Genomic DNA, 72,089 nt, shown 5'->3' with positions numbered 1-72,089 from the left:
GGAACCATTGTTCCATGGAAGGAACATCCGAGGATAGCCATGATAATGAGATCAATAATTTGGCAGCGTTTACTAGATGTTTGAACAGTGCCAAATTAGGAGGAGGATGGTCACGAGGGAAAAGGTTCAGGAGGGCAACTTCTGGTGTTGGAATGATACTATATCCACATATCTTATTACATATTTGAAAAATATTCTCCCACCATTGTTGTAAAATCGGGCACGTCCACCATATGTAGAGGTAATTACCTCTCTGCTTTGAGCATCTCCAGCATATGTCGGATGCCGAGGCCGAGTAAAAACAAGTCTTATCAGGGGTTTTATACCACCGTGAGATAATTTTATAGTTATTCTCCTGAATCTTAACACATCTCGAAGCCTTATGTGAAGAGTTAAAAATTTGAGGGTATCCTCCGGGGAGAGACATCTATCTAGGTCTTTTTCCCATAATCTAATGAAAGCTGGCGTTAGAGCGATAGGCGGAGTCCTAACCTGTTATACCACTGTGAGATCAATTTATGTGGGGTAGAACTCTGAGAAATAATAAACTCAAGCCAAGTTATGGGGCGTAACAGTGTATGCAGTGGGGCGTTTTGATACATGTATGCCCTTAGAAAGTGAAGCCCATTAAAGCTGGATTGAGGAACTTTCAAAAGGTCACACATTTCATTTACAGAAATTAGCTGACCATTGTTATAAAGATCTACCAAACTTGTCTTAGAATGGCTTATTTCGCTAGGAAGGCTGCTTTTTAGGGCCTGAGGTGCTAATTGGAATATGTCTTCTACTCTAAGAATAGGAGATGGGAGGGGGGAGTTTAGGGGCGAATTTTGCAAAGCATTCCATGCATGTATGGTAGCTTTCATAACTGGGGTGATATTTGGATGGAGAGGCAATGGGGACATGCGTCCTAATAAAGCCGCTCTGAAAGGTAGTCCCAGTAGGGATTCCTCCATCGGTACCCAAGATTTCTGTTTGGGGGCAGACAACCAATCCACTACTCTGGTGAGTAAAACCGCTTTAACCATATATTTCGGGATCCAGTAATGCTATACCCCCCCCTCTCTCTCGGGTAAGACAGAGATTTATAGGACATTCTCGCCTTTTTCTTATTCCAAATGAAGGAACGCAACATGGACCTAAGTTTAGAGTAGTACGTGGAGGGAACAGGAATTAAGTTTAGGAATAATGAGAGAGAGCAGGATATTTTTCCTCCCAAACCATGAGAGTGTAGGGACATCCAGGGAAGATAAGTCCTCAGCCAATTTATTCTGGAGAGGGATGTAGTTCAAGTTAAAGAGTTGGTTTGGATCTGTGCTCATTTTCACACCTAGATAGGTTAGAAAGGGGGAAGACCAATTAAAAAGGTGAACACGATTCTAGTTGATTCCTCAAGGACTTTTTAAGGCCAGTGGAAATTATTAATGATTTGTTGGGATTCTCCTTGAAATTGGAAAGTAATCCATACATTTCCAGATGGCCATAAATCTTAGGCTACTTTCACACTTGCGTTCAGAGCGGATCCGTCTGCTGTCTGCACAGACGGATCCGCTCCTATAATGCAGACGTTTGGATCCGTTCAGAACGGATCCGTCTGCATTATAGCTTAGAAAAAATTCTAAGTGTGAAAGTAGTTCAGACGGCTCCGTCCAGACTTTACATTGAAAGTCAATGGGGACGGATCCGTTTGAAAATTGAGCCATATTGTGTCATCTTCAAACGGATCCGTCCCCATTGACTTACATTGTAAGTCTGGACGGATCCGTTTGCCTCCGCACGGCCAGGCGGACACCCGAACGCTGCAAGCTGCGTTCGGTGTCCGCTTGCTGAGCGGAGCGGAGGCTGAACGCTGCCAGACTGATGCATTCTGAGCGGATCCGTGTCCACTCAGAATGCATTAGGGCAGTACGGATGCGTTCGGGGCCGCTTGTGAGCCCCTTCAAACGGAGCTCACAAGCGGAGCCCCGAACGCTAGTGTGAAAGTAGCCTTAGGGAGAGCTGTTTCAGGGTTGCTCACCATTAAAAGCAGGTCATCCGCGAAGGCGGCGATTTTGTGCTGTTGATCACCCAAAGTTATTCCCTGAATGTCTCTATTCATTCGGATGGTCTGCAGAAGAGGTTCCAGAGCAAGGACGAAAAGGAGGGGGGATAAGGGGCAACCTTGTCGGGTTCCATTACATATCTTAAAGGGATCAGACAGGGTATCGCTTACCCTGACTGAAGCTGAGGCATGAAAGTACATAGCTTCTATTGCTTGTATAAAGGGAGAAGGGAAGTTGCGAGAGCGCAACGCTGAGTACATAAAGGACCAGTTAACTCTGTCGAAGGCCTTCTCCGCATCTGTGCTGAGAAGGACTAAGGGGAGGCCTTTTCTTTTGACGTAGTGAATGATATTGAGTATTCGTGCCGTGTTATCTTTCCCCTCTGTTTGTTTAACAAAACCCACTTGATCTCTATGGATTAGTGAGGGGAGGAGCTTCGCCAATCTGTTTGCAAGCATTTTGGCTAAGAGTTTTAGATCTATATTAAGAAGGGAAATGGGTCTGTAGTTGGGACATAGAGACAGGGCCGGATTAACGTAGGGGCTGATGGAGCTGCAGCTCCAGGCCCCTACCATAAAATAGGCCCATCCGCCAGCCAAAAGGCCGTAGGGAGCGGCCTGCGCTAAAAGTCCTCTGTTGTACACAGCGCAGCGTCACATAGCGCACAGATAATGCAGAGACGCTCACCTCACGCTGGCAGCAGGGAGCCTGAGGGAGGGACTCGGGAGGAGCGTAATATGATCCTAGAGTGGAAGCTGCTTCTGCAAGCCCCTCCCCGCCCACCAACCAATCAGAGCTGAGGCAAGGCAAGCACTAGCAGCTCTGAGTCGTCTGAGTAGTACAGGGAGTCTAAGAATAGAAATGAATCGAATGAGTCACAAGTTAAAAGAATCTAAAGATCCGATTAGTTAGAGACTCATTCGATTCTTTGAGTTAAAAGAGCCGTGAGTCAGACTCTAGAACAGGTTACACTGAGGCTGTCAGACTCTAGAACAGGTTACACTGAGGCTGTCAGACTCTAGAACAGGTTACACTGAGGCTGTGAGTCAGACTCTAGAACAGGTTACACTGAGTCAGACTCTAGAACAGGTTACACTGAGGCTCTTGGCTGCTTTTGTTGCAGCAGTGATAAGATTAAGGGACAGGAGCAGAGAGATAAGAGAAGTGACAGATGACACAGAGTTTAGATTACAGGTTGAATTAACCCTTTAGGATCAAATTGGCTTCTTAGGAGATATATATGTTAAAGGCATCTCATTCAGTAGCTATATAACTAAGGGTGGGTTCACATCTCCTTTATGGATTCCGTTAAGTGGGGACTATTTTATTATCAGCCAGTGACTGTGTTACTGTAATACTGTTATCAATTCAGCACATAGTTTTCCCTGTGCGTGCATTCACATTTCACTTCACTTGGTTCGTTGTACTACTGTCAGTGTCAGACTGTTGTCACTGTGGGTAACAATGCACAACAGACAACAATGCACACCACAGTGACAGCTCCTGAGTCCTCCTGTCCGGCGTCAGCCTCAGCTTCCCTTCACTATCACTATAATCAATCACTCTTCCTGATCCTGACTCACTCATTAGAGAGCTGAAGAGCCGACTGAGTCAGCAGCAGCAAGTGAATCGAATGGATAGCATCTGCGCATGCGCACCGGCACCTAGAGTCTTCGGTTCACTTGCGAGTCAGCTAAGCAGTCAGTGAATGAGATGATTCAAATGAACCGATTCATCTGAAAGATCCGAACTTCCCATCACTATTGTACACAGTGCAGCGTGCAGGAGGGATAACAGCGGATGAGGTCATATCCGGCGGGCCGCGGCATTACAGGAACAGCACCAGCTGCTCTGACGTCCTGCCGCCGGATATACGTCACAGGATATCCGGCGGCAGGACCTCAGAGCAGCTGGTGCTGTTCCTGTAATGCCGGCCCGCCGGATATGACCTCAGTGCGCCCGCGGTTATCCCTCCTGCACGCTGCGCTGTGTACAACCTGCTCAGCAGTTTCGACCAGCACACGGCCCACAGCGCTCAGCCACACCAGCCCGCGAGACAGCAGGAGCTTCTGGAGCAGGGCAGGTATCAGATAAACTCATCCAGTTGGAAGGGAGGGCAAACATAGTGCTGTTATGATTTATGGACACAGCTCTCAGCATGCTTAGCCAGCCTTCTATCTGGCTTTGCATCTTGAGAGTCACAGTCCACAGGCTGTTTCTGAGCCTGTGGACTGTGACTCTCAAGAAGCACAGCCAGATAGAAGGCTGGCTAAGCATGCTGAGAGCTGTGTCCATAAATCATAACAGCACTATGAAAATTACTGACTGGCTAAGCATGCTGAGAGCTCAGTCTAAATAACATAACACATAAAGAAATTACTGTTTCTAGCTGCTAGTCCACAGCAGCTAGAAACAGTAATTTCTTTAAAGGGATTCTAAAAATATGCTGATGTTCAGGGCGTCTTCACGATTCCTAATGTGGGCTTATAAATGTCATCTGTGGGCTTATTTAGCTAAAAAACAGCTATTACTAACCTGTCAGTCAAACAAATAAGGTGCCCAAGGGGATGTTAATGGATGCAAGGTGCCGACCGCACCCGCCGCCGTTCGTGCCCACCGCCGCCTTTCCGGACTTCTGTGCCGCCTCCTAATCCTCTGTGCCGCCTCTCGCTCTCCCTCCCTCCCCCCTCCTCCTGCTGTAAGATCTCGCGCTTGCGCACAGGCCTCTGCCTGATGTGCCCGTGCGGACTTCTCCATTTGGCTTCTTACAGCGAAGTGCGCATGCGCCGGCACTTCGCTCAACCCCTGTATGCGAGAGATCTTACAGCAGGAGGAGGGGGGAGTGAGGGAGAGCGAGAGGCGGCACAGAGGATTAGGAGGCGGCGCAGAAGTCTGGAAAGGCGGCGCTGGGCACGAACGGCGGCGGGTGCGGCCGGCACCTTGCATCAATTAACATCCCCTTGGGCACCTTATTTGTTTGACTGACAGGTTAGTAAAAGCAGTTTTTTAGCTAAATAAGCCCACAGATGACATTTATAAGCCCACATTAGGAATCGTGAAGACGCCCTGAACATCAGCATATTTTTAGCTGACAGGGGTGAAACCTGGTGACAGAATCCCTTTAATGTGTTATGTTATTTAGACACAGCTCTCAGCATGTTTAGCCAGCCTTCTATCTGACTGGCTAAGCATGCTGAGTGCTGTGTCCATAAATCATAACACAGCTCTATGAAAATTACTGTTTCTAGCTGCTGTTGTCCACAGTCCACAGCAGCTAGAAAACAGTAATCTTCATAGTAATGTTAAATGATCACTATAGTGTCAGGAAAACAAAGCGGTTTTCCTGACACTATAGTGCCCTGAGGGTGCCCCCACCCTCAGGGTCCCCCTCCCGTGGTCCCCCTCCATGTTGCCAAGATAGACGCCAAATGAAGGGGTAGTTGCAGGAACAAAATACTTTAATGGTATCGATAAAATATATATGTAATTAAGACACTGAGTGCAGTTCCATAAAAAGGCCCAGCAAAATCCTCAGCACCAGGCCCATGATGCTCTTAATCCGGCCCTGGCTGCGGCTTTTGTGCCTGAAAGCCAAGAGCCACACCAATCCTGCACTGCTTTCAGCTCCGCGGTCACAGGCCGATCAGTGGCTATGGCTAACCCCGCTCAATTTGACAGTTGGTAAAGTTGTGTGCATCAACGGTGCCAATCTGCTGAGCGCGCTGAAACAGGGCAAAATGGCACACGTGCCGTGCACGGCACACATCCTGAACTTAGTCGTGCAGCGATTCATTGCCAAATACCCCAGGGTCCAGGAAGTCTTGCGGAAGCCAGGAAAATCTCTGGCCATTTTAGAAGATCTTACACGGCCATGGCTCGCCTTGCTGACGTTCAGAGGCGACACCATTTGCCCGTCAGACGTCTGATTTGTGACTGCCCGAAGCACTGGAAATCCATCTTGTATATGCTTGATAGGCTGCTCCAACAAAAATGTACCGTTAATGACTACCTGTACAAACTCTGCGGCAGGACGGGTTCTGGGGAGGTTTTTTTTTCTTTCACCGAGCCAGTGGCTGCTCATGCGCGACGGATGTGCTGTTCTTGTCAAATTGAATTTCTGCACTGTATTATTATTTCTTCTTTACCTATGTTGTTTCTATCTATTGTTCTCTGCTGCCATCTGCTGGCCGGAATTTGTATGCTGCACGCCTCGTTCGTTGTCTATAAAGTTTTTTCTCTGGGCGTGGTTTTAGCAGCCTTGGGCCTGGTCACTTCCTGTAGCCTTTTTCAGTGCTGCATTCCTTTGTGACTGGAGACACTCACCTTGGCTTGTGAAGGCATCAGCAGTAGCCTCAGGAAAGACATCCACATCACAGCATCTACTGCATTCCTGTATTGTATCACCGTATGACACTGCTCTGGATCAAATAAACCCACGTTTGATTGCATCCTCATGTCTACGTCTGGATCCATCTAACCTGAGCATCTGCCGGTCCGGTCTGCTCCACTGCTTGGATACGAAGGTAGGACAGTCACAAAGTCATTACCTTCATTCGCCTTCATCTGGGGACAGAACAGTCAAAAACTGCCTTAAAGCCTTATACCACAGTCAATATCCGTCTGAATGTCCAATGCCCGGCTACAGGTTCCCACAGAGCCCAGTGCCACACTCAGGAACCTCCCCTGCAACAGGCCCACTCGCAGCAAATCTGCCCAGCAACAGTGCACGTCCCATAAGCCCAAGGGGAAGCACGGCGTGTCCGCAGTAGATATACTCTCGCCTGGAAGTCCTCCACTACTCGCCAAGCCACTTTCTACATCCTATATTAACCCTTGCTCGCATGATATAAGAACTGTTCACGCACGCAGGGCCTCCCTCAAACCAAAACCCCGCAATTCACTCGAAACACTTTGGGAACCTCATCGGGGTGCCTCATCTGAGCCGCACTGCAATTTTCAGCCCCCAATTCAAAAGTTCATTTTCTTAAAGAGATAGCGCACCTTAAATCAAAATGGCCGAAAAGAACCTCGTACAGTTCCCCAGTGATGAAACAAAGCAAATGCTACCTGATACTGATCATTATGAAGAGCTGGAGGTAGAACCCACACTTACAGCAGACCAAGTCACGCGACCAAGGCGCTCTCTCAAACCAACTATAAAGATCACATAAAACTATCACACCATGAAAGATGAGCTATGTGACAACCTGGAAGAGCTATGGGGACGAGTTTCCTCCCTCATATCAGGACTTAAGTCCTCCTCAGGCGACACCACCAGTTTACAAGTTGACGTCGGGTGGCTGAACGCAGCCCATGAAAGATACAAGAGACTGTCCATAAGGTATATAACCTTTCTAAGGGCTCTTTCACACTTGCGTTGTTCTGTTCCGGCATAGAGTTCCGTCGTCGGGGCTCTATGCCGGAAGAATCCTGATCAGGATTATCCTAATGCATTCTGAATGGAGAGAAATCCGTTCAGGATGCATCAGGATGTCTTCAGTTCCGGAACGGAACGTTTTTTGGCCGGAGAAAATACCGCAGCATGCTGTGCTTTTTGCTCCGGCCAAAAATCCGGAACACTTGCCGCAAGGCCGGATCCGGAATTAATGCCCATTGGAAGGCATTGATCCGGATCCGGCCTTAAGCTAAACGTTGTTTCGGCGCATTGCCGGAGCCGACATTTAGCTTTTTCTGAATGGTTACCATGGCTGCCGGGACGCTAAAGTCCTGGCAGCCATGGTAAAGTGTAGCGGGGAGCGGGGGAGCAGCATACTTACCGTCCGTGCGGCTCCCGGGGCACTCCAGAGTGACGTCAGGGCGCCCCAAGCGCATGGATCACGTGATCGCATGGATTACGTCATCCATGCGCATGGGGCGCTCTGACGTCATTCTGGAGCGCCCCGGGAGCCGCACAGACTGTAAGTATACCGCTCCCCGCTCCTACTATGGCAACCAGGACTTTAATAGCGTCCTGGCTGCCATAGTAACACTGAACGCATTTGGAAGACGGTTCCGTCTTCAAATGCTTTCAGTACACTTGCGTTTTTCCGGATGCGGAGTGTAATTCCGGCAAGTGGAGTACACGCCGGATCCGGACAACGCAAGTGTGAAAGAGGCCTTAAAGACTCTAATATTGAAGAAGCCCCGTCAGAATTGTGCAAGGCAGAATCAATAGACAGACAAAGAGACGCCATGGTGCTGGACGCTAAAGATAAAGTGGAACTCCGCATCTCTCATTTGCAAGAAACTAGATCACACAGATCGCATTCATCCAAACATTCCTCTCGGTCTGTTGAGGAACGGTTGAGACGTATGCATATATATCCATGCATGCCTGCAAACACGTGCGGGCATGTATGGTATATATGTGCATACATTGGACATAGCATCATGGGACGATGTGCGCAGATGTGCCCAGCATCTGCGCACGTCTGCCCATGGTGATCCCCAGGGGCTCATGGTGGCCCCTGTGGGAAATATGTGCCCCCTTATGATGTAGGGGCTTGTGCCCCCTTATGATGTAGGGGCTTGTGCCCCCTTATGATGTAAAGACTATTCTAGGGGCTTGTGCTCTCTGATATTCCCCAGGGGCTCATTCATGCCCCTGTGGGAATTCATATATGTATGTGCCCCCTTAATAGATATATCATATAATGCCCCCTGTATCCTACAATGCCCTCTTATCATATATATCCCCCTTAAATATGATTAAATGTATACATGTGTATGGATGTGCCCCAAGCATCAATACACATGTATATTCCATATAAACCCCCCCTCCCTACATGGACACAGATGCATCAATGTAAATGTGCCCCAAGCATTTGCATTGATGTAATCTGGGTGAAGGCGCCAGAATGACTGGACAAGGTCCGGTCATTCTGGTGAACTCAAAAGGATTCAAATTCAATAGAATTTGAATCCTTTTGTTCTAATTATCTGCAGTCCTGCTGGAGATAATTAAGCATAATAGAGAGAGAGGAGATACCTCCGCTCACTCTATTATGTGCATTCTGGCATCGCAATTACCATTGCGATGTCCAGGAATGCTTAGAGTTACAGGCAGGAGATCAAAGGATCTCCCGCCTGTCATCAAGTGCACGCGGCCCTGCGACGCGCGTGCAGGGGCGCGCGGGCAGGCGCGGTGACGTCATCATCACCGCGCCGGCCCACGTGTCCTGCACGGTGGTATGGGTGCGCGCGCGCGCCCCTTGGTGGCGCGGGAGTGCGGGCCGCCGGGGGGATAAATATCCGGCGGCCCCGGCACTCTGGGGGTTTGGAGAGAGCCCCCCTCCACCTAAGAAGAGGAGCGCGTCCTGCGCTCCGGGAGGGTGCAGGATCGGGGCCCCCACCTGGTGAGCGCATCGGCGCTCAGGACAAACGCGCCCCCCTTCCACTGACCGGACCCAGCCGCACCTACCCCCGCTGACCTGGAGAGGAGAGAGGATCGGGACAGGACAGAGAGGAATGCAGGCAGTCCATACTAGCTGCCCTGCATTCTCCACCAGACCAGAGGAGTGGAAGACCGAGCAGTCGATCTGCTCCAGAGGAAGAATCGGGCAGTGTGCTGAGTCCTGCTCCTGCTGGATGGCTAAGTAGCACTGCCCCATTAACCCCTTCCATGCCCTGTTCTCCTGTCCTGCCCAAAACTCCTTCCCTGAGCCCCTGCTAGCATTAACCCCTTCCTGTTCCCTGATCCCCTGCTAGCATTAACCCCTTCCTGTTCCCTGATTTCCCCTGTTTGCTGGTAACCCCTGATGGACCCTGGTCCCTGCCTATCTGACCCTTACCCCTACCCTGATTAACCCCTGGTGGTTACCCTGGTCCTCTGCAGAGCATGCCTCTGTTCTGCAAACAAATCCTTATAACCCTTCGTCATACCCCGTAGGGACAGTATATAGTCAGGTGGGGTGGATTGTTAATATACTTGTATGTGTGAACTGTATAGATAGTTTATGGGTGGAATTGGGAATGTGTAGTGTAGTTTAGGATTGTATATTTAGTGCTGTATTGTAGTACTGCGTGCCTAGTGTATTGCGTGCGTAGTGTAATGTTAGTGTATTGCGTGGTGTAATAAATACCGTTATATTTGTACCCTTTTGTGTAGCGTGTACTTGTTAGCGGTAGCGAGTTAGTAAGGCGCATGCAGCTAGCATAAGTGATCAGTGTAGAGCATAGCGAAAGTATTGTGTTGTTATTATATAAAGGCATAAATATTGGTGATTAATATTCCCCCTTAACACGGTCCTACAGATCATCATGCTCTAGAAGCTCCACCCTGAGCGACACATTACTAGAGGCCCGCATAAATGCAGAGCAATCCAAAGTGAAGCGTTCCTTCACCGAGAGGGCCGAAGCGGAGGCGGCGGCCAAGAGGGCCGAAGCGGAGGCGGCGGCCAAGAGGGCCGAAGCGGAGGCGGCGGCCAAGAGGGCCGAAGCGGAGGCGGCGGCCAAGAGGGCCGAAGCGGAGGCGGCGGCCAAGAGGGCCGAAGCGGAGGCGGCGGCCAAGGGGGCCGAAGCGGAGGCGGCGGCCAAGAGGGCCGAAGCGGAGGCGGCGGCCAAGAGGGCCGAAGCGGAGGCGGCGGCCAAGAGGGCCGAAGCGGAGGCGGCGGCCAAGAGGGCCGAAGCGGAGGCGGCGGCCAAGAGGGCAGAAGCAGAGGCTCGAATAAAGATCCTTGAATCAGAGAGGGAAGAGGAAATCGCATTAGCAAAAGTAAGACTACTTGAGCAAGCATTGAGCCAAGGCTTTGATTCAGTCTGCTTACCACCAGAGGAGATAGACGATCCAGTTGATCGCACCAGCGACTATGTACTGAAACAGTTATCTGCACCACCCCCAGTGTGCAGTACCGTCCAAGCCAACAACACTGATACCTCCAAGTCAGCTCTACCTGCAGTGCCAGCGATACCCACAGCACCCGAGCAATCCAATAACAGTTGCCCAGACGCGCCCTCTCAAGGACAGTTATTACAGCAAGATGGCTACCAGGTGTTTCCTGGCCTACCTCCACAGCTCAAGCAGCAGTCATCAGAATCTACAGAGGCTAGACCACAGCTCAACCCTGCAGCAACATCATTCTACCCGGAAGCATCTCACCCTTTCACGCCACGCAGCCTATACGCCCCAGGGGCATCACAAGTTGTCATGGCAACAAGCAGTGAGAAATCAGATATGTCTGCGTTTGCCAGGTTTATGGTGAGCAGAGAGCTAATTAACACCAGTCTCTCAAAATTTGATGACCGTGCGGAGAGCTACAGAGCCTGGAAGGCAACCTTCAAAGCCGCCATCACCAACCTCAACCTAACCGCAGAGCAGGAGCTCGACCTCTTGATCAACTGGCTGGGCCCAGGCTCCAAAAATCGCATCAAGAGCCTTAGAACCGTCTATGTGGGACAAGCAGAGGCAGGTCTCGCTGCAGCCTGGCAGAGACTCAAACGCACCTTTGGCAGTGCAGAAGCAATAGAGAAGGCACTATTCAGGAGACTGCAGAACGTCCCCAAGATCAGTCTCAAGGATGTCCATAAGCTTCAGGATTTAAGTGATTTGCTCATGGAACTGGAGCTCGCCAAAAGAGACCCTCGTCTGTCCGGGCTGTGCTACCTGGATACAGCCCATGGGGTGAACCCAATTGTCGTGAAGTTACCATACAGCCTGCAAGAAAAGTGGGCGGCATCAGTCTCAAGGTACAAAAGAGTGCATGACGTCACTTTTCCCCCATTTATTCATTTCTGTAGATTCATCGATGAACAGTCCCAGATGAGGAATGACCCCAGCCTCGACTTCCTGGAGTTCAATACTACAGCTTCAGCGACACCATCATCAAGGTATGAAAGTATTGTGCATAAACACAGAGACTTTAAGAGCAGCGTGAATGTTAGAAAGACTAACCTACCATCATCTGCAGTACCCACTGGTAAACAGTACACTACCTCAACAGGAGACAAGGCCTTCAATCGTGAATGTCCCATTCATAAAAAACCACACTCGCTAAACAAATGCAGAGGATTTAGATCCAAAACCATACAGGAGCGCAAGAAAGTCCTCACCGAGCTTGGGGAATGCTTCAGGTGCTGCGCTTCATTGGGGCACATGGCTAAGGACTGTAAATCCATTATCAAATGTGAGGAGTGTCATAGTGATAGACATGCCTCAGCTATGCACCCAACTACACTCATAAGGGATTCACCACCAGTCCTGCTCAAAGTCATGGCGGGGAGCCCCAGAACCACGCTAACACAGCCACTGCTGTTTCCTGCTCATGCTCGGACGTATGTGGGGAGGGCCAGAGTGAGAAATGTTGTGCCCGCATATGCCTAATCAAGGTCTACCCAGAGGGGCTACCAGAAAAGGCAGTAAAAATGTATGCCATCATTGACGACCAAAGCAACCGTTCCCTAGCAGGACCTAAATTCTTTGAAGCCTTTGGAATAAAGGGACCGTCGGAACCCTACATCTTAAACACCTGCTCGGGTCGCATAGAGACTAGCGGCAGGAGGGCACAAGGATTCATCGCTTGTTCTGTCAGTGGGAATACGGAAATACCTCTACCGACGCTGATCAAATGCGATCAAATACCCAACCATAGGGATGAAATTCCTACCCCGGAAGCTGCATTTCACCATCCACACCTAAGGCACCTAGCCAATGTTATCCCACCTATGGACAACAACGCCGAGATTCTACTCCTGCTTGGCAGAGACAATCTAAGGGTACACAAGGTGCGTCAACAGTGTAATGGTCCCGACTATGCACCATACGCCCAGAGACTGGACTTGGGATGGGTGGTCATAGGAAATGTATGCTTGGATCAACCAAGAATCCGCTCTTTCAAAACGTACGTGCGTGGAGATGGACGCACAACTTGCATTAAGCCTTGCCCTCATCACTATGAGGTGAAAGAGAAGCCTCGAGACCTCATACAACCACCTGACGACATTCCTCCCTACTTTGCTGACAACTTGGGAAGATTAGTCTTTCACACAAGCAAGGACGATGATAAAGTAGCTTTGTCAGTAGAGGACAGAGAATTTATCAAGATAATGGACAATGAGTTCCTTAAAGACGAAACCAATCACTGGGTTTCTCCATTACCCTTCCGAGCTACCAGGGTGAGACTCCCGAACAATAGGGAACAAGCTCTGTCTAGATTTAACTCTCTTCAGCGTACCATGAACAGTAAGCCTGAGATGAGAGAACACATCGTTGCCTTTATCGACAAAATATTCCGCAACAACCATGCAGAACCAGCTCCATCCTTAGGGAAGAACGACGAGTGCTGGTACTTGCCTTCATTTGGAGTGTATCACCCACGGAAACCTAATCAAATTAGGGTTGTTTTCGACTCAAGCGCCAAACATCAAGGTGTATCTCTTAATGATGTCCTTCTCACAGGTCCTAATCTGACGAATAACCTAGTCGGAGTGCTGATGAGGTTCAGAAAAGAGCTCGTTGCCATCACCGCTGACATTGAACAGATGTTCCACTGTTTCGTAGTCAGAGAGGACCACCGGAATTTCCTCAGGTTTCTGTGGTACAAGAATAATGACACCAACGCAGAGGTGGCAGAATATCGAATGGAGGGTACACGTATTTGGAAACAGCCCTTCACCTGCCGTGGCAACTTACGGCCTTCGGCGCACTGCATTAGAGGGAGAATCCAAGTACGGTAAAGATGCCAGAGACTTTGTAGAAAAGGACTTCTACGTAGACGATGGACTCAAATCACTACCGACTGAAGAAGCGGCTATCGATCTGCTCAAAAGAACTCAAAGTATGTTGTACCAAGCTAAACTTAGACTACACAAAATTGCTTCAAACAGCCTGGCCGTTATGAGGGCCTTCGAATCAGGCGATCATGCACCAGAATTCAAGGACATTAACTTGGGACTGGACAGTCCACCTGTGCAGAGGAGCTTGGGCCTCAGATGGGATCTCTCGGCTGACTCCTTCGGTTTTCAGATAAGTTGTGCAGACAAGCCATTCACAAAACGAGGCGTCCTATCAGTAGTAAACAGCCTATTTGATCCGCTGGGATTTGTAGCACCCATCACCATACAAGGTAAATCTCTACTGAGACAGTTTTCTGAAACAGTCAAGGATTGGGATACCCCACTTCCCTCCGAGAAAGAGCAAAAATGGGCAGCCTGGAAGCGATCCTTGTGTGCCTTGGATGAGATCCACATCCCGAGATGCTATATTAAAACCTCACTTTCCTCTAGCATAAAGAAAGAACTCCACGTGTTCTCAGACGCCTCCACGGAGGCCATCGCAGCGGTTGCCTATCTGAAGGTGACAGAACCCAACAACCAAAACCACGTTGGATTCGTCTTTGGTAAGGCTAAGTTAGCCCCCAAGCCCGATCATACTATTCCCAGACTGGAACTTTGTGGGACTGTGTTGGCAGTGGAGATTGCGGATTTCATACAACAAGAACTGGGTGTCGACATAGCTGAAGTCCAGTATTACACCGACAGTAAGGTCGTTTTAGGTTACATCCACAATCGGACCAAGCGATTTTATGTGTACGTTAGTAACCGCATAGAGAGAATCAGGAGGTCCTCCAAACCTGAACAATGGCACTATGTACCATCTGAACTTAATCCAGCAGATCACGCCACTAGGCCTATGTCTATAGGTTCCTTTACTAACTCTACTTGGCTTACAGGTCCAGAGTTTCTGCTTGGAGAGGCAGACGAATGTGTACAGGAAGTTTTCAGCATCCAGGATCCGGATAATGATCCAGAAATCCGCGCTGAAGTTAGTGCATTAGTCACTGAAACAAAGCAAAACGCCAGCTTCGGTTGTCAGCGCTTTGAACGTTTCTCCAGTTGGATGAGACCCATCGAGAACGTCCCTGATGGGTGAACAGGACTGTATTTAGCTTCGCAGATCTTCTCCATTCCAAGTTGGAACACAGGACTAATCTATGTTTGCATTCTAACATGTTCTTCTTTTTACAGGTTGTTTATATTTTATGGACATTCGTCATAGTGAAATCCCCGAAGTGAATTTCAGACGGGGAGTGTGCTGTTCTTGTCAAATTGAATTTCTGCACTGTATTATTATTTCTTCTTTACCTATGTTGTTTCTATCTATTGTTCTCTGCTGCCATCTGCTGGCCGGAATTTGTTTTTTGCACACCTCGTTCGTTGTCTATAAAGTTTTTTCTCTGGGCGTGGTTTTAGCAGGCTTGGGCCTTGTCACTTCCTGTAGCCTTTTTCAGTGCTGCATTCCTTTGTGACTGGAGACACTCACCTTGGCTTGTGAAGGCATCAGCAGTTGCCTCAGGAAAGACATCCACATGACAGCATCTACTGCATTCCTGTATTGTATCACCGTATGTCACTGCTCTGGATCAAATAAACCCACGTTTGATTGCATCCTCATGTCTACGTCTGGATCCATCTAACCTGTGCATCTGCCGGTCCGGTCTGCTCCACTGCTTGGATACGAAGGTAGGACAGTCACAAAGTCATTATCAGTTACACCTTCATTCGCCTTCATGTGGGGACAGAACAACGGATGCAGACTTCTGCGGCCATTTGATGAGATCACCAAACTGGTCAGTCACAGCCAGGGCGCCATCAGTGACATCGTACCTTACACCTTCTTTCTGGAGCGTGCATTGCATCGTGTCATTGATCAAGCCGTCGAGGAGCAGGAAGATGAGGAAGTCGCAATGCTGAATGAATTCCCAGGGGGGGAATACTCCATCTGAGACAAGTCAGCAGAAGTCTGAAGAGGAGTCAGAGGAGGATGGTGTCTGGGGGGAGGAGGAGGAGGAGCAAGAAGAGCAGGCTTTAAACTTTTCTTGGATTCTGGTGTTGTCCGTGGATGGGGGGGGGGAGACCGAGGACGACATTATCCTGGGGCGATGAGCAGGAGCCAGGGTGCTCCACCGCTTCCAATTTAGTGCAAATGGGGGCCTTCATGCTCCAGTGTTTGAAGAGGGACTGTAGAGGTGACTATTATGAGTAGAGATGAGCGAATTTTTCAAAAGTTCGATTCTGCTGATTCGCTGAATTTACAAAAAAAATTTGCTTTGTGACGAATTAATTCGTCAAGAAGCGCATTTTTTTGTAAGCAGTGGTTGCAATGACAGGGAGCAGCGATAGCGCCACCCCCCATCATGATCACGGCATCGGAGTTTAAAAACAGTGTAAAATTAACATTAAAAAAAAATGAAATTAAACTTAGCGCCTCTATTTGCTTGTAACGGGCCGGCCGCTGCCATCTTGCTTAAAGATGACGTCATAGGTCACCACGCACGGGATTTCGGCCGAGATCTTCAATCAAGATGGCGGCTCGCGGCCCATCGCAAGCAAATGGAGGAGGTAAGTTTGATTACATTTTTTTTAATGTTAATTTTACACTGTTTTTACACTCCGATGCCGCGATCATTACGGGCGGTGGCGCTATCGCAACTCTGTGAATTTTCTTGAGGAAGAGCCCTGATTTGAACCCAATCAAACATTTCTGGAGAGATTTGAACATGGCTGAATGGGTCTGAAGACTTTCTGAATGTATTGTTTATTAATAGATACCAGTTCATTGTAGCACACAAGCTTGATATGTTCCAGAATATGTCCACACCCCATAACTGGGTATGCAGGCTAAACAACACACACCTCTCTTCAAACCTCATTATTTTTCTTTTGTGCATTTGCCAACATACTGCATTCATTATGAACAATGCTACCCCTGTCCCATGTTCCCCACAACCGACGACCAGGGCTGTGGAGTCGGTAGATAAATGTTCCGACTCCGACTCCTCAGTTTTATGTACTTCCGACTCCCCGACTCCGACTCCTCTGTATTAATATGCGAATGTGTTTTATACATTCCTTGAGGGAAAGAAACGCAACCTACCACAGGACTACTGGCTGGGAAGCCAACAGTCTACTGTATTGCACAGTTTAAGCAAAAGACAAACACAATGAAAACAAAGTTTTATTAATTTTTTTTTTTATTAATCAATCAAGTGGCTGGATAGTAGCAGCAGGCATAAACATCAGGAACAGGATCTTTACCAGTTCAAAAATACAAACCACATTATTTGGTTGTTTTAGAACAAAAACAAATGCTATTAATAATGAACCAAAAACAAAATCTGTAAAACCTAGAAATGGTTTATATTAATCTTGAAATGTAGTTATAGGCTTAGCAAATGCAAATCAATTCAATGTAGAGTTCTAAGGAAGAGAATTGCCTCTGCCAGATCCTCTTTCATAGAGGCTCTTAAGTCAGACTTTATTATTTTTAGGGCTGAAAATAATATTTCGACACTGACTTGGGTGGGTGGCATTGCAGTAACTGGTCTTTATTCTTACAGTAGAGAAGTCATTAATTATAACTTTTTGTGAATTGGGACATTTAAACTTGCTTCTTTTTTTTTTATTCCAATCTAAATTTAGTAGGAGTCGGAGTCGGTGCATTGTTTGCCGACTCCGATTCCGACTCCAGGTACCCAAAATTTCCCCCGACTCCGACTCCCCGACTCTGCCTCCACAGCCCTGCCGACGACAATGCGAAATATTTGATAACATTTAAAAAGACAAATGTCCACCTATAATACTACCATGTTAATCAAGAGGAAGGCACAAACCTCTATGAGGCTGATGCCAATAACCCCATATCAATGGAAAACAATACTTCCCCAACACTAAATATGGCAGTAAGACTAATTTCCTGGATCAACTTCCCATCTCCAGGAATCTAGTACCCATAATCTGCAAAGAAGGTATCCAACAACCCCTTCTTGACCTTCCTTATTGAACCTGCCATCACAACATGCAATGGGCTTTGGGGAAGATCAGGTAAGATAGGAGTAGCGGTAGTGGTAATGATGGTGGCAGTAGTTACTCATAGTGGCAGACCCTGGAGCTGTGATATGGTTATATAGATGGCAGTCTAGTATAATGATGAGACCTGGTTCAAAGCAACAGCTCCACCGTACTTTATGATGGCCGTTAGATAGTTCACACAGGCACTGATCACATTAAAAGGGTTGTGCCATAAGCTACTTTTCACTCTAAAGTGTATTTCATCAATTACTTGGATCTCGCTCCTCCTTCTATTGGTGTTTTTTAATTTACCTCATTTACAGTTTTTTTTATCTTATCCCCCATGCTTGAATCCTACTTCCTGTTTTTTTATGTATCTGGTGTTCCATCATGCCTTAGGGCAGTGAGATGTGTCCTGACATCAGCAGGACATATGACACTAACCACAACCCTTGTTTTAACCACTGACTCTTGTGCGTCCTACATTATGAGGCTCCAATGCAGGATGTAACCTACAGCAACTGAATATCAAAACAGATTTCTCACTAGGTGCAATGGTAGGCTAATAACTTTAGGCTACTTTCACACTTGCGGCAGTGTGATCCGGCGGGCTCCGTCGTCGGAACTGGCCGCCGGATCCGCCGATCTGCCACTGACTGAAAGCATTTGTGAGACAGATCCGGATGCGGATCCGTCTCACAAATGCATTGCAAGGACTGATCCGTCTCTCCACTTGTCGTGCGGACAGACTGATCCGTCTTGTATCTTTTTTCACATTTTTACCTGTCTGCGCAGGCCGAAAGGACGGATCCGGCATTCCGGCATTCAGGCATGCCGGCACTAATACATTCCTATGGGAAAAAATGCCGGATACGGCATTCAGGCATGTCTTCAGTTTTTTTCGCCGGAGATAAAACCGTAGCATGCTACGGTTTTATCTTTTGCCTGATCAGTCAAAACAACTGAACTGAAGACATCCTGATGCATCCTGAACAGATTACTCTCCATTCAGAATGCATGGGGATATGCCTGATCAGTTCTTTTCCGGTATAAAGCCCCTGTGACGGAACTCTGTGCCGGAAAAGAAAACGCTAGTGTGAAAGTACTCTTAGAATAAGGCAGTTTTGATAAATGGTGGCATTTGGGGAAAGAGATATGACAGCAATATCTGTTGGGCGGGATACATTTTTAATTGTGGCATAACCCCTATACAGTAAGTGCAGTCCTTACAATTGGCATATGCAATGTCCGGAGGCTGTGTTTGGGAGGTGGTGGGCACAGTAAAAGTTCCCCATAAGTCACTTTCTTATTATCTGCAATCTTCCCAAATCGACCAAGGGATGAAACTGGTCTCTCTCACTCTCACTATGTTGCTATCTCCACAGTATTCTCAGCAGATCACAGTCTCTCAACAGATGGCCAGTCTATTATTTTTGTGTGATTGAGAACCTGAAGGTAATTGCTCCCATCAACATGCAGGGATGTCTGTAGTCTAAATGTTGGTGTGTTACTTTCTCTGCCAGATGCTCTGCACTATTCCTAATGTGACTGCTGAATGCTCTGCTGAATCTAGTAGTTCTATTCCTAATGGGCTGGCACATATGCTGTCACTTTGCTGCTTTCAATCCACAGTGCAACAGGTTTCCCTGTCTAGCTCTGCCCCTTGCTGCATACACGTGCACGGCTTATATTAGACTGAACTACTTCCTTCCAGAAGGAGTGGATTCAGCCCATGCCTAGCAACAGTACTAGGAACCTCCCACTCTCCATATACAGCTTTTGGGACATAAAGGGCATAAAGTCAAATGTACCCTTTGCAGTGGAGCGCTGCATAATATTTGAGGAGACATATCAATGTCACTTGTGCCTGCACACCTCCTTATTTGTGCCAGAATTTGTGACGCACCGTTGCTGCACCAAATATAGACATGTTAGTGCCACAATTTTTTTAGGCATCTTTTGTGCCAACTTTTTTGTCTAATCCTATTTTTGTGCCTTGTTTTCTTGCAGTCTTTAGACAGTTTGAACTGCCATTAAAAGTGGTGTAATATTTTTATAGTATGAAGCCCCATGGTTTAGTGTGTCGGAGATAGAAATATTTTTGGCACATTGTGCTGCATATTACCTTCACCACTTTCTAAAACAACAAAGATTTAGACACATTTTACAATATAAATTTTGCACAAGCTAAAGATGGCACGGGCACAATACTCTGGCTCAGAATAAACCTGTCTTAATATATTTGCTCCACTGTGTTGCAGAAACTTCCATAGTCTCTCCACTCTTTCAGTAAAGAATAGATGCCCCTTGTTCCAGTAACAATAGGTAGATTTTTTCTCTGCAAGATCTGGAAAAAAATCTGCAGTGTACCCACAGACTATAAGGCTCTTGCAGTCCCATAGAAATGAATGAAGCGGCAGTGTGCATTCTCGACCACCACCTCATATGGGGGAGATACAAGACCTCCATTTATGTGATTGTTGGAGGTCCCAGTGGTTAGACCTGAACCTTATCCTAATCAATAGTTTTAACCTTATTATGACAATCAATTCCTTCCTACATCATAAAACAGGCGAGTTTTCTTAACCAGTCTCCTCCTTCATGCTGTGAGAAAGGTGTGTTGCTGATAGTAAAACTAATGAGGAAGTAGAAGGTAATATTTTCAATGCTAGGAAACAGCAATCAGATCACAGCGTGACTTCGGATATTTACATATTTCATTTGACCTTCTATCTTCAAGTTCTCTCTGTCTACACCCATGTTACAATGATTCCCAAACTGGAAAGTCCAGGCTGATGAAACTCTCTCTTCTCTTCTTGGCTGACTTGGGCAGATTATATTTGAGGCTGTTTAGTACACCATATACCACCATGTGTGCCTATGTAGACATGAACCAGCCAACCTATAGATGTGTTAGTGTATGGGACTTCAAAGGTTCTTCCCATGAACTGCTGAGTTTCAAAGCTGGTGAACATTTCCATGCTCTGGACAGAAGTGGGGACTGGTGGCTTGTGGAGAGACTGAGAGGAGATGGCAGTAGGACTGGCGAGAAAGGATACGTGCCATATAATTACATGGCGGAAGAAGGAACGGTGGAAGAGCAGTCGTAAGTAAGCCAATACTACAGTACATATGGTACTTTATCTAAACTGATGGAATCATTACATTTTGACTTGGCTTGACACATTATGTAGGTTAATTAGACAGTGTATATTTTTTCTGTAATGCTACATATGTAGGAGAGATGAATTTGTTATTTTGAGGCTGTATATATATTTTGAGGCATGTATGTATATTACAGACATGTAACTATATTCTGTGACTTTCTTTCAATGGCACAGATTAATAGGCAGACCTGTTAGGAACAATATAATCTGAACATTTTTCTAACACCCATGAGCTCATAGCACACTGCATATTTTAGATAGTCAACTTCAGCAGGAGCAGCAGAATGGAGAATGTCTAGTGTACAAGATGTTGGAGACCCTAACTAGGTAAGAGACAGATTCAGGTCTGACACATGTATATAAAACTCAGGTCTACTACATGTATAAAAAGCTAACACTGTCCATACATACTAGTATCCGTATCTATAAATGCCTCCTAAGATGACCATATGGTATGGTGTAAGAAAATAATGCGTTGTGTTGGCTTAAAAAAATGTAAATAAATGGACTGCATAACTCTGAATTTCTAAAGCCTTCAGAGATTGGCTGGTCTAATCTATGGACTGGATAGACCCATTTTTCATGGGTAAATGCTTATATTTAGAGATGAGCAAATTTTTTAAAAATTCGATTCGCCGGTTTCCCAAATTTTTTTGAAAAAATTTGGTTCGATCTGAATATATTCGCGATGAATTTCATAAAAAAAATGCTATTTCCTGGCTGCAGAGAGCCTTTATAGTGGTGTAGAACACTGTGCCTTGCAGTAACACGCATAGGGAGTCTGCTGTGGTAGTGAAATAATACTGTGAGTCTGTATGACATGCAGATGACAGGCATCGCTCTTAGAATCACTGCACACTTCACTCACATGGGCAGTCACGGGGCCAAAACTGACCAAATAACTCAAGTATGAACTCAGCCTTACAGGTTGATGTTAGCGCCAAGAAGATGCGCACTCCTTTTACACCGCCATCAGCTTATTCCACATAGATGTCTACAGAACCTGTTCTATTAAACGCTTATACAAGTAGAGCTCCCCCCGACAGAGTGGAGAGGGTGTCAGTAGTAAGTTTGTGTTGACCTCACTGATTATTTTGCCCTTCCTTTGATCCGTCAGAACAACAACCCCCAAAAAACGGATCCTGTCTGTTGAGCATCCGCCTTCACTCGGTCAGCATTTGGTCAGTAATCCATCAGTATTGCTAATGCCCCAAAAAAAGGAGTGGATCCAAAACAGAGATGACCGAGTCAACCATTTAAGAACCACTGGGTTGCTGGTCAAGACATGACCGCTAGATGACACCGGGAGCTCAGGCCTCTCGCTGCAAACCCTGCTGCCACGGCCCCTTACTATGCTACGACCTGTGCCTGCGCCATAAACATTTAGCAGGGCCTGGCACTTCTCTGTCTGACATACTGTTAGATCAAATAAATAAATAGGAAATTACCGTATATGCCGGCGTATAAGACGACTGGGCGTATAAGACGACCCCCAACTTTTCCATTTAAAATATAGGGTTTGTGCTATACTCGCCGTATAAGACTACCCCTGAATGCCCAGCCCTCCCTGTCTTCAAGACGATCTTCTCCAGTCCAGGGAACTGACTGGGATCTGTCGATGGCACTGTTATGGGGAGGGGGATCAGTGGATGACACTGCTATGGGGAGGGGTATCAGTGGATGACACTGCTATGGGGAGGGGAATCAGTGGATGACACTGCTATGGGGAGGGGGATCAGTGGCTGACACTATATAGCATCTTATGCTATATGTGTCATCCACAGATCCACCTCATGACAGTGTCATCCACAGATCCCCCTCCAAATAGTGCCATCCACAGATCCCCACCTAAACAGTGCCATCCACAGATCCCCCCTAAACAGTGCCATCCACAGATCTCCCTACCCATAACAGTGTCATCCACAGATCCCCCTCCCATGACAGTGCTAACCACAGATCCCCCTCCCATAACAGTGTCATCCACAGATCCCCCCCCCATGACAGTGCCATCCACAGATCCCCCTCCCCATAACAGTGTCATCCACAGATCCCCCCATGACAGTGCAATCCACAGATCCCCCTCCCCATAACAGTGCCATCCACAGACCCCCCTCCAAATAGTGCCATCCACAGATCCCCCCCTAAACACTACAATCCACAGATCTCCCTCCCCATAACAGTGTCATCCACAGTTCCCCCCCCCCCCCCATGACAGTGCCATCCACAGATCCCCCTCCCCGACGCTCAGAGGAGTATACATTTATTAACTGTAATCTGTAACTTTAACTTTAAATGAGCGCTCATGTCTTTACTAGGGTACCTTACTCTCAGCTCTGGTAATAGGCAGTGCGGGCGGCGCTCACTCACTGACGTCACGCGCCTGCGCCACCTAGTGGGAGGAGCAGGCACATGACGTCAGTGAGTGAGCGCCGCCCGCACTGCCTGTTAGCGGAGCTGAGAGTAAGGTACCCTAGTAAAGACATGAGCGCTCATTTAAAGTTAAAGTGACAGATTACAGTTAATAAATGTATACTCCTGTGAGCGGAGGGGCCCTGTATATTCTAACCCCCAGGCAAGCGTCCCGGTCACCATGGGAACGCCTGGGGGTTAGAATATACCATCGGATCTGAGTATACCCGGCGTATAAGACGACCCCCGACTTTTGAAAATAATTTTTAGTGTTAGAAAGTCGTCTTATACGCCGGCATATACGGTAAAACACCCCAAAAAAATCTATTTTTTTCACTTCAGCACACAACGGTTAATAAGCCCTTTTTTTTAACCACTAATACACGCTAGCCAGGTAAGGTGCCACCTCAGTCAGCGGCCGCGTTGCTTGAAGTCCGGTCGGCGGCGCCGGCTCCCCAGGTAAGGGGGAGTCACTCTGCACCGGCTCCCACGCGGCAGTGTAGGTAGGCTGCAGGGGTCAGCGTGATCCCGAATTTGTCGCTCAAATATCTGGCATGGGCCGCTGTGCCATTAGTGAGGCAGGTTGTTTTTTCACTTACGTTTTCTTGTCTCCTCTCCTGTTGCTGCTGGCCTGCTTGCTCCCGGTCTCCCAAAAGCTGTGTCTCTGGCATCAATCCTGTCCGGGTCCTTGTGCCCCCGGTGGCCACAGTTGGGAATGCAGGCCAGGGGTTCACAGGACAGCTCGCTGCAGGGTAGGAGATTGACGCCCTCTGGTGTTCACTCCTGCTACTACATGAAAAAAGAAAACATACATATATACTCTTTTCACGTCTTGCAATTGTATTAATTCACACACACTCTTGTATATAAAAAAATAAAAAATAATAGCTCATTATTTGTTCAAAAGATATACATGTGGAAAAAAAAAAAAATATATATATATATATATATAACGATACATAGGCATGTACAACAGTTTAGCTAGGCTCTCCTTTCCATTTGATCGTTTTCAGTCATTTCGCAGGTACGAAATTACCATGCTAGTTCGCTTCATACCTTCACAGTTTACGCATAGCTCATGTGAACGCTTGTATATTCATCAATCTCGTTCACGTTCAAGTCATGTACCGCCGTTTTTCTTATCTATTTAAGTATGTTTTCTCCGTTCTCTCTCCAGGGACGTTCTTTCTTTACAGGGTCAACTGTCAATTCTGGGTGGTCCAGTTTCATTTCCAACAGGTAGTATAGGGAAGTTTTCAGGGGTAGGTTCGCTCCCTCATTTTTTCGCGGTTTTAACGGTTTTAACTCAGGTATTCTCCTCAACCTGCCATTCGCTCCCCCCGCGCTGTGGGTAAGTCAGCTCAGTCTGTCGGTGGCAGAAATTATTGGTCACAAGGTGACACCAATAACGATGGCATGTTTGCGCACACGACATAGTTCGGTGGTAGGTTTGTCACTGGTGTATGGTCTCAGGTTACGTTGCGGAGCCTCATTGTTACATACTGTACCTACAGGGCCATGTCTCATGCCTCTGATATCGTGGAGGCCTCGGTCAATGAGAATGCCGCCAGACTGTCCGAAATGGGTAGCATCCCGTCATTACGGAATTGGACCGTACCCAGGTTGATGGTGGAACTATCCAGGAAGGGTATACCGTTTTCAGCCTCGGCCAGAAAGGCAGAATTATATCGCCTATTTATGTCCAATTCAAGTCCTCAACGTCAGGAGGAAGTCTCCATGGCCACGGTCCAGACGTCGTTCGCTCAGATTCACGTTATGCTTAACAATCTCACATCATCAGTCACGGACATTCAATCCAGACTGAAAACGGTCGAGTCCCGTGGTTCCATCCTCACTCCTCCGAATCCAGAGTTGGTCATCCCGTCCACCTCCACCGCTGGGGGTACCGGTACTACTGTCTCTGTTCCTAATATCACACCGGCTCACTTCATACCAGCTAACACCAAAAAAGATATCCTTGAAGGCAGGGACGTCAACTTGGCTTCCCTGTTGATTGCTACTCTGGATTTCTCAGACAGTCATCGCGTGCGGTGATGTTTCAGTGGTACTCAGGGGCCGTGATCTCAGGTTGAACAGAAAGCTTACCATCCCTGAGTTCCTTCTAGCTTTCATCCTGTATAGGGATGTGATTTGCTCTTTACGGCCTGACCGGAGGGAGGAATTAGATCTCTATTTGTTCAGGGTTACCGAGTTGGGGTACAAATATGGTGGTAGTTCGTTCTACGATTATCACTGTTCCTTTTCCGCCAAGGCTGCGGCGGCCCTCAGTCAATTTCAATTCCTCATGAACTGGGCTAATATCGACACTGAGATATTTTGCAGACATTTTGCTGGCCTTAGGGCTCCTGCTTGTTCCCTGTGTCAGTCCATCTACCACACAGCAGAATGGTGTCACAAGGCAGCCTCAAGTGTCGATAGTAGCCTTTCCGCACAGCCATCTGGGTACTCTGAACCACAGAATACCTCAGGTTTAGTTGACAAGTTAGGGAGGCCCATTAAATACCTCGGCCAATCTCAGATCTGCAATAATTTTAATTTTTCCTTCTGCAATTACAGTCAGTGTAGGCTATTACATGTTTGTGTTAATTGCTTCAGAGCCCATCCCAAATAAGTCTGTACATTAAAGGCGGATAAGTCATATTTGAGTGTCGTTAACATTGATTGCTTGCTGCATTTTCTACGCAACCACCACGACCCTAGCTTCATTCAGTTCCTCATGTCGGGATTTAGATCAGGTTTCCACACTGGTCTAATTGCCCTGCCCGAATCATCTTATGAATGCAGAAATTTATTATCAGCTGAGTGTCATCCTCAAGCGGCAGATGAGCTGATTTCCATCGAGTTGGCCAAGGGGTTCCTGATAGGCACCTTTTCTTTCCCTCCTTTTGATTGGTGGAGAGACAGTCCTATAGGCGTAGTCACAGGGAAGTTTAGCAATAAAGAAAGGTTGATCATCGATTTATCAGCCCCACACGGTCACTCCATTTCCAGTATCAACTCTCTCATACCCTCCGAAGAAGTCAGTATGAAATATTCCTCCATAGATCAGGCTATCGCCATAATACTGCAGTTAGGCCGTCATACTATTCTATCAAAAGCTGATATTTCTGACGCTTTTAAACTACTCCCCATCAGTCCAACTCTGTGGCAGTGGCACGGTATAAAGTGGAGAGATCTTTACTACTTTGCCTCTAAACTCACTTTCGGATCCAAAAGCAGCCCGTGGTTGTTTGAAAAATTGGCTCAGGCTCTCCACTGGATACTAGTCAACGAGTTTCATTGTAGTTTTGTCATCCATTACCTAGATGACTATCTATTGTTAGAATACCCCGGGTCCAATTCAAAAGCACTACAGTCGCTTCTAAGCTGTTTCCACCAACTTGGTATTCCCGTATCCCCAAAAAAGGTCGAAGGTCCATCCTCAGTTATCACCTTCCTAGGCATTATTCTGGACACAAACATGGTCGCAAAATTACCGGAAAACAAATTGGGCATGATTAGGGTCGTCCTTCACAATTTTACGCAGACCAGAACTATTAAGAAAGTTGAATTACAGTCTCTTTTAGGCATGTTAAACTTTGCTATGCGAGTCATGCCCCAAGGTAGGCCATTTGTTTCACGACTACTAGCTCTCCTACCTTCAGCTCCTTCCCAAGACAGCCTTATATGCCTTGACGACCAAGCAGTAGCCGATTTAGCCACGTGGGACTATTTTCTTAGTAACTGGAATGGTATTTCACTCTTCATCCCTGAAGTGTCCAACAGTTCCCCCTGTAGTTTTCTCCGATGCCGCTCCCAGTTCTGGCTGCGCAGCAATTTTTGGCACACAGTGGCTAGCGAACGTATCGCCTGACGAGGTCAAGACACTGCCGGGGTTTCTTCAGTCTTCAGCTTCCTTTGAGATTTACCCCATAGTTGCAGCCGCTCATGTTTGGGGTCACGAACGGACCGGTCACACGGTGTTATTCGTTTCCGACAACGCAGCGGTCATTGATATCTTAAATAACGGGTCATCTAAGTCCCCTCAGGTGTTATTGTTCCTCAGACGTCTAGTGCTTCTTTCCTTGCAGCACCAGTTTAGATACATTTGCTCACATATATCCGGGCAAAACAATGTTGCGGCCGATGCCCTGTCTAGCGCTAATTTTGCCCTTTTCTCACAGGTATTTCCCGATGCAGACGTCAACGGTGCCACAGTACCTCCTTTTCCGTCACTGATCTGGGTTTAAACTCTCATCTAGCTACAGCTCGTTCATTACTAGCCAAGTCCCTGTCATCCAACACGGCCAGGACTTACCATACAGGTTGGAGGGCATTTCTTAAATTCCAAGACAAGTTTCCCCAAGGCAGTCTCTATTTTACCCACTACATCCTGGCTTTGATCGGCTATTGTCATTCTGAATTGAAACTGTCATACTCCACAGTTAAGGCTACTTTCACACCTGCGTTCGGGTGTCCGCTCGTGAGCTCCGTTTGAAGGGGCTCACAAGCGGCCCCGAACGCATCCGTCCAGCTCTAATGCATTCTGAGTGGACGCGGATCCGCTCAGAATGCATCAGTCTGGCGGCGTTCAGCCTCCACTCCGTTCAGCAAGCGGACACCCGAACGCTGCTTGCAGCCGTGCGGAGGCAAGCGGATCCGTCCAGACTTACAATGTAAGTCAATGGGGACGGATCCGTTTGAAGATGACACAATATGGCTCAATCTTCAAACGGATCCGTCCCCCATTGACTTTCAATGTAAAGTCTGGACGGATCCGTTCAGACAACTTTCACACTTAGAATTTTTTCTAAGTTATAATGCAGACGGATCCGTTCTGAATGGATACAAACGTCTGCATTATAGGAGCGGATCCGTCTGAGCAGACATCAGACGGACCCACTCTGAACGGCAGTGTGAAAGTCTTACTTAGCCGGTGTTTAGCATTTCCAAGCCTCAAGTAAACCAGAAGCTGCCTCACTCTTCTCCATTCATGTAATTATGGCTACTCTCAGGGGTCTTGAAAAATGCAAGCAAAAAAAACGTCCTGGTCGACAGGCCATCACCGGGCAGACATTTCGTCAGTTATCCGACATGTTAGACAATAGCCCCTTTGGCGCCCAACAGAGTCTAGTGATCAAAGCAGCCATGTACCTGGCTTTCTATGGGTTCCTGAGACCAGGAGAGTTTACCTCAGCCCTTAGGAGCCGCAGGTATCTGACTGTCGGTCAACTGAAGCTAATAGAGAAAGCTTCATTCTCTCGCTCACGTCCACCAAAACATCACAATCAGGCCCTCCTACCCAGATCACATACTACCCTACCACCCACCGCTGGTGCCCTGTTCAAGTGCTACGCCAGTTGTTAATTAATTTTGACAGTAATCCTCCCCATAGTCCACTGTTGCCATTCAATGCAACGCATCTTACAACCACCCAATTTGTGTCTCACATCCGTACCCTGGTGGCAAACCTAGGTATAGACCCAGCATCTGTCTCTGGCCACTCCTTTCAGATTGGCGCCGCTTCCGCAGCATCCAAGAACCAAGTTCCTGCTCACGTCATCAGAAAGTTAAGGCGGTGGCAGTCCTCCTGTTATTACAGATACATACCTCACCCGAACGTTGAGATGTCTCTTGCCTTTCAGAACTTGGTACTGTAAGTGCAAATCGTAATAAAGTGTTGGCCTCCTTCAGTCATCCCTACAACGTTGCGGTTACGGCACAAATCAAACCGTTTTAGGTAACTACTAGTTAGGATTCCGTTACAGGTGTAGCCCCGACCACAAGTTATAAGGCCGATTTATTGGCCTGTATTTGTGGGAGGGGCTCTGCCCCGCTATTTAGGGTCACTCCCCCCTCCCCTACATTCTACGTCTGTTTCAGCACACCCACCCTTCCCACCCTCCATTTCATTGTCACACCAGGGGATGGCCTCCTTCAGTCATCCCTACAACGTTGCGGTTACGGCACAAATCAAACCGTTTTAGGTAACTACTAGTTAGGATTCCGTTACAGGTGTAGCCCCAACCACAAATAAAAGTCACCTTTTCTCCTGGGTGTTAATTCACACTCTGTTAGCAGTTCAGCCTTATCAAGTCCATATGCCGCCTGTTTGCCTTTAGAGGGGCCTGAGTCTTCCAGCCCGGCTCAAACCTCAAATCCCAGCACACCCCTCAGTTCACAGCACACAGACTCCTGAGCTCCACTGTCAGAGGGAGGTAAATCCACACACCTGGCAGTTCTGGCTCGTTTTTATGCCTGGCAAAACCCGGCCTGGAACATGGGGAGTAGTCACCCACCCAGCACTTTGACTACTCCCAGTAAGAGCCGTCCCGGATCAGCTATGACAGCCTTGCTAAATCTCACGGTGACAATTAGCAATAGACACTGACACATAAAATACCGGCTCTTACTTGACCGAGGCCAGGAACCTCGGTGACACATAACTTCCACCCACAATGATTCCAGGTACCGTCTTACAACATATAACAGCACTGCTGAACGGCAAATATATTTTACTTTTGACACTAATATACGACAAAAAGTGCTGTAATTTTAGCACTTCACCACACAATGGCTAATAAGCCCTTTTTCCCCCACTAATACAAGCCAAAAAATGCTTTAGAACAAATAACTGCATTGCATAAGGGCAAATAAGACGTAGAAATATTTCCTTGTAATATCCCCTGTTAATGGCTGTAACACCCCAATAACAAGAACGGTTTGCTGGAATTACAGAGCTGTATAATGGCAATTTGGGTGCCCAGTCAGTGCAGTAAGGTTTAATAAGATTGTTCCTATTACCCAGGCTGTAACCTCCCCTACTGAACCCTGTTCAACATAAATGCTGTGGAATGATTCCTCCCTATCTTTTTCCTACACCTTGAATAATCTTTCCCTGGACTTGTAAATCATTTTTTTAAGCACAATAAAGTCTTTTCTAGCACTGTCCCTAGCGCCTTCTGACGTCTCTCCCTGCACTAAGTACACTGGAAAATGGCAGAATCCATGATGGCTGAGGCTATTTATAGGGCTGTGACATCACAGGGCTGGCTGGCTGCTGATTGGCTGCATGCATGGCATTATGGGTGATCTCGCGTTCCCAGAGTTCCTTGCTCCATGTTTTCACACGTGCAGCAGCCATTTGCGATTCGTTACCACAAAGCGTGAGTAAATTCGGATTCGGTGCGAATTGAATTTTTCTTGAAATTCGGATCGAATTCCACTTTGTCAGCTTCGATTTGCTCATCTCTAGTTATATTCCAAAATTTGGATGACAACCTTGAGGCTAAAAACACATAGGCTACATATTTCTGTGTCTAACATGTTGCTTAGTCTTCGGATGGAGGGTTAAAATGAGACTATCAGAACCTCCATACACATCTTCAGACATACCTGGGTCAATATCTTTCCAGCAGTGATCTAAGTAAGAAGGAAACCATTTCTAGCAGTGGTTTTATGTTAGCTCCATTGTTGTTGGACATCTTTAGGATAGTCCATCAATATCTGCAGCTAATTTGCAGCAGCTTTGTTGTCAGAAGCTGATGCAAGAACTACACCGTTACATTATGTAGTGAACCAAGCTGGTTACTGCAAGGCTGATCACTTTAGAACAGCTGATGGGTGAATGTCCGCGTTGCCAACCGTCCAGAAATTCATGGACAGTCCGTAAAAATAGGCAACTATTTTCCTGTGTCCGATAAAAATAAAAATAAAATATGTGTCTGTGGGTACTTGACTAGGTTATTTTGGTGGTAATCATCATCATTTTACATCTCACAATAAATGCTGGTAATGAGTTCTTATAGGTATATTGAGCTGTAGACAAGTATTACTTAGAATCTTCATCATTCATTATGGTTTTCCAATTTGTCCATACTTTGCTCCCTTATTTCATTTCAGAGGTCACATTGTAACTGCTAGCTCCTCACAATTGTAGACAGTATTCAAGAGATTTCAGACATAATGATGCCCCTCTCCAGACTGAAAAAATATCAGGAAGTTTCTTTGAATTTATTATTTTATCCTGAAGAAGGGAGGGATGTGAATAAAGTACCCACAGTCTTCTAAGCGCTGCCCATCTTCTTTTGGGTTCTTCAGGTTCTTCAGTGGCCTCTTCCTGTTTCCTTGATTATTTTCTTCTCCAGTGAGTTGCATCTTTTAATGATATGTCTAAAATAAGATGAGGCCTAACAATATTTTCTCATTAGTTATGTGTGAATATAACACTATTGGGCATCCTCAAAAAAAAAATATTCCTTTTAGGGGTTTCAGTTATCACAATCTCCAACCAGGAACAGAACGAAGGTCGAGAAGGACACTTTGGTAAAGTAATGCTAATGATACTAGCTCCATGACAACAGTGTTTTCCACACACTGGCTGGAGGTGGTTGGTGGAGGCCTCTAGATGGTAGAGGCAAATGTCCTCCTTACCCATTCTTTCATCTGCCCGTGACCAGCAGGGTTCAACACATTCCTGAGCACCTTGTAATTCTTCACATCATAAAATTATTTTAGATCTGGTTTTCCTCTATTTAGCTTTGGATAAATATCACTTGACTGGGGATTTTAATTTCACTGCAATTGGAAATAGCGTAGGTATGAGACCTATAGTAATGTCTCATAACCATGGGAAAGTTGGCTGACCATCTATATGCCTGCTATTACTGGGCTGTAACCCAGCTTTCAGAGACTCCAAAATGGCAAATCCGCCTATGTGGTAACAACCCTCCCCATTATATCCCATTCAGGGACATTTCATAACAGCCCTTTTAAGAGCTGTAATAGTTGCATATTTGTTTTCAAGCTTTCCCCGCAAATAAGTACTAGTAATAGTAGTGGTATGCAGATGAGTTTGTACAAATCTACACAATGGATGGCGCCATCTCACAAGATCCTACACAATCACCTATCGAAGACTTAACCAAGGACAGTGTCTCAGCTGATTACAATGCTGCCCTTTTTTTGTATATCCCATGTCCCAAGGCTTGTTAAAAAGTTGGAATTCCAACAGTAGAAAAGGATAATGAGGCGACACTTACCCAGCAGTAATTCATAAAAGGATCCTTTATTGATCCGGGATGCGAGTAACAATAACCAGCAGAATTAACAGGGGCGGACAGGTCAGCGGCCGGATCTTCTCTTGGTCCAGTGGACACGTTTCTGCCTGACGAAGGGCATCCTATGTGCCTGAAACATTCCTTTGTGTACCACCATGTCCGGCCAATAAATTGGAGTGTTGTCTGAATTGTTTGACACGATTTGAGTTCAAGGAGGTGGAGCCTCGAACAAACCCCTGACGAGCGCCCACACCAGCCAGAATAGACACAGTGCTGTGATCAACAAGGATTTTCGTATAGATGTCTGTGTTTGGATCTGGTGCATGAAGTATTGAAAAGGGAGTGTATGGCTGTGCCGCCCGGTCCCTCTACTAGGTGCACATTGTTAAAAAGTTGGATTTTGACTCATAGGGAGCTACCTCCACAAGGTGGCGCTAGCGAGATGGTTCTCTTTCCTTGAGCGATACCTCTTTGCATATGGTTTTCCCATAAACACTTCTAGTAAGTCTCCATACACAGATGGTCTCTTTAAGGAGAGCTATAACCCTAGGAAAGCTTTGGTTCCCCTGCAAAAAAAAATGGAGTTTTTAGCAATATGGAAATAAGCAAGGACATTGCTGTTGGTTTTGTGGCACTCAGCCCCGGCCTCAAACCGCTGATTGACAGTCAGGCATCAGGAACATAATCTCGCCTAGATTTGTAACTCTGGTGTCAAAGGGAAGGGCTGGTAAGAGAGAGGAGCGTGGCTTGAGTGCAACAAAAGTAACATAAACGCCCTTGTTGCACTAAAGCCACATTTGGATATTGCTAAAAAAAATTATTTCTTTGCATTGGAACCGCAGATCTACAAACCAAGGGCAGAATTGTAATCAGATTAGAAAAAGCAATTTGACACTGCCCCTGGTTACACATTGATGTCACTGGTGACAGACTCCTTTTAACTGTTAATGGTCCCTACAGATGGTTTTTCGGAGAACTGTCACGGACAGAGGCTGTAAATCTCCTGTTGAAAAATGGAAATAGGACCGGATCCTTCCTGTTTCGTGTTAGTGACAAGCATGGCTTTATGTACGCTTTATCAGGTAAATCAATCTTGGAGCAGTCAGAAGTTTCTTCCATTATAAGGGCTCATGCATATAATTGTATGTGTTTTGTGGTCTGCAAATCGCAGATCCGCAAAACATGGATCTTGGCTGTGCGCATGCCACAATTTTTTTCAGACTTCTGTAGAAAAGTCCTATCCTTGTCCACAAAATGGACAAGAATAGGACATGTTCTATCCTGTTTGTGGGGCTGAAGAACGGACATACGGATATGGACAGTACACGGTGTGCTGTATGCATTTTTTGCGGCCCCATTGAAAAGAATAGGTCCGCATCTGATCTGCAAAAAAAAATGAGGATTGGATGTGTACCAAAAATACAGTCATGTGAATGCACCCTACTACAGAATATAAATCAGTGATCCAATAGCAAAATAGTAAGTGCAATTGTAGAGTATAATACAGGATATATGTACACCATTACGTCACCAGCATAAGGCTTCATGCACACGACCGTTTTTTTTTGCGGTCCGCAAAACGGATTTCCGTTGTTCCGTGATCTGTGACCGTTTTTTCTTCCGTGGGTCTTCCTTGATTTTTGGAGGATCCACAGACATGAAAAGTGAAAAAAAAAACTAAGTCAAGTTTGCATTGAAAATTATAGGAAAAACGGACACGGATCACGGACACGGATGTGGATGACTATCTTGTGTGCATCCGTGAAAAAAACGTTGTCCGTGAAAAAAATAGGACAGGTCCTATTTTTTTCACGGACTGGAAAAACGGATCACGGACGCGGAAGCCAAACGGTGCATTTTCCGATTTTTCCACGGACCCATTGAAAGTCAATGGGTCCGCGAAAAAAAACGGAAAATGGAACAACGGCCGCGGATGCACACAACGGTCGTGTGCATGAGGCCTAACAGTGAGTGCAGCTCTGGAGTATACAGCAATACACTGAGGATTATTACAGGATCAGTAATGTAATGTATGTACACAAGGACTCCACCAGCACAATAGTGAGTGCAGCTGTTGAGTATAAGGGTCCATTCACACATCCGTATGTGTTTTGCGGATCTGTGGATCTGCAAAACACGGTCATCGGCGATGTGCGTTCTGCATTTTGCGGACCGCACATTGCCGGCACTTACTAGAAAATGCCTATTCTTGTCCGCAATTGCAGACAAGAATAGGACATGTTCTATTTTTTTCGGGAACGGAATTGTGGACCCGGAAGTGCGGATACGCAATTCGGGATCCGGGCAGCACATCGTGCTGCCCTATAGAAATGAATGGGTCCACAATTCCGTTACGCAAAATGCGGAACGAAATTGCGGACTGTAACTCAGGATAAATACCGGACAAGTAATGTATGTACACAATGACTGCTCCAGCAGAATACTGAGTACAGCTCTGGAGTATAATACAGGATTTAAGTCAGGATCAGTACAAGATAAGTAACATAATGTATGTTCACGTTATCTCCACCAGTAGAACAGTGAGTGCAGCTCTCAAGTATGATACAGGATGTAAGTAATAATCAGTGTGCTGTCCGCATCCGTTTCTCTGTTCCGTGGCCACGCCAAAAAAATAGAACATGTCCTATTCTTGTCCGTTTTGCGGACAAGAATAGGCATTTCTACAATGGGCCGCACGTTCCGCAAATTGTGGAAGACACATGGGCGGCTTCCGTTTTTTACAGACCGCAAAAAACGGAACGGTCATGTGCATAAGACCTACATTTCCCACTACTACGTATATGAAGTGACAATTATTATGAATCTTCACATTGCAGTGCGCTCTCAGAACACTGTAAAGCACTTCAAGATCTTCAGGGATGAGCAGGGGGAATATCACTTGAACAGGTTGCACTTCTTTGCGGATTTGAGTAAACTAACTGAATTCTACAAAGTGAAGCCTTTAGCAAATGACCTAGTGCTGACACATCCATGTTTGAAGGTGAGTTGCCAGTAGGTGGCACTTTATTTTGAAAGGGAAATATGGTCTTGTTACTAAATGTCTTATGTCTTCGCTACCTCTTACTGTTAGGGGGCCACACATAGCACAGTATGGCATTTCAAAGTGAGTAGACAACAATTGTCTAGGTATTTGATACAGTATATCTTCATGTGGCTTCTCCTTTAAGAGTCATTAGACGAAATATTTGGTTTCGGCAGCCACCTTAAGGGTTCACTTACTGGTTCAGACCTGCAGGAAATTGAGAATTGGTAACAAGCTTGTTCTCAGACCACCACTAATACAGCTTAGCTAACCCCTCCTGCATAATCACATCATTTAACCACACAGTCATACTTAGCAGCGTCATACTTTGGGGCATGTTAGCCACGCCCCTGGTGATGCCCAAACCAACCCAGGACTGCCCACTTATGCCCCACTTAAAGGCTATGTACACCTTCGGAGGCAATATTTTTTTTTTATGATTGCATGTTACTCATTTTCGGCTACAAATAATTTTTTCAATTGGCCTTTATTAAAAATATTGAGCTGTTCTGTCACAAAAGGTTAACTGTTTTTCTAGCTGTGTGACTGGTACTTTCACTTTTAACTTTGTGCTGTCATCTAATAACCCTTATCTCTAATTTACTAAGAGGTCCTAAACACTTATTTAAACCACATTCTTATCAGCGAGATAAGAACTGAGCTATAATGAGTGTTTATAACGTCAGAGAGCAGAGATAAGGAGCCGTCAGCTCCTGGTCTGACTGAAAAGAGAGAAAATCCAAAGGGTGCTACTAGAGCATGTCATCTCTGTACAGAAAAAAGGAGGCCATATTTTTAATAAAGACCAATTAAAAAATATATTTTTAGCTCAAAATGAGTACAATGCAATAATAAAAAAATTTCCCTTAAAGGTTTACATAGCCTTTAAGCTCTGTCCATTTTCAGCCCAAATTTGCGAGAATTCATTCTGAAAATTAGGGACAGTTCCTGTCATTCGAGACTATTGGCAAAAATGTCCAAGTGCCTAGTATACAGAAGACTCCTCCCAGACTACATTTACTATGTATGCACGCAGTTGCTACACCAGCAAAATAGTGCCTTCAGCATCCAGGATCGCTTGAGATGCTATGTTTAACCCCTTCACTGATCTAGACCACCAGGGAAATCAACTCCTTCACTCCCCTAGACCACCAAAGACTTTACTAAATCAACTCTTAATTTTTACCCCTTCAATTCAGGCACTGCATGGCGGTATTATTTGGACACTCTGTGGGCACTGCATGGCAGTATAAAACTAGAGGCAACCAGCTACAATTTTATAACCTATTGCTTACATTTTATGTACAGGATGAGCCCACAGCTACGGAGCTGTGCCTACTTCCGGATGATGAGTGGGAGAGACCCAGGGAGGAGTTTCAACTGGAACAAGAGCTGGGATCGGGGAACTTTTCCAAGGTCTTTGAAGGATACTGGCTTGGAAAAGTCAAAATTAAAGTAGCAATTAAGACAGTTAATCAAGGTGAGTATTGGGTTCTGATGTGAGGAGTTTAAAGGGGGGTGTCCAATATCAGGAGACCTCTGTCTGAAACATTATTTCTTCAAGGGATCCTCAGTATAACTTAAGCTATAGCTTGCTAGATCTCAGCACCTAAATAAGTTTGGTCCAGTTGTTTGGCAAAAGGTGCTATTTCCCTGACTGGCCATTAGGTGGCAGCATAGACAAAAAAAGAATCTTTGATGTTTGAAGTCTTGTCATGAGTTCCATCCAGTATGTAAAGGCTGAATGTTCAGGTTAAACCTCTTATCTGCTCAAACAACAATCAACTGTGCCATGAACTGAAAGAGGAAGTGTATTTTCTAGTGAATCATCTAATGCGAGTCGATGATCATTTCAACTTCAGATGTCTTACTCTATTATACTGTGCATAGCTGTCCAAACGCTTATTCAGCCAACAGCAATCTCTCCTGATCCTCCCATACAAATGCATCATATGCATGCTCGGCTCGACCAAGGCATGCACATGTAACGAATGGGGAGAGGAGAGAAAGCCGCTGCCAGGGGTGTCTTATCTCAAAAAGGATTGGACAGTTGAAATACAACATGCCCGATCTCTATCTCCACCATACACAATAACATGCAGCATAATGGTGGTGGTGGGGGGGGGGGGGGGGCTATTTATAACTCTGTATTAGAGCCACTAACTAAATGATTTTTTAGACATCAAACCAGTGTAAAATATGTTTTTACTTTCTAATACGCTATCATTTCTCAGATGCAACCAGTCGGGAAACCTTTGTGAGCGAGACGTCATTTCTGAAGACCCTTCGGCATCGTAACTTGTTATCCCTATACGCTGTATGTTCGGTGGGAAACCCTTTTTATATAATCACTGAGCTTATGTCCAAGGGGGACCTGCTTTCATTTCTGCGGAGTGAGTGTCATGAAATACAGTGATTCAATATTATGCTGCCTTGTTTGCCAGGGTGCAGTACTCACCAAAACCTGTAGGTGGTGCAATGGAGTATACATAAATTCTGCCCTACTTAAGGGTATAATTAGACCCGAGAATCGCTAACGAACGTTCGTAATAACACTTGTTAGCGATCATCTGTCAGTCTCCGATTGCCCTATTGCTCGTTCATCGGGCAATTCAGATCTTTCAGCATGCTTAAAGACCTGGATCTGCTGGTGGCAGATGGTGCTGTGTAATCAAGATCTGCCGCTGACACGCCGCTGTCCTGCATGGGGGCGAGCGAAGGGAAAGCGATCCGGAATTTGCATTTCTAGCGGGTATGTGGGCATTCATGTGGGTGTTGACACATCTATTCTGAAGTAATTGTATTTTCCCTCTGCATACTCTACTAATGCACAGTTCAAAGAAAGTTTGAAACACACTGACATGTAACTATAAAGAAGAAACCCCCTTTAAGAAAATCCTATTTTGTATCAGTAGTTCAATGTTTCCTCAGGTGACGAGGGGAAGCAGCTAAATATGGACGGGCTCCTGGATATAGCAGGGCAGATCGTCGATGGAATGGATTACCTTGAGACAAAGAACTGTGTCCATCGTGACTTGGCTGCCAGAAATGTCCTCGTTGGACACAACAACATCTGCAAGATCGCAGACTTTGGCTTGGCAAGGTTTATTAAAGTAAATGAAAAGATCAGCAGAATCTCTGGCCCCATATAGGTCTCATTCACAGCAGTGAATTTCACCATACATTTATGTTTACCTGCATTCGCCACTAGGGGGAACTCACTGCATACAGATGAATACAGCTTGCATTGAGCTCAATGGCACTTGTATTCATCCATATGCAGTGAGTTCCCCCTAGTGGTGGCTGCAGGAAGCCAAAATATTATCTGTTAACTGTGTTGTTATCAAGCATAGATTTGAAGCTCTGTCTTCTGCATTTACTATATAAAGTAATATGATTAAAATTAAATGTATTGTTTGATTTCATTTATTGCTTTTTTTTTCTCAGGATGAAGCTTATTTATCCTTTTCCAAGCAAATACCTTATAGATGGACAGCGCCGGAGGCATTGGCCTATGGCCGTTATACCCTCAAGTCAGACGTTTGGTCTTTTGGAGTTTTGTTATATGAGATAATGTCCCGGGGGGCTAAACCATACACAGGTAATTGTGGTTATTGTAATGCTTCTGATATCCTGCCTTTTTTGTGTATAGTGATATGGACAATGCAGGTATAGCCTGGGTATCTCCTGTATATAATTATATATGTACAGCTGGTATAAGTTATACATCTTTGTGTATATAGTGATATGGACCAAGCTGGTATAACCTGGGCATGTTCTGTATATAATTATATATGCACAGCTGGTATAAGTTATACATCTTGTATATAGTGATATGGACCATGCAGGTACTGTATAACCTGGGCATCTCCTGTATATAGTTATATATGTACAGCTGGTATAAGTTAGACATCTTCTTGTATATACTGTAGTAATATGGACCGTGCTGGTATAACCTGGGCATATTCTCTATATAGCTATATATATATATATATATATATACAGCTGGTATAAGTTATACATCTTCTTGTATATAGTGATATGGAGCATGCTGGTATAATCTGGACATATTCTGTATATAATTAAATATGTACAGCTTGTATAAGTTATACATTTTCCTGTACATAGTGATATGAACCATGCTGGTATAACCTGGATATCTTCTGTATATAATTATATATGTACAGCTGGTATAAGTTATACATTTTCCTGTATATAGTGATATGGACCATGCTGGTATAACCTGGGTATCTTCTGTATATAATTCTATATGTACAGATGGTATAAGTTATATGTCTTGTATATAGTGATATGGACTATGCTGGTATAACCTGGGCATCTTCTGTATATAATTATATATGTACAGCTGGCATGAGTTATACGTCTTGTATATAGTGATATGGAGCATGCAGGTACTGTATAACCTGGGCATCTTCTGTATATAATTATATATTTATAGCTGGTATAAGTTACCATTTTCTTGTATATAGTGATATGGACCATGCTGGTATAACCTGGGCATCTTCTGTATATAATTATATATTTACAGCTGGTATAAGTTATACATTTTCTTGTATATAGTGATATGGACCATGCTGGTATAACCTGGACATCTTCTGTATATAATTATATGTACAGCTGGTATAAGTTATACATTTTCTTGTATATAGTGTTATGGAGCATGTTGGTATAACCTGGGCATCTTCTGTATATAAAGTTCTATATGTACTGCTGGTATAAGTTATACAACTTCTTGTATATAGTGTTATGGAGCATGCTGGTATAACCTGTGTATCTTCTGTATATAATTATATATGTACAGCTGGTCTAAGTTATACATCTTATTGTATATAGGGATATCGAGCATGCTGGTATAACCTGGGGATCTCCTATAAATAATTATATATGTACAACTGTTAGAAGTTATACATCTTTGAGGTGGGTCATGCTGTCATACCACGAGTTACATTACAGCAGAAGATATTGTTACTCATGCACTTATGTTGACAGTGGTCCCTCTGAGCTGATTGGCAGAAAGTTCCATTGCGTAGTCTAAGGGGTTCCCTAGTATTAGCCTTTCAACCCCTATACAGTGATCCCCAGGTTACTGAGTAGTCTTAGAATAGCAGTTGAAGCACATTGTAACAGCAATATACAGTATAGTCAAGGGCAAGTCAGGAGTCATTAATGGTAAAAAAAAGTAACAGTGAATATAGAGGAAGGTCAGAGTCAGGAACAAAGCCAAGAACAATAACCAGATGGGTACAAGAGCCGAGTGAAGATCCAAGGGAACAAACAGGAGATTTCATGACAAGTCGAGGTCAGGAACTGGATCAGGATCACGCATAGAAACAGCAAAACTTCAAAGAAATAAACTAACGAGCAAAAGGGTAACAATGTTTTGAACTTTTGACTTTCAGGCTCCACATCTCACCATCCACTACAGCTTTGAATGTGAGACTACCATCATTTCATAGACAATCACCTTGGCTATCTCATACATAAATTGGACTTGCAACTATTTAGCATATGATTAGTTATTCAGAAAGGTCACTGGTTCGAATCCAGGAGCAGCCATTAGGAAGATTTAAGGATGTATAGGTATAGAGATGGCTCCCTTGTCTACTGCTGTGGAACAGGTGCACCTATCAGTTGTGACCAGTCACCGATATGTTAATTGAAATTTTTAGGTATTGGATGAAGGGCACTCACCATCAGGAATCACCTCAAGCTTGCAATATTTATTTTAAAAACAACATATAATAAAATACCATATAATAGAAATGACATAGACAAAACAAGATAAAAATGATAAAAATAGTAATAATAATAAATAATTTCTATAGAGGAGTTGCCATCGTAGCTTGTACGGTATTGTATCATATATACCACATATATTATGGCGCTAGAGTATCACAGAGTTTTTTATGCAGGTAATTGTGATATTCATACAGTCCTTGTTGTTCAAATGACTGCTTATTGTCCATAATGTTATAGAGGTATTATTGTCATACTATAGGTATTAAAATTGATGCTCATTATAGACCCTGAACAACGATGTAGTTGGTAAGTATATGTCGATGGTATCAGAGCATGTCAAGTTTGTTACCAATATTAGATAAATTACACAGTTGTGCAATGTAGATGTTTGTTACTGAAGAAGGAGCAAGTATATAGCCTCGAAACGTGTATGGTTGCAAATACCAATTGCTCCAACATCTATAAGTCAATGATTTAAAGGATTCGCCATCAAGTGTATATACATGTATACATGCAGCCGGCTGTTTAACTCTGGACCCATTGAACACGTGCGACGCCGGACGATCCTTTAGCTTACCCAGGGAATCAGCTCAATTCTAACTCTCGCTACAGCAGAAGACACACGTGGGACGCCACGGAGGGCATTTGACTCCGCTCCTGCACTGAATAGTGAGTAACAAACATCTACATTGTGCAATTGTGTAATTTATCTAATATTGGTTATGGATATTCAAGTAAAAACGAACTGTATACTCAAGGGCAGTGGGGTCTAAAAAAACAGGGAAATGAAAGAAAACCTAATATAACAGGCATAATAACAAACTTGACATGCTCTGATACCAATCGACATATACTTACCAACTACATCGTTGTTCAGTGTCTATAATAAGCATCAAATTTAATACCTATAGTATGACAATAATACCTCTATAACATTATGGACAATAAGCAGTCATTTGAACAAGGACTGTATGAATATCACAATTAACTGCATAAAATACTGCACCTAATGATTCTGTGATACTCTAGCGCCATAATATATGTGGTATATATGATACAATACAGTACAAGTACAATGGAAACTCTTCTATACAAATTATTTATTAGTACTATTTTTAGCATTTTTATCTTGTTTGGTCTATGAATTTTCTATTATATGTTATTTTATTATATGTTGTTTTGTAAAAAAAATATTGCAAGCTTGAGGTGATTCCAGATAGTGAGTGCCCTTCATCCAATACCTAAAAATTTCCATTAGGAAGATTTCCCAAATTGATAACGGTTTCTCGTCCAACAAAATTGCCAAACTGCATCATGTGAGTGCCATGACAGTTGGAAGAATACAAAATGAAGTCTGTCCATCCATTCCAAAGCCAATAGGTGGACGTCCAGGAAAAAATATGGAGTCAACAAGTTGGCTCATCACAAGGTCTAGAAGTTCTGACACGAAAAACACGGCAGAAGAGGTGGCTTGTATGCTTCATAATAGTGAGATCACAGACATCAATGCAAGCACCGTGCGATGCGGATTACACAAGTCTGGAATGGTGGCCCAAAAAAAGGTGAAGAAGCTTTGACTTCAATATCGTCATAAGAAGCGTCAGCTGGAGTTTGCAAAAAAGTTCGAACAGTGGACAGTAGAAGATAGGAAATGGGTGATTTGAAGCGATGAGATGAAAGTCAATAGACTGGGCTCCAATGCGTACAAATGGGTCTGGAAGAAACAAGGGAAAGGGGCTAACGGAACTGTCAAGTTCAGTGGAGGAAGCCTGATGATATGGGGTTGTTTCACAGCCAAAGGCGTTGGATACTTGGACCAGGATCGATGGTGGTCTCAATGCTGAGCTCTTTGTGAGTATCCTACAAGATGAGTTACTTCGTACACTCCAGTACTATGGGTATGAAAAGGACAACAGTGTTCCAGCAGGACAACAACCCGAGATTGGAGAAGAAATGGTTCAATGACAATGAAGTACACTAGAGGTCCTGGATTGGCCCCCACAGTCCCCAGACCTCAACCCAATCGAAAACTTGTAGGTAGAGTTGAAGAAAAAGCTGTATTCTTACCCAATTGAGTCGACCAGTATGCACCAACGTTGGCAATGTGTAGAAGAGACCAGGGAACAGATTTTGGTCAAGACATGCTTGAATCTGATCAAGAGCATGTCCAGAAGGATTCAGGCAAAGTTGAAAGCCAAAGGTGGATTTACAAATTAGTAACAAAAAAATACAAATACAAATGTAGAATTTTAAGAGCAAAACAGTAACAATGCATTACATGACAAGAATCTGCATAACTAATCATATGATAAATAGCTGCAAGTCCAATTTGTGTATGAAATAGCCAAGATGATTGTCTATAAAATGATGGTAGTCTCACATTCAAAGCTATAGTGGATGGTTAGATATGAAGCCTGAAAGTCAAAAGTTCAAAGCATTGTTACCCTTTTGCTCGTCAGTGTAACTTATTTTTAGAGAAAAAGGTCTGACTGAACTTTTAGGTTGAAACGCTATGGCGTGGCTGAATGCACGTGGCCAAACCCAACCAAATGCATTGGCAAATGGTCATATGATTTCACAGCTAAATGGACATATGATTTCACAGCTAAATCATACACTTGGTCATCACTGCTTGGTTTGGCAGTGAGTGGGTAGCTGAATCGTGTGTTCTCACCCTTAAGGCTCGTACAGTTCTATAGAAGGCCGGACGTTCCATTCCGCAAAATACAGTATGCACACTGCCGGTATCCGTGTTTTGTGGATCCGCAATTTGCGGACTGCAAAAATGGCTATGACCATGTGAATACCATATTTTGCAGAATGGAACGTCCGCCCCCTATAGAACTGTCATATCCTTGTCCGAGGACATGTTTTATTTTTTTGCGGATGCCACAGAACGGACATATGGATGCGGACAGCACACAGTGTGCTGTCCGCATCTCTTGCGGCCCTGTTGAAGTGAATAGGTCTGCATCTGACCCGCAAGAAATGCGCACCCGATGCGGACAAAAACAACGGTAGTGTGCATGAGCCCTTAGGGTAGTGTCTCACACAGTGGCCTTTAAGAATAAGTATCTATATTTTGCAGATCTTTGGTTTGAGGACTGAAATCCAGATATTGTATAATTAAATATGCACGGTAGAGTCCTTATTAGTGGCAGTGCTAATTGTCCTATTTTGTCTCTAGGTATTGAAAACTCTGAATTGCTTCTATACTTAAAACAAGGCAACCGCTTACCAGCTCCCTCAAATTGCTCAGCTAAAATCTACAAAGTTATGTTGGATTGTTGGCATGAAAACCCAGAAAATAGACCATCGTTTAATGAACTGAAGACATATATAGACAACCTGGCAAACTATGAGCCTCCTGAGGATTCCATCAAACCTTCTTCTAAGCCAAAGGGATGGATCCGCAAGCTGAAGAAGCAAGTTATTAAATGAGCCTTGTGCTGAACTCTGCAGGGTCGACACCTGAAATTCACAGACCAAGGGCATTGCTAGGATCTTAAATACCAGGGTATGGGCCCCCAGGTATCATCCACATACTGCACAGTTGCATATACACACAATCACACACTACAGGTACATTGTGCACACACATAACACACGGTACATCCACAAAGACACTGGAAAAACACAGCCGGTCACATAATTGTGCACACCTACGGACATGAAACACTAGCCACAGCCATCCATCTTTATTGTGTTTTTCCCATGCACACTGGCACATTGGCCAAGAACTTGGCAGGGAACTAAATTACAGCTCCATTTGACTGAAATGCATTCAGATCCCTCACAGTCAGGTGGACAGGACTGTGCAGGGAAAGCTCAGAAGGTGACATATTCCTAAATCTCGGCTGTGTCCTCATTCTCAGGATGGATGGGGGTCCCCGAGGTCAAACCCCACTGAATATGAAGTAATGGCACATCCAAGTGGTATGCCATCTCTTTATTAGATGTGTAAAGCCCTTTAAGAGAGCATTGTAAAGTGGTGTGGACTTTCCTTCAAATCCCCTGTCTGGTCACTCCTTGATCATCCCTGGTCATCCCCTGCTATAAACTATGAGCTGATAAAAATGACTTCCTCATGCCTACGCATGGTTTTACACGACCGGATGCAAAATGAGCACCTATTGATGAAAAAACGAATTGGCACTTGTTTACAGAACCTTTAGACAGACTGATGGAAGTGGCATGGGGGTGGAGCACATGCCCTGTTTACATGGAGCAATGTTCTGCTGACCAACGAGTATTTTTATGCCCAGAGAAAAAAATCTGATGAGCCACACTGATCGCTGCCCTGTCTACACTGTACAATGATCTGGAACAAGCCTTCTTACTAACACATCTTTTCATTCATTTGCCTGTTTAAAAGGGCCAGAACTCAAGCATTTGTAACCTGCAATCAGTTTCTGAGCGGCTACCTCTTCATTCAAGGGGTTGTCTGGCAATCATAAAAAAAAAAAAAAAAATCAGAATGCTGATCACTTCACTGAACGCCTGCCATCCTGCTCCAATGCTTTCTGGGTACCCCACGAGTCTTTAGTGTCTGGTCCCTCTTGACATGGAAATGTGACACCTCAGCCAAACACTGGCTGAGGTGGGTCACAGATGCAGCCAGTGACTGGCAAAGAGCTTACATTTACTGTGTCGAGAGGGACCGGAAAATAGATATTGGTGAAGCACTCTGCAAAAATCAGAAAAGGTGACTCTGGTTATCACAAAGGTGGGCGTGACTTTTTTTCTGGCATCCTGCATTCTTTTTTCAATTTTATCAGAAGGACAACACCTTTATGTCTTGTATGTCCGTTCCACAAAAAAATAGCACATGTGCTATACTTGGCCTCAAAATGCGCACCACAGACCTATTAAAGTTAACATGGACAGTATCCGTATTTTGCAGGTCCGCAATTTACAAACCGCAAAATACATATGGTCATCTGCATGAGGCCTTAAATGGACATTTCTTCTCCCTGTTCCTGACCTTAGAAGCCAGGACCTTTTCAGCCCTTAATCTGAATGTATAGATTTAGGCAGAAGATATGCATCTGCAAAGTCAGTGGTGCTAGATATTTTGTTCGGGGCATAGAGCCTCAGATCTAAGGCATAAACCCTGGAAGCTCAGGCTTAACAATGTCCTTGTTCTACTCATTTCTCTCCATTGTCATTGTGTGTGTAACTTGAATTTGGGTTTCTGGAATACAGAATTAATAGAACTCATCCAGTCCCATCAAACACAGATCATTGTTGGGTGGAAAATTTGGTTTTGGGCAGCAATGAATATTTCTAATCCCTCATCAATATGCAGGATAGACTTGACTGAATCTCCCATTACTACACTGTATTTCTGTAGGGATTTTAGATACATGATATACAGTACAGCGGTGACTGGTAGGGCGCTTCTAGAGCATCTGGCCATTTCTCAAATTAGTCCATAGCCATCTCTATGGATGGTGTGTTCTCCACAGCCACCACCGGTGGCCTAAGAGTACCAATACTTCGTTGTTGTTAATCGTTAATGCCATCTTCTTCAGAAATACCCATAACCATCAGCAATTAAGGATGCTAAAGAACTTCTTCATCCTCCATATTTATTCCTTATTGCCCGACACTTGGTGTGATCTTGCCGGATTCCTTTACTGTTCTTTGTCTGTTATTTATCACTGGTCAATGTAAAGCTAAATCTGTGAGTACGTAATGTTCTATGTAATTTGTCATTTGTCAATAAAGCTCTTGTATTCAAATACAAATGAATTTGAGATTATTTTAGTAATATAGCTACACTTTAGCTATAGGGGACACTGACAAGTCTAAGTCTTGTGGTAATTGTGGTCTGCTGCGGGCATCCTCCACTGTATGCATTTTTGCTGGGGATCGCCATTAGCAACAGGCTACAAGTGCATGACTTGCTCCCCTGTATACACATGCATAACTGCATATGGGTTTTAAGCACTTCCTGCCTGTTTAACACCGAGCCATTTTTTCTGTTGGTTTGTACCACTGGAATACCCCTTTAAATAAAGCTCTGCCAGGCGGCAATAGTAAAATAACAGCCAGTAGGTGTATAGTAAAAGTGACCAAAGGAACATACCGACAACTGTCAGCAATGTGATAATACACTGCTGTTAACCTGTGCCTGCATGTCACACACTATGCACAGAACAAGAAAAAGAGCCATAATTAAAGCAATTCTCTGCCTCGCGACATGTTTCGCTGTATACACAGCTTTATCATGGGACCACAGGGATTCCACAGGACTCTAGGATTCCAATATCTTGGTTTTAATATAGCTGGTAAGAGGTCATCTCTCCTGCTCCTGCATTGCTCATCCTCCTAAACTCTTTTTTAATTCTCCATTGACTCCACACTGCTGCTGATCTTGGATGGCTAGACATTTTGGCCTGTTCCGGATACACCATGGGGGTAGTGGTAGGATGAGACCATGAAACACATGGTGGTCCTCACTCTACAGTGATGATGAGAATGACACAAGACATCTCTATAGGCTTGCTACTAAAAAGTCAACATTGCATCATATGGGTCTATATGGTGGTGCGTGTTCCCTCCATGTATTACTGCTGGTAGTATGATGATATAGTACAAAACATGGGCAATGAAGCAGAACAAGTACTAAAACAGCAGCTACAAGATACCATAGGAAAGATAAGCCTGACCATACAGTCAGGTCCATAAATATTGGGACATAAACAATTCTAACATTTTTGGCTCTATACACCACCAAAATAGATTTGAAATGAAACGAACAAGATGTGCTTTAACTGCAGACTGTCAGCTTTAATTTGGGGGTATTTACATCCAAATCAGGTGAACGGTGTAGGAATTACAACAGTTTGCACATGTGCCTCCCACTTGTTAAGGGACCAAAAGTAATGGGACAATTGGCTTCTCAGCTGTTCCATGGCCAGGTGTGCGTTATTCCCTCATTATCCCAATTACAATGAGCAGATAAAAGGTCCAGAGTTCATTTTAAGTGTGCTATTTGCATTTGGAATCTGTTGCTGTCAACTCTCAAGATGAGATCCAAAGAGCTGTTACTATCAGTGAAGCAAGTCATCATTAGGCTGAAAAAAACACAGAAAACCCATCAGAGAGATAGCAAAAACATTAGGCATGGCCAAAACAACTGTTTGGAACATTCTTAAAAAGAATAAACGCACCGGTGACCTCAGCAACACCAAAAGACCCGGAAGACCACGGAAAACAACTGTGGTGGATGACCAAAGAATTCTTTCCCTGGTGAAGAAAACACCCTTCACAACAGTTGGCCAGATCAAGAACACTCTCCAGGAGGTAGGTGTATGTGTGTCAAAGTCAACAATCAAAAGAAGACTTAACCAGAGTGAATACAGAGGGTTCACCACAAGATGTAAACCATTGGTAAGCCTCAAAAACAGGAAGGCCAGATTAGAGTTTGCCAAACTATATCTAAAAAAGCCTTCACAGTTCTGGAACAACATCCTATGGACAGATGAGACCAAGATCAACTTGTACCAGAGTGATGGGAAGAGAAGAGTATGGAGAAGGAAAGGAGCTGCTCATGATCCTAAGCATACCACCTCATCAGTGAAGCATGGTGGTGGTAGTGTCATGATGTGGGCATGTATGGCTGCCAATGAAACTGGTTCTCTTGTATTTATTGATGATGTGACTGCGGACAAAAGCAGCAGGGTGAATTCGTAAGTGTTTCGGGCAATATTATCGGCTCATATTTAGCCAAATGCTTCAGAACTCATTGGACGGCGCTTCACAGTGCAGATGGACAATGACCCAAAGCATACTGCAAAAGCAACCAAAGAGTTTTTTAAGGGAAAGAAGTGGAATATTATGCAATGGCCAAGTTAATCACCTGACCTGAATCCGATTGAGCATGCATTTCACTTGCTGAAGACAAAACTGAAGGGAAAATGCCCCAAGAACAAGCAGGGACTGAAGACAGTTGCAGTAGAGGCCTGGCAGAGCATCACCAGGGATGAAACCCAGCGTCTGGTGATGTCTATGTGTTGCAGACTTCAGGCTGTAATTGAATGCAAAGGATTTGCAAGCAAGTATTAAAAAGTGAAAGTTTGATTTATGATTATTATTCTGTCCCATTACTTTTGGTCCCTTAACAAGTGGGAGGCACATATGCAAACTGTCTTAATTCCTACACCGTTCACCTGATTTGGATGTAAATACCCTCAAATTAAAGCTGACAGTCTGCAGTTAAAGCACATCTTGTTCGTTTAATTTCAAATCCATTGTGGTGGTGTATAGAGCCAAAAATTTTAGAATTGTGTTGATATCCCAATATTTATGGACCTGACTGTATGAGCTTGCAATCAAACTTGTTCACTTTTTTCATAGTAGCAAGCTTTGGAGGAGCCACCAGAGATGGTCCATGTCAGATTGAAGGGGCCTGAGTTGAGTTTTTCAAATTGAAAGGGTGACACTGACAAGGTGGAAGACTAGTAGCTAAGTTGTGGTAGGGAGGGAAGGGGCACTAGAAAAGTCCTGAAGGTGAGAATATGAAGGAATGATTGAAGTAGAAGAGTAGAAGGTCCTGTAGGTTACTGTTGGTATCTTGAGACTAGTAAACATAAGTATCTACACTCCTCAATATTACAATTAAATCGAGTTGGTAGCAGTTGTCACTAAGATCTAGAGATGATCACATTTTTAACCACCCAGTTCCAATCTGTAGCATGTGGAAGAGGCATAAAAGCCAGATTGAAAGCAAAGTTTTTTTATCCATATAAAACTTTAAAATCAAGTTGTGCGAGATGATTGGGCGATGTCTCCTTTTGGCCGATGCGATAGTTATCACAAACTAAAGAGGGATAGAATCCTTTAACTGAGAGACCTTGGTTTATCACTCCAGCAGATCTCTACATGCCTAGGCCGAGATGTCAGCACTGTTTAATGTTGCATGTCCTCGGACGGATGGATCGTCTGATTAGAAGAATAGCGCGTAGTGATCCATTCTGTACTGCAAGTGAAATTGCACGTCACATCCCAAGCCTGCAAACAGTGTCTACAGAAACCATCAAAATGTGTTTGCACAACATTGGGCTATCAGCCAGACGTCCAGCTACAGGTGTTCCATTGACCTCAAGCCACCACTCCCAGTGGCGGTCTACCTTCTTCAGCGACGAGTCACACTTTTGCCTTGGACACAGTGATAGCTGGAGATTGGTCTGGAGGCCATGTGGGCAACATTACAAGGCTTTCACAAGGGAAAGTCACACAGGTCCTACTTCTGGGATAGCCAGACTGTCACAGGTAAAGGGGAAGGGAAACCACCAAATACACACCACAATGAATAGACAACAATCTAGGCCTCAAAAGCTAAAGAAGAGGGATAGTGACCTCCTAATAATTCCTAGGCCTTTCCCTAACTCCTGCCAGTATGAGCAGATCCTGATGGTGGAAATACTCATACACCGTATACCTAAAGCCCTGCTAAAACTGACAAGCCCTAGGACAGGTAGCAGGGGATGAGACAGCTGGTTCCTTCCAGAATGAAGGAATCTACGTCTCCCTGAGGCCTAGAAACAACAAACACCAGATAATAAGAAACAGCGAAGGCCACAAGTACTTAGCTTAGAGATGTATGGAGAAGCCAGAGATCCAAGACAAACCAGCACTAGCAACTCCAAGCAGAAACTATCAACCGCATGGTGGATCTAAATAGAGCCTCATCACTGATAACGTGCGGCATCTGAGGAGAGGTGAGATCCTGCCAAACAACATACATAGAGGAAAACAGAGAGACCTGTCAGCCTCACGTGCAGCAAGTCTATATGATCTTCTCACCTCTGTCACAGGAGGGACCATGACACAGACCCCTCTAGTCTTCATTTCAAGTATACTTACAGCTCGGATTTAAATTGATTTGTGGTGAAACCATTTCCTCAAAGTGTACTAGGAGCTGTTCTTTAACAGGACAAAACCAGGATGCCTGTTGTTTATTCTACTGTGAGCTGCCTGCATGGCCTAAATGTGCTACCATGGCCTGCAGTGTCTCCGGATTTGTTTCCAGTTGAGCACATCTGGGATGTTATTGGTTGGCAATTGCAAAGCTGCCAGAAGCGGATCTTGATGATTTGCAAGCCCAAGTGTATTCAGAATGGCAGAACATTCCTCAGATAGCCATTAATAACCTCATCGATAGCATGCTAAGGTGTGTACCGTATTTTTTGCCCTATAAGACGCACTTTTCCCCCCCCAAAAGTGGGGGGAAAATAGCAGTGCGTCTTATGGGGCGAATGCTGCTGATTTTGCGGGTGTATCAGCTGTGAGGGAGGAAGGGCTGGGGGCCGGCATCTGCATTTATAATGACAGCGGGGCCCGTGCAGTGACTGTATTCTACTACACTGTATAATCGTATCTGTATTCTGTAATAGTTAATTGTGTATATAATGTAATCGCATAATCAGCGCTACTTACAACTACAAGCGCTCGGTAGGTAACAGAGAGGAGGGAGGAGGCAGGCCGGGAGGACGGGTGGGCGGTGCGTCACTCACTACGTCACGCGCCTGCGCCGCCCACTTTATGAATGAAGCAGGCGGCGTGGGCGAATGACGTAGTGACTCACGCTGCCAGCGCCCGTCCTCCCGGCCTGCCTCCTCCCTCCTCACTGCTACCTACCGAGCGCTTGTAGTTGTAAGTAGCGCTGATTATGCGATTACATTATATACACAATTAACTATTACAGAATACAGATACGATTATACAGTGAGCGGGGCCCGTGTAGTAGAATACAGTCACTGCACGGGCCCCGCTGTCATCAGTGTCGGACTGGGGTACCTAGGGCCCAACAGTAAAAAAATTTGAGGGCCCACTGTACGGATACATTCAAATATAATAAATCATCTAACAAGTTTTTTATATGAACATAGGCTGGTTGAGGTGCTATACATTGAATATATGTATGTAGTGCAGTAAATCTAATGTGTTATGTGCCACTTGTGCAGGGGGTGGGAGACTAGGCGGGGCCCACATTGCTCAGGGGCCCACCGGGGGATTCCCCTGTACCCCTGTGGGTCAGTCCGAGCCTGGCTGTCATTATAAAAGCAGATGTGACCCCCACCCCTTGTATTGAGGGTCATTCACTACAGGGACACTGTTATGGAGGGGATCTGTGGATGACACATAGCATAAGATGCTATATATGTGTCATACACAGATCCCCATAACAGTGCCATCCAGAGACCCCAATAAGAGCCACCCACAGATCCCCCATAAGTGTCACCCACAGATCCCCCATAAGTGTCACCCACAGATCCCCCATAAGTGTCACCCACACATCCCCCATAAGTGTCACCCACACATCCCCCATAAGTGTCACCCACAGATCCCCCATAAGTGTCACCCACAGATCCCCCATAACAGTGCGTCACCCACAGATCCCCCATAACAGTGCGTCACCCACAGATCCCCCATAACAGTGCGTCACCCACAGATCCCCCATAACAGTGCGTCACCCACAGATCCCCCATAACAGTGCGTCACCCACAGATCCCCCATAACAGTTTGCCATCCACAGATCCCCCATAACAGTGCACCATCCACAGACCACAATTAGTTCAAAACCCACCAAAAGCACACCTATTGGTTCAAAATATTTTTTTTCTTATTTTCCTCCTCAAAAACCTAGGTGCGTCTTATGGGCCGGTGTGCGTCTTATAGGGCGAAAAATACGGTAAGTGTCTGTATTGTTGCGCATGACGCTCATACTCTAATAAATTGAGATGTTTTCAATATTTTATTTCCATTTGTTAACATTTTAATATCATTAACATGTTCATCGACCTTGTGATTTCCAAAATTCCATAACCTTTCTTTGTGTTGCAGAAGAGGAACTACAGATAGGAAGGTGAAACGTTAGATGAACTTTGGTAGACCCCAAAAAAAGACATTATCCAATAGGGAAATGATGAGATAATTACTTTCACATCTGTGTTTCCCTTTCCGGTATTGAGATCCGTCATAGGATCTCAATACCGGAGGAAAACACTTCCGTTTTGTCCCCATTCATTGTCAATGGGGACAAAACTGAACAGAACGGAACAGAATGCACCAGAATGCATTCCATTCCGTTTGGTTGCGTTCCCATGCCGGACACAAAACTACTGATCATCACAATGTAAGTCAATGGTGCCGGATCCCTTTTTTTCAGACACTTACAATGGTTTTAGTGCCGGATCCGTCTTGTTCATTTTAGAGATAATACATTCAGAACAGATGCAGATGGTTGTATTAGCATAACGTAAGCGTTCTTGATTATCTCTGCAGATGTGAAAGTGGCAGATGTGAAAGTAGCCTAATAGGGTTGTAGTGGGGTCCACGGTAAGGAAGGGCACAGAGAAGGGAATTACAGATCCATACAGGGAGAACAAGGTAAAACTTTTCAGCAGAAACAAAATTAGAGCAGCTTACTTTAATTTAGAAACAGACCATTAGAAATCACAGCGATATATCAGTATGGAAAATCTATTTGATCCTGAAGGCTAAACTGGGAAAGGACTCTGGCTGGCGTCCCAGGCTCTACGGCTCTGCAGAACCCATATTTGTGTTGTCCTTTCAAAAGAGGCCGTGCATCACAGCTACCCACAGACATCCCTAAATGTTACTCATTCCCGTCTGTCATGACTTCCCCAGCACCTCCCTGTTCTAACCTACATATGAGGACTCAGAATAGGAACTAGGACAAAGGTCGCCCATACTGAGTGCTAGGTGGGGACAGGAAAAGGCTGCACCCAGCGCTGCATCAGCTAAGCAGTGCTCCCCATTATCGCTCAGTCACTTATTAACATCCAGGAGGAGGATTGGGAGGAAAGCGAACATCTTGTTTTCAAACATTTCCATGAAAAACAGAACAGTGTAGATACAGTGTGTTCCCCAGACTGTTCAAGATACCAAAAGTGGGAATATTTTGTAATATACTGCTGTTTACAGTTTGGGCCTTGACTTTGGGGACCGCAGCATTGATATATGGACCCCAACTTCTAAGGGGGACCAAACAGCAGCAGCACTATACAGGTAGAAGGATAAGGAGCAATATAAAATGCAAACAGCCCTTTTCCATGGTGCAAATTGTTCCGCCATTATTCTACGAACCGTACATATGGATCCTATTCAGTGCAACAGAATGTAAGGCCTCGTGCACACCATATTTTGCATCCGAATTTTTTGCACACAGACCTATTCATTTCTATGGGTCAGAAAAAAAACTAACTAGGTGATGAATCTTTACACCAGAGCTTCATCAATGACTTCACATGAGTCTGTGACAATCGATCAGTTTACGGAAACAATGTAACTACCTACAGCTATGTGAGAAGGGCTGGACATGATACGTATGCAACTTTAGGCTACATTCACATAACCGGATCCCGGCCGCCGGATTCGGACCTCACATGCCGCCACAATCATAGAAAATGCATATTCTTATTCTATTTTTTCTTTTGCGCGGCCGCAGAACGCAGCATCGTGCTCTGTCCGCATCTTTTGCGACCCCATTGAAATGAATGGGTTCGCACTGATGTGGAATCATTCATGCGGTCTTGTGCATGTAGCCGTAAAGAGGTTTTCCAAATAAGTGTCTGGCTGGTGGGCTCTGACACCCGGGACCCCTCCAATCAGCTGTTTGCAAAGGTATCAGAGCTCGCAGTAGCGCCGCAGCCTTCTCTCAGCGTAGCCTAGGCCATGTGACGTTGCGTTCATCGGTCACATGACCTAGGCACAGCTCAGACCCATTGAAGTGAATGGGGCTGAGCTCTGATACCAAGCACAGTTGCTATACAATGTACAACTGTTCGGCGGGAGTCCCAGGTGTCAGACCCCCACCAATCAGATACTGAAGTCTGAAGACCTATGCAGAGGATAGTCATCAGTATAAAAATCTTGGAAAATATCTTAAACACAAATTTTTATACACGAATACAGACAAACAATACTCAAACAATAGAGCCATGCATTGCCCAAATAATACCCCCATACAATGCCTAAGTGATACCTCTAAACAGTATCCTTGTGCTACCATATAGTGTCCACATAATGCTGTCATATATTTCCTACACAATACTGGCATTCAATGCCTAAACAAAGCTAATACAACCATTATACAGTGCCTAAAACATGAAAGAGTTAAAGGGGGTTTCCGAATGCACAATACTGAAGGCCTATCCTGAGGATAAGTCATCAATATCTGATCAATAGGGGTCCGACTCCCGCCAACCCCCGCTGATTAGCTGTTGTGGCACTGTGTGGTAGCCTGCTCACAGCTTTCCAAGCACAGCGCCATACATTTTATAGTGGCTATCTTTGGTATTGCAGCCCAGGCCCATTCACTTGAATTAAACTAAGCTGCACAAAGGCCATGTGACCGATGAACGTGATATCACTGGCCTAGGAAAAGGCTGCAGCGCTTACTGAAGTGCCTCAGCCTCTTCAAACAGCTGATTGGCGGAGGTGCTGGGGGTCGCGCACCTACCAATTAGATATTGATGACCTATCCTAAGGATAGTTTATCAAAATTTTACTTCACGAAAACCCCTATAAAGGCAAAGTCCTTGGTGGTCAATGATAGTTTACATGCTCCACTGCCCTGGTTGTTTGGGGGATACATTCCTTGGGGACTTATTGGGAAATGGATATCCAGGGAAATAACCCAGTTTTCCACCCTTTTGTTCTAGGCTCTTTCTATAGCCAAAACAAGTAGTCAGGTGAAGTTGGCCATTACTGGTAACCAGTGATGGGCAGTTCGCAGTGTTTGCCAGCGAACACATGGGGGCTGCCATCTTTAGTAAGGTAGACTCACCCGTCCGGCAATGCACAGGTAAGCCCTTACCTGTGCCTGTGCCGGGAGCCGGTCTGAAATCAAATGCAGTCACCGGGAGCAGGCAGTTCCGAGAACAGCCCGATGAAGGCCCCCAGCGGCTGTTCTCGGAACTGCCTGCTCCCGGTGACTGCATTTGATTTCAGACCGGCTCCCGACACAGGCACAGGTAAGGGCTTACCTGTGCATCGCCGGACGGGTGAGTCTACCTTACTAAAGATGACAGCCCGCATGTGTTCCCGGGCGAACACTGCGAACTGACCATCACTGCTGGTAACCCCCTACCACCAGGTACCTATTATTGTAAACAGGCAGTGACTCCTTTATATAAACATGTGGCCCTCCAGCTGTTGCACAACCAGGGGTGCACCACCAATGAGGAAATTGCCTGAGGCAGCACCAGGTAGGGGTGTAATGACCGACGACACGCACAGGGAGGAAAACAGGGAAAGCCCTGCCCAAGGGAGAGGGAAAGGTGGTGACCCCTAACTCACCTTGCGGCTGGCACCTGACTGCCCTGACGTCCCTAGACGGGTTCCTCACCCGTGCGGCGATCGCGTGCCTAAACCCTGGCTTTCCCTAATATGAGCCCTGGATAGTGAACAGGCCGGTGGGATCGCTAGTCCACACCACTATCACTAAAAGGGAAACACCAGGGAGAGGACAGACAAAACATACAAACACATACACCCAGGTGGGCGACCACAATAAACCAAAAAGGTCCAACAGGGATCTGGAGGGTAGCGTACTGGACCAACTACCAGCGAACGCAGCAACACAGCTCCAGAAGGTCAGAATAGATGTCCAGGCAGGAAGCTCTATCTCTGGCAACCAGAGAAGTGTGAGAGAGAAATATAAGGAGGTCTGGGAGTGCTGGACAAGGAACAGCTGAGGAGAAGGAGCTACAGATCCCTGAGTGAGCCAAAAGGGTTTGCTAAGCAAACCCAGAAAGCTACCATAAGGAAAACAGCCCTATCTTAAATAGAGCGTGCAGCCAACCGCTGCGACTTCCTGACACCGGGTATAACAAAGTCAGGCGTGGTCCTCGACACCCTCGTAACAGTACCCCCCTCTCTACGAGGGGCCTCCGGACACTCAGGACCAGGTCTCCCAGGATGAGAGGCATGAAAAACCCGAACTAACCTGTCGGCGTTTACCTCAGACGCAGGAACCCACATTCTTTCCTCGGGACCGTAACCTCTCCAATGCACCAGATATTGAAGAGAGCGGCGGACCCGACGAGAATTAACAATTTTGGATATCTGAAATTCTAGGTTACCATCCACGACAACAGGAGGGGGTGGCAGCGGTGATGGTTCTAGAGGTGGAACATATTTTTTGAGTAACGACTTATGAAAAACATTATGAATTTTAAAAGTCTGAGGTAACTCCAGGCGAAAAGCCACGGGGTTGATGATGGCTACAATTTTGTAAGGGCCAATAAACCTAGGACCCAGTTTCCAAGAGGGAACCTTCAATTTAATATTCCTAGTAGACAACCACACAGTCATTCACTCCTAGGTCCGGACCTGGCGACCGTCTCTTATCAGCCATGCATTTGTATTTACCTCCCATATTTTTCAAGTTAGCTTGCACCTTCTGCCATACCGATGAAAGAGATGACGAAAACCGTTCCTCTTCGGGAACCCCAGAAGACCCCCCCTCTTTGAAAGTACAGAATTGGGGATGAAAACCATATGCACCAAGAAATGGTGACTTGCCAGTGGATTCCTGACGACGATTATTTATGGCAAACTCAGCTAACGGTAAATATGATGACCACAACTCTTGGTTTTCAGACACAAAACATCTTAGATATGTCTCAAGGTTTTGGTTGGTACGCTCAGTCTGTCCATTCGACTGAGGATGGAAAGCAGAGGAAAAGGACAAGTGTACCCCCAAACGAGAACAAAAAGCTTTCCAAAATTTAGAAATAAACTGGGTACCCCGATCCGAAACAACATCGGAGGGGACCCCGTGAAGCTTCACGATTTCACTGACGAATACCTGAGCAAGAGTCTTAGCATTAGGTAGTGCGGGTAACGCAATGAAGTGTACCATTTTGCTAAACCTGTCCACTACTACAAAAATAACTGTTTTACCCGCAGACAAAGGTAAGTCAGTGATAAAATCCATTGACAGATGTGTCCACGGTCTATTGGGAATGACGAGTGGTAATAGAGACCCTGCAGGACGTGTATGTGAAACTTTTGCGCGCGCACAGGTAGAACAAGAAGACACAAAATCCAATACATCCTGACGCAACCTTGGCCACCAAAAACGACGAGACAATAGTTCCAAGGTTGCTTTACTACCCGGGTGCCCAGCAAGTGCCGAATCATGATGTTCCTTTAATAATTCGAAACGTAAGTTCAACGGTACAAACAATTTCTCTGAGGGGCAAGAGACCGGGGCGTCCCCCTGGGCCTCTAACACCTTCCCCTCCAAAACAGAGTGTACCGCAGAAACAACCACTCCTCTTTGAAGAATGGGTACCGGATCACTCACATTACCCCCTCCAGGGAAACAACGAGATAGTGCATCAGCCTTGGTGTTCTTTGCCCCAGGACGATAGGTAATCACAAAGTTAAACCTGGTAAAAAAATAGCGACCACCTAGCCTGTCTAGGGGTGAGACGCTTAGCTGATTCGAGGTACAGAAGATTTTTGTGGTCCGTAATTACAGTGATGGGGTGGACTGCCCCCTCTAAGAAATGACGCCACTCCTCAAACGCAAGTTTAATAGCTAATAGTTCCCTATTGCCAATATCGTAGTTCTTTTCTGCTGCAGATAGTTTTTTAGAAAAGAAAGCACAAGGACGCCATTTGCCAGGAGACGGACCCTGAGACAGCACCGCCCCCACTCCCACCTCTGACGCATCGACTTCAACAATAAAAGGCTGAGAGACATCAGGTTGGACCAGTACAGGTGCTGAGGTAAACCTCTCTTTTAGAGAGGAAAAAGCAACTTTAGCGGCGTCAGACCATTTAGAAAAATCAGTCCCCTTCCTAGTCATGTCAGTAAGCGGTTTTACAATAAGTGAATAATTTTTAATGAATTTCCTATAGAAATTCGCGAAGCCCAAGAACCGTTGTAGTGCTTTGAGGTTCTCAGGAAGATCCCAATCTAAAATTGCCTGGACCTTCCTAGGATCCATACGGAAACCTGACGCAGATAAAAAATAACCCAGGAATTGTATCTCCTGAACGGCGAAGACACATTTTTCAATTTTAGCATATAATTCATTCGTCCGTAGGACCTGCAGTACTTGTCTGACATGCACCTCATGTGTTTTCAGATCGGACGAATAAATTAAAATATCATCTAGGTATATTACCACAAACCTGCCGATTAGATGACTAAAAATGTCATTAACGAAATGTTGAAAGACGGCAGGAGCATTGGTCAGACCGAAAGGCATAACTAGATTTTCATAATGCCCCTCAGGGGTGTTAAACGCTGTCTTCCACTCATCCCCCTCCTTAATACGAATCAGATTGTAGGCACCCCTAAGATCAAGTTTGGAGAACCACCTAGCACCCGCAATCTGATTAAACAGGTCAGGAATGAGAGGAAGAGGGTATGGGTCTCGGATGGTTATCTGATTTAATTCGCGAAAATCTAAGCAAGGACGCAGGCCCCCCATCTTTCTTTTTAACGAAGAAAAACCCTGCAGCCACGGGTGAAGAAGAGGGTCTGATGTGTCCCTTAGCCAAGCTCTCGGAGATATAATCTTTCATGGCTTGTCTCTCTGGACCCGAAAGATTATATAACCTGGTCTTGGGTAATTTTGCGCCGGGAATAAGGTTAACCGGGCAATCATAAGGACGATGAGGTGGTAACTTCTGACAACCCTTTTCAGAAAAAACATCCTCAAAGTCCGAAATAAATGTAGGTAGGGTAGTTATGGAGGCGACTAAGCAATTGCTATTTAAGCAATTTTCTCTGCACTGCTCACTCCACTCCAATATCTCCCTGGCCTGCCAATCCACCACTGGATTGTGCGCTACCAACCAGGGAAGACCCAACACTACCGGAGTGGGAAGCCCCTCCAGAACATAACCTGAAAGCATCTCGTTATGGTGGTCCCCTACCCGAAGGTGTAAATTATGAACCATGTGCGTGAGGTTTCTCTGAGACAGGGGAGCAGAATCAATAGCGAATATGGGAATGGGTCTCTGTAAAGTACAGAGAGACAAACCCAAAGTGCGGGCAAAATGGGCATCTATCAAATTTACCCCTGCTCCACTGTCTAGAAAGAAAGAAATAGTCTCTGTCTTATCACCAAAAATAATAACCGCTGGCAACACAAATTGCGATGTACGTATGGAGGAAACGTATACCCCCCGGCTGACATCCTCCACACAGCCTGGGGTTAGTAGTTTTTCCGACGGTCTTTTGTTTCTGAGGAAAGAAGGACAGACATTAATGAAATGACCCCTCTCCCCACAAAAAAAACAAACCCCACGCCTACGGCGAGCCTCAGGAGGACGGACCTGACGAGAAGTTCCGCCTAGCTGCATAGGCTCGTCTAAGTCCGTACAGACTAACTGCTGCTTGGGAGGGGTTACCAATTGCTCCGGTTTTTTCAACCTGACCCTAAGGCGTCTATCTATTCGGATAGAAAGGGACATAACCGCATCAAGGGAAAAGGGGGTCTCATATAATGCAAGCGCATCCTTAACCCTTTTCGCATAACCCAGAGCAGAACTGACTCCTGAGAGCCGGGTCGTTCCATTGGGTATCCGTAGCCCACCTACGGAATTCAGAGCAATACTCCTCTACCGGCCGCTCTCCTTGTAAGAGTCTCCGTAATCTTGATTCAGCCAGGGCGACTCGGTCAGGGTCATCATATATGAGACCCAAGGCCCCAAAAAACTCATCCACTGACCGAAGAGCCTGGGAATCAGTAGGTAAAGAGAACGCCCAGGACTGCGGATCCCCCTGCAGCAGGGAAATAACAACCCCCACCCGCTGATCTTCATTACCAGAGGAGTAAGGGCGCAGTTTAAAATATAACTTACAGGCCTCACGGAATGTCAAAAACTTGTCCCTTCCCCCAGAAAATCTGTCAGGGAGAGGGACCTTGGGTTCCGCAACAACCTGGTTACCAGTAGCAACCGCTGGGCTTGCAGTCAGTTGTAATTGCTGCTGTTGCTGGAGGACCGACGCCTTCAATCCTACCACCTCCAAAGACAGGCCATGAAATTGTTTGGACAGAGCAGCAATTTGATCCATACTGGATTCTAAGTAGGTAAAAAAATTTTTTTTTTTTTTTTTTTTTTTTACCTACACAAAATAAGGGCCAGAGATAATGTAATGACCGACGACACGCACAGGGAGGAAAACAGGGAAAGCCCTGCCCAAGGGAGAGGGAAAGGTGGTGACCCCTAACTCACCTTGCGGCTGGCACCTGACTGCCCTGACGTCCCTAGACGGGTTCCTCACCCGTGCGGCGATCGCGTGCCTAAACCCTGGCTTTCCCTAATATGAGCCCTGGATAGTGAACAGGCCGGTGGGATCGCTAGTCCACACCACTATCACTAAGAGGGAAACACCAGGGAGAGGACAGACAAAACATACAAACACATACACCCAGGTGGGCGACCACAATAAACCAAAAAGGTCCAACAGGGATCTGGAGGGTAGCGTACTGGACCAACTACCAGCGAACGCAGAAACACAGCTCCAGAAGGTCAGAATAGATGTCCAGGCAGGAAGCTCTATCTCTGGCAACCAGAGAAGTGTGAGAGAGAAATATAAGGAGGTCTGGGAGTGCTGGACAAGGAACAGCTGAGGAGAAGGAGCTACGGATCCCTGAGTGAGCCAAAAGGGTTTGCTAAGCAAACCCAGAAAGCTACCATAAGGAAAACAGCCCTATCTTAAATAGAGCGTGCAGCCAACCGCTGCGACTTCCTGACCCCGGGTATAACAAAGTCAGGCGTGGTCCTCGACACCCTCGTGACAAGGGGCAAGAGGGGCAGCAGAAAGGGGGTTATCTGTTTCTGCAGTATAGTATTGGAAAGCACAGTGGGCACTGAATGTTTTGTAGCGCTGTATGTAATGTTTTCCAAGTATGTCTTTAACAGTAAGGCTGGAGGGAAGGGGTTAAGTTAAGAAATTGGCGGGTTTGGGGTGCCATTTCAGTTTTTGCCTCAGGCAGCAGAAAGGCTGTGCACAACTACAACTCCGAACATGCTGGGAGCTGAAGTTTTACAAAAGGTGGGTGAGGCCCAGGTTGCAGACCACTGATTTATATAACTGTGCTTGGAGGCAGCATGTGGAGGTGCGTGCACAATGCGTGGACCTGTTATATATAGAGAAAAATGTTATAGCTGGAAGGGAAGAACGAATCTGAGAATCTGCCAGGGAAGAGCAGCAGCTGCAGGATCAGTTCCACAGAGGTCAGTGAGTTTGTTCTGGGTGCAGGAATGTGGGACATGAAGACATTGGGGCCTCCAGAATGTATAGGGGTTGTGAACGGCTCCTGAATTTCACCCAGCTTTTCGAGACTCTTCAATTACAAATTTGCCAGATTATGCAGTGACACATCCTCGCTCCTACATGGCTTATCACATATGCCACTACAAGAAAATTTAGACTAGCACATTCATATACATGATCACAGGTGCATATCCATCAAGCAAACGTGGTTGATAATAAACGTGGTTGATCAAACGTGTGTCGGGCCCATCTACCAGGCATCAAGGTGGCTTCCGCAGACGGGTACCTAACACTAATATACCGCCTCTCTTGGACTTACCCAACCCTACAATATTCAGGGCAGTGCAGGAACCAGCTACATTTGTACTCTGCTCAGAAGCCCCAGGCAGATGGGCGTTGCTCAGTCTAAAAGAGGCGCTACCCTCAATATATACTACAAGAAAATTTAGACTAGCGCATTCATATACATAGTCACAGGTGCATATCCATCAAGCTAACATGGTTGATAAAAAAAAATGGCTGATAATAAAACACATATGTCATTCAGGACACTGGGTGATGGGTGATAACTAATGTGACCATCACATGGCAGCCATAGAAGTTGTCACCCAGCTTTTTCAGATACATAGGTAACTAGGAAAACTCTATATATTAATACCTTGGCACAAGTGGTTAAAAAGGCCTCCTTTCCCTGTTAAATGGATTTGCCATTCACGACAGTAGGAAAGCTGGGTGTCGTCATTATGGCACCCAGCTGGGATGTCTTGTCACCCAAGATTTCCTCATTGTTGAGTTTTATTCACCCATTTTTTAGGTGTATTGTTACTCAGGAATCTGGGTAACAACCGAAATGGCCCCATTATCATCCTGTGTCTACAAAGTCCGAGGCATTATGGGAAATGTATGCTGCATTGGGGGAACCAAATCAGAGGGGAAGAGGGAACAAAGACAACATGGCAGACAACTCATAAAGGACACATCAGCTTAGGCTACATTCACATTTGTGTTTTACTTTTCCGGTGCTGAGATCCGGCAGAGGATCTCAATACCGGAGAAAAACGCTTCCATTGTGTCCCCATTCATTGTCAATTGGGAAATAACTGAACGGAATGGAGTGCACCCGAATGCATTCTGTTCCGTTTGGTTGCGTTCCCATGGGTGCAGAGCAAGAGGGATCCGGCACGAAACACAATGTAAGTTAATGGTGCCAGATCCGTTTTCTCAGACACAGTAGAAATCCGTCATGGCTATGTTAAAGATAATACAACCGAATCCGTTCATAATGGATGCAGCCGGTTGTATTATCAAAAACACTGAATAAAGATTTACACGCACGCACACACACACACACACGCACACACACTCCCGTATGGCCCACCGGACGTTCTCGGCCAAGGAGGCATACGCCCTGCTTGCCTCCGAGAGCCCCAGTGAGGATGAGGATGACCCCACTTTCCTGTTGTCATCCGCGTCCTCCTCCTCATCTAGCGATGATGATGAGCCCCCGGGCGGATCAAACGGACCTCCATGCCAGGGACCCTGTGGCCCACGCTAGTACGAGCAGCTCTGGGGCTCGTACTAGTTTTCTGGCCCACCAGATCAGTCCACCTGAGCCCCCTGCCGGTGAACTTGTCTGGTGTACCCCAGAGAAATTTGAGCCCGCAATTCCTGATTTTGTTGGCGAACCAGGAATCCAGATTTCCACAGTGGGCTTCACTGAATACGACTACTTTAGTCTTTTTTTCAGTGACCACTTAGTAAATCTGATGGTGAAGCAAGCGAACCTGTACGCCCAACAATTCGTTGCTCAACACCCGGGCTCCCTTTTGGCTAGGGCCAGTGGCTGGACTGCGGTCAGTGTGGCCTACAGTATGGCCATGACACATACCCGGTTTGAGGCCATCCGGAAATGCCTGCATTATACAGATAATGCAGCATGTCCCCCCAAGGTGATCCTGCCTATGACCGCCTGTACAAATTCAGGCCGGTCATTGATCACTTTGGGGCCAAATTTGTGGAGGCCTATGTACCTGGAAGGGAGGTCGCGGTTGATGAGTCTCTCATTGCTTTCAAGGGGAGACTCATTTTCCACCAGTATGTTCCCTTTAAGAGGGCGAAATATGGCTTGAAGCTGTAAGAACTTTGTGAGAGTACCTCAGGGTACACTTACAAGTTTCGTGTGTACGAGGGGCGAGATTACCGTATTGAACCCCCAGAATGTATCCCTACTCTGGGTGTTAGTGGGAAACTTGTGTGGGACCTTATGCACCCACTGCTAGATAAGGGTTACCACCTGTTCATGGATAACTTTTATACTAGTATCCCCTTGTTCCAGTCCCCCGCCGCCAGATCCATGTCCGCTTGTGGGACCGTGCAGAAAAATCAGTGTGGCCTCCCTACCTACCCCCTCCAGGTTCCTATCCCAAGGGGTGAGACCCGTGCCCTTACCAGTGGAAACCTGCTGCTGGTCAGATATAAGGACAAGAGGGATGTCCTTGTACTGTCCACAATTCATGGTAACGGCATCACCCCTGTCCCTGTGTGAGGTACCGCGGCAACTGTCCTCAAGCCCAATTGTATCGTTAACTACAATTGGTATATGGGAGGAATTGATCTCTCTGATCAAGTCCTCAAGCCATATAACGCCATGCACAAATCCCGGGCATAACACAAAAAGTTGCGGTCTACTTGGTGCAGGTTGTCTTGTACAACTCTTTTGTACTGTCCCAGAGCGCTGGCAACACAGGGACATTCCTCCAGTTCTATGAGGCAGTCCTCAAGGCCCTGATCTTTTCTGACCGGGAAAGAGCAGGTGGGAGTACCTCGGGAACTGGAGGTGCCCGGATCGTCCCTGGCCAACACTTTCCAGGTGTGGACCCCCATACTGCAAAGAAGGGACGGATCTAAAAAAGGTGCAGAGTGTGTCACAGGAGGGGGATACGAAAGGACACCACCACTCAGTGTGACACGTGCCCCGGTCATCCGGGCCTCTGCATTATTGGTTGCTTCAGGGAGTACCAGACTTCCATGGAGTACTAAATTTATAATCCCCTTCCTCAATTTAGCCACTGACTATCGAAAAAAAACGATGGTTCTCAGACTTGAGACACCAAAAAAAATTTTTTTGCCAAAAATTATATTTAGTAAAACTAAAATAAATTAAAAAAAGTAGACATATTAGGTATCGCCACGTTCGTAAGAATCTCCTCTATAAAAATACCCCATGACCTAACCCCCAGATTAACAAGGTAAAAAAAAAAATAAACTTTGCAAAAAAAGGTATTTTTTTGACGCCTTACATAACAAAAAGTGTAATAGCAAGCGATCAAAAAGCGATAATATAGCCCCAAAAATAGTGCCAATAAAACCGTCCCCTCATCCCGCAAAAAATGAGCCCCTACCTAAGATAATCAGCTAAAAACTAAAAAAGAAAACTGACTCTGACTTAGACAATGAAGATACTAAAATGTTTTTTTTGTTTATAAAAGGATAATATAGTGTGAAACCTAAATAAATGTAAAAAGGTAGACATATTAGGTATCGCCGCGTCCGTAAGAATCTCCTCTATGAAAATATCCCATGACCTAACCCCCCAGATAAACACGGTAAAAAAAAAAAAAAAAAACTGTGCCACAACAGATATTTTTGACACATTTTCCATTTTAATCCATTTTTTCCGGTAACAAAGGAAGGGTTAACAGCCAAACAAAACTTTAGATTTATTACCCTGATTCTGCAGTTTACAGAAACGCCCCATATGTGGTCGTAAACTGCTGTATGTCCAAACGGAACAATGTTTTAATAACATAATAATGGAAAAGCATGACATTCAAAATAAATGTTTACAAAAAGATTTTCAGTATAATATTCAGTACCACTTTAAACTGCAAGGCAGAATTTAAGGCAAGATAATCATATAGCATACCAGTAAGGTTTTTAATACTTGAAGGCTTATAAGTAGATCTTCATATTCCTCCTTTTTCTAGTAATAATAAATGTGTTGTATGCTTATCCATGGTCTTTTCTGTCCCATTTGAAGAACCCCTGATGCACCCCTAGAGTGGAAACTCCATAAAAGTGACCCCATCTAAGAAACTACACCCCTCAAGGTATGCAAAACTGATTTTACAAACTTTATTAACCCTTTAGGTGTTCCTCAACAGTTAATGGCAAATGGAGATGAAATTTCAGAATTTCTATTTTTGGTAACCTTACCTCACAAAAATGTAATATAGAGCAACTAAAAATCATATGTCCTTAAAATAGTCCCAACAAAACCGCCACCTTATCCCGTAGTTTCCAAAATGGGGTCACTTTTAGGGAGTTTCTACTGTAGGGGTGCATCAGGGGGGCTTCAAATGGGACATGTTGTAAATAAACCAGTCCATCAAAATCTGCCTTCCAAAAACCACATGGCGCTCCTTTCCCTCTACGCCCTGCCGTGTGGCCGTACAGTGGTGTACGACCACATATGGGGTGTTTCTGTAAACCGCAGAGTCAAGGCAATAAATATAGAGTTTTGTTTGGCTGTTAAGCCTTGCTTTGTTAGTGGAAAAAATGGATTAAAATGGAAAATTTGGCAAAATAACTCTTGTGGAACACCTAAAGGGTTATTGATGTAAAATCAGTTTTGAATACCTTGAGGGGTGTAGTTTCTAGAATGGGGTCATTTTTGGGTGGTTTCTATTATGTAAGCCTCACAAAGTGACTTCAGACCTGAACTGTTCCCTAAAAATTGGGTTTTTGAAAATTTCTGAAAAGTTTCAAGATTTGCTTCTAAACTTCTAAGCCTTCTAACGTCCCCAAAAACTAAAATGGCATTCCTAAAATGATCCAAACATGAAGTAGACATATGGGGAATGTAAAGTAATAACTATTTTTGGAGGTATTACTATGTATTATACAAGTAGAGAAATTGAAACTTTGGTAAATTTGGTATTTTTTATAAATGAAAATGAATTTTTTTTACTTCATTTTACCAGTGTCATGAAGTACAATATGTGACGAAAGAACAATCTCAGAATGGCCTGGATAAGTAAAAGCGTTTTAAAGTTATCACCACATAAAGTGACATTGGTCAGATTTGCAAAAAATAGTCTGGTCCTTAAGGTGAAATATGGCCGTGTCCTTAGGGGGTTGATAATATTTTATGCTGCACTATTTATGAAAAATAAATTACTGGACTACTTCATTAAAGGGGTTGCCCAGGATTAGAAAAACATTGCCGCTTTCTTCCAAAAATACCACCTCTTGTCTCGTATCGCAGCTCGGCTCCATTGGATAGAACTGCAATACCACACAAAACCTGTGGACAGGGGTGGTACTGTTTTTGGAAGAAAGCAGCTGTTTTTCTTATTCTGGATAAACCCTTTTAACTAAGAAATTGCTGAATAACATTTTAATTCGAGAACGACTCAAGAGTTTGCAAAGCCATGTAATCGTCACTCCTATATTGCTAAAAAGATTTTCCATTTAGGAGATTGGGAAACAACCAAAGTGATGTATAATCAAAAGAAAGCTCGACGAGGACTCTTTGCAAGCTTTCCCAGCTCCGGAAAACATTTTAAAGGGCTTTGTATGTACACACAATATCTACAGTACAGGCCCACACATTCCCGGGGACACTTTGTTCTAGGCAGAGACAAAGAGCAAAGTCTAAGATGTGAGTTCCAAGTGTAGTGTCAACCAGGATGAGCATTAACCCAGAAGATTCCCGATAGCCATAAACCTCTGCAGAACATTATAAAGGAACCTAGAAGGCGAAATCCCAACAACTACAACCACTGACCCAGTACCATATGCATGCGGCGCAGTCCGTAGGAATTGTGGTAACTCAAGGGCTATGGTGCCATAAAAATCTGGTGGTCTAGGGACAGATCTTCTCTCACTTTCCTGATGGCAAACAATCTGGGCTACAGTAGGGTGTAGGTTTAGAGCACCTCAGAAATTAGCCCAACCGATTATGAGGTTCAACAGTTGGCGTTATCTAATCATAGAGAAAGGGTCAAAGAGTATATATGTAGTGGGGGGCACAGTTGGAAATGCATGGTATACTAGCTTGGGGTAGTGCCAGCCTTGTATAGAGAACACTCTGTAGAGGAGTGCTGTCCAGCAATGCCATTAGATAGGGGTACATTGCCACCCCCCTCAGTGGGTACTTACACTGCATGTGTTTGAGTAGGAGCTGCCTGGCTCAGGAACATTGAGAAACACAGGTCTATTATACAAGTGACTTCCCTTATAAATTTACATGAATCCTCCTAGGTTTGGAATATGCAATCAGGTTGGACTTGAAAGTCAGAGAACTTTTCCTCTTGTTCTTAAACATGACCTATTTAAGTGCCAAGAGAACAAATCATAAAAATAAATGGTCATCCAAGAGATTGAGGGCTGCCAAGACAAAAGCAAAGTATCGGGAAGTGTACAAGGGACCCCTCATGCTTCTAAGGACTCATGCACACCACCTTTGCCCAGTCGTGCCCATATTGTGGACCATAAAACAGTGGGTCTGCAATATACGGGCACCGGTCATTTGTGCACCACATCACGAATGCAGAAGCATTCACTTAAATGGGTCTGCAATCTGGAAGGTGCGGCGCAGAACAGAGGCACTACATAGTGCTTCTGAGGGGTTTCTCTTTGTGCCTCCACACCACACAAAAAAAACCTTTCTTACATTTTCTTTTGGTGCGTACGGATTATGGACCCTTTCAAGTTGAATGGGTCTGGATCCATCTGCGGCGGATCACAGTCCCCAGTGCGCGGAATGGCCGTTTGCATGAGGCCTAACTCTAAAGCCCCACACACAACCATATCCATTTGCAGTCCACAAACTACTGATACTGGTCACTTGCATGCCGCATTTTTCTACTAGACAGGAACAGGAAATGTTCTATAATTTGTCGAACAGCCACACAGATGACACATCAGACCAAAACTACGGTCGTGTACATGAGGCTTAAACTTGAGCAGTGGTCTTCAACTTGTGGCTCTCCAGCTGTTACTGCTCCTTTTACATTGGGTGATGTAGCTTGACAACTGCTGACTACACGGTCTAAAAATGCACCAGATTTACTTTATGCCAGATATGCCTTAGACAAAAAAAAAAAAAACTGCTTTCTGTTTGCCAATGTTCATGCAGAAAGATTTAAAGACAAACTTTCCTTAGTGTGTTCTGGGATTTTTCTTCCAGGGATTAGTGTCTCTTTAGTAAACATGGAACGTGGCCCGATACCCAAATTCTTATTCAGTTTGATCTACAGTTCTGTCTCGTTTCCAGTAGTAAACCTACCTCACTGTGTAATCTGCTAGAGCATCAGGCCTTTCACTTAGTACAATGCAGGACATCGGTTTTACCCAAGGTGATCTTTTAAGGGGTATTTTGGATATCAGATAACCCCTTTAAGTGTCCTAGACATTTTTTTTTGCTGCCCTTGAGAGCAGCAACATTCGTGCGGCTGCCACAGACAGATCCAGACCCATTCAACTGGAATGGGTCCGTGGTCCGTCCACAAATTTTTGCAGTCCAGAGGCAAGGAGAGAAACTCCACAGATGCACCCCTTAGTGCTTCCATTCCGCACTGCGCCTTCCGGACCCATTCAAGTGAATGGGTCTACATCAGTTATCCGATGCAAAAACTGACAGGGCCCGTATATTGTGGACCCGCTGTTTGCGGGCGGCAATACGAGCCCTAAGAGAATTGAACAGACCAGACTATTTTATAGGCTGCCCATCTTTATTACAGAAGTAGAAATAAAAACATTACATGGTAAGGCAGGGAAACAAACAATTAAGAATGTTTCAGTGTTACTGACGTAGTAAAAACAGCATTTTTCTTCAAATCAACAAAAAAAGGTAGGATTGGTGACTAAAGCTATAGGAAGGGCAACCTATGGGTCAAGAGTAGGGGATGGGGAGGGTATTGGGCTCCGCCACCCAGCGTCTTTCCAGTGAGGAGGGGAATGCATGGAGGGATTAGGCTTAGGTGCTGGAGTCAGTCTTGGACTCATTGAGACTGTTCTTCCTCACTGGCTCCTGAGCCAGGCCGCAGGGGAAAAGGCCATTGGTCATGTGCAAGCTTCCTGAGCTGTAAAGACAAGAGGAGTAGGTTACAAAAAGACAAAGACTGTCAAACTGGTAAAAAAAAAAAAAAAAAAAAAAGTCTTATAAGGCCTCCTGCTTCCCGTTGCCGTATTGCGGATCTGCAATACACGGGTACCGTTCCGTGTGCATTCCGCATCACAGATGCGGACCCATTCACTTCAATGGGTCCGCAAATCCAGAGATGCGAAACGGAAACACGGAACCACTACGGAGTAATTCCGTGGGGTTTCGTCCCGTACATCTGTTCCGCAAAACGATAGGACATGTTCTCTTTTTGCGGAACGGCCAGATCGGACCCATTAAAGTGAATGAGTCTGCGATCCGCTGCGTCTGCCCCATGGATGGTGTTCGTGCATTGTGGCCTGCAATTTGCGGGCTGCAGCGCGACCACGGGACGCACACGTTAGTGTGTAGTAGGCCTAATTCTTATTTCAAGGTGGTGAGATTCCCAACAAGACTTTAGGAAGAAAAAAAAAAAATACACGGCAAACACTGAAGAACCCATGCCCAGGTACAATCCGAAAAGATGTAATCCCACATATAGGTCATCAATTTAAGATCAGTAGGGGTCCAAAACCCAGAACCCCCATTGATTAGCTGTTTTTTGCAACCGTCCACACAGTGGACAGGATATGGGTTAGGGTTACTGACGGGGTTACATAGATTAATATGCTATCATGCTATGTGACCCTTTACAGTTCTGGAATGTATTGTAGAACACCGACATAATGCTGTCAATGTTATCCAATACATTCCAGCATTGTAAGGGTTACATATCATCATAAATCAAGATAATGCTATGCGACCCCATCAGTACTGGGAGGTCAGGACGGGAGCTCCACAGACACGCTGTGAGTTCAATGCGCTGAACTCGCTCCCGTGAAAGTGGCCTTAAAAAGGTACTTTGTCGACTTCATTATTACATAAAGAAATAATGCGGGTAGAAATGTCACATGCCAACCAGAAACCTACGGTAATAGCAGATGTACTGAAATCAGTCTACATGAACGAGATTATTATACAATAGGTTATTTACATGAATGTTGTTGTTTTTTCAAGATACTCACTTCTCCGGGGATTCCGAAACAGTGGTCATAACGGGATGAGATGGTTTACCAAAAAAGAAGCTGGCCCACCAGTGACCAGGATCTGACTTTGGAAGACCTGTCAAACAAGAACAGCTTATTACATGTGTTATCATAAATATGAGCATTTATGAAAGTTTGGCTACAAGACCTTTGGACAACCCAACATTTGGTCCATAAGGAACATAAGGATCAAAGTTCATGATGAATTTGGCAATGTAGGCACCATCAGCAAACATACTGGATTGTGCAAGTTTTTCTGGGCACTGAAGAGGTGTGTGTTTAATCTAGGCTTGCTAAATCTAGGGTTAAACACAAATTATGGGGCTCTCTCCATATAAAAAATAAATAATT

At 45.1% G+C, this 72,089-nt stretch overlaps 2 protein-coding genes across 4 annotated transcripts in view; one reads left to right on the top strand and one right to left on the bottom strand.

The window, feature by feature from the left end:
* Nucleotides 1-19,234: 19,234 nt before the first annotated feature.
* Nucleotides 19,235-45,945, top strand: PTK6 (protein tyrosine kinase 6). Of its 3 annotated transcripts, XM_040436864.1 has the most exons (9): nt 19,235-19,280; nt 20,659-20,931; nt 33,421-33,542; nt 35,298-35,461; nt 36,812-36,983; nt 37,738-37,896; nt 38,435-38,616; nt 38,951-39,104; nt 44,451-45,945. In XM_040436864.1, the coding sequence occupies exons 2-9, from the start codon at nt 20,696-20,698 to the stop codon at nt 44,702-44,704; spliced, it is 1,443 nt and encodes a 480-aa protein (XP_040292798.1). In that variant the 5' UTR covers nt 19,235-19,280; nt 20,659-20,695; the 3' UTR covers nt 44,705-45,945. The 3 variants fall into 3 exon arrangements, with proteins under 3 accessions (XP_040292798.1, XP_040292799.1, XP_040292797.1); XM_040436865.1 differs by lacking the exon at nt 19,235-19,280 and having other exon boundaries at nt 20,524-20,935; XM_040436863.1 differs by lacking the exon at nt 19,235-19,280 and having other exon boundaries at nt 20,525-20,931.
* Nucleotides 45,946-70,261: 24,316 nt separating this feature from the next.
* PPDPF (pancreatic progenitor cell differentiation and proliferation factor) overlaps nt 70,262-72,089 on the bottom strand; it is a 9,366-nt gene continuing 7,538 nt past the window's right edge. Inside the window, exons 4-5 of the mRNA XM_040438636.1 lie at nt 71,718-71,814; nt 70,262-70,633 (exon numbers count right to left, since the gene is read on the bottom strand). Of these exons, the coding sequence (XP_040294570.1) occupies nt 70,528-70,633; nt 71,718-71,814 (203 nt within the window). The 3' untranslated portion in view covers nt 70,262-70,527. The remainder of the gene's footprint in view (nt 70,634-71,717; nt 71,815-72,089) is intronic.

This window comes from Bufo bufo, chromosome 6, assembly GCF_905171765.1.
Source record: "Bufo bufo chromosome 6, aBufBuf1.1, whole genome shotgun sequence".
NCBI classification, from domain to species: Eukaryota; Metazoa; Chordata; class Amphibia; order Anura; family Bufonidae; genus Bufo; species Bufo bufo.
The sequence above is the reverse complement of the archived record's forward strand: the minus strand, read 5'-3'. Positions and strand labels throughout refer to the sequence as shown.

Coding starts and splice junctions, on each gene's coding strand:
- PTK6 (XM_040436863.1), top strand. CDS start 20,621: ATGAAACTCTCTCTTCTCTTCTTGGCTGACTTGGGCAGATTATATTTG. Junction 20,932..33,420: donor GGAACGGTGGAAGAGCAGTC/GTAAGTAAGCCA, acceptor TGGTCCCTACAG/ATGGTTTTTCGGAGAACTGT. Junction 36,984..37,737: donor AATTAAGACAGTTAATCAAG/GTGAGTATTGGG, acceptor ATCATTTCTCAG/ATGCAACCAGTCGGGAAACC.